We start from the raw sequence: 72,089 nt of genomic DNA on the forward strand, positions 1-72,089 counted from the left end.
GACCAAATACTCAAATATTTGCACATAGAGGTCTTTATCCTTTAAACTATTACATTCAACACCCTGAGACACATAGGCCTATATGCAAGTCAAATGAATAATGCATTCAGTGGAACCTCAAAAGTCCACATAGCCTTTCATATTAACACAATAAAAAACATTTTATAAATATATTTTATACACATTCCAAATGTTGCACCCCTTCCTGGTCCTCCCTCCATGAGTTCCTCACCAGCCCCCTCCCCTTTGCTTCTGAAAGGGCAATCCCCCCAATCTCCCACCGCCTGCCAGCGTCCACCTTCCCTGGGGCATCAAGTCTTTACAGGATGAAATGTATTCTCTCCCACTGAGACTAGACACTGCAGTCCTCTGCTACATATGTAGAAGGGGCCATGGGACAGCTCATGCATGCACTTTGGGTGGTGGCTTAGTTTCTAGAAGCGCTGAGGGGACCAGGTTATTTGATACTATTGTTCTTCCTTTATAGTTCCTATCCCCTGCAGCTCCTTAAGTTCATCCCTTAATTCTTCCAAAGGGGCCCGGACCTTAGTCCAATGGTTGGCTATAAGTATCAGCATCTGTCTCCACACCCTAGAGGCTAGTAAAGCCTCTCAGAGGACAGCCATGCAAGGCTCCTGTTTGCAAGCACAACATAACGTTAGTAATAATGTCAGGGTTTATTGTGTGCACATAGAATGGGTCCCAAGGTGGGTTGGTCACTTTATGACCTATCCTTCAGTCTCTGCTCCATGTTTTTGCCTGCATTTCCTTTAAACAAGAACAATTATGGGTCAAAAAATTTGAAGATGGGTGGGTATCATCTCTATCTTCAGGACGTCTTATCAACTTATGACAAGAATTATTGCCTTAAACTTACTATGAACTTATTAGAATGTAAACGTTTTTAGAAAGTCATAATCAATTATCCTGTTGTAATAGTTTTACTTGAATTGTATGAGGTAATTCTTTAGAGACAGTAGACATACTGAGAACAGAAATAAAAGGAGAGGTTGGAGCTTTTCTTTATCTCAGCAACAAAGGTTTTTGAGAGCCTCTTTTTCTGCTCCATATAGAGTGAATGTGTTTCTTGTATGTGTGACTTTCTTCCTTTTTTTTCTGGCTCACAAAGAGTTAAAGTCTGCGCCTCTCAAGTGAGTAGAGAGGGGTCCACAAGTCAAAGAACAAAGAACCCAAGTAACTGACTTCTTTACTAAATTCCTTGCTGCTAAAATAGGAGTTAATTGCCACAAGTCAATAGCTTTTGGCCACACAAGAGAGTGTAACTCAAAATCCCTCTCTGCCTTGTCACTGGGCATACTAACTATACTAAAAAAATAATCAATTCTGCAGAAAATGTAAATGAAAGAACGGAGACACACTCTACCAACTTACTGCAGTCAACATATAAGTCAGTGTGTAACTTCAATCATCAAACAGGCAAAAGTTCACATAAAATTAACTTTATCACACATATGCTTTTTTTATGATATGACTAATTGTAGTAGATTCTTGCAATGAGTCGTTACGCACTGATGACATGCACATAAATAGCAACACAACAAGAAAAATAAATGTACAACATGTCAACACTAAGGAACCCCTATCCAATTCTCATCATATGGGAACACCATCAGCAAGAATTTTCACTTTCCTAAAGTTTGCAATCAAATTGTTTCAAGAGGAATGGACAATTACTGCAAAGTGAACAAATCAATATTAAAAAGATATCAACATTCAAGAAAGCTGAAAGAATTAAAAAACTATTCAGAAGGTTGAACCAAGATCCAAAATCTCTTATAATTATTGCAAAGGATATCATAGAGTAATGGTGTGAAGAGAGAAAACAAGAGATGTCAAGAAGAAGACAATATAGACAAAGTATAATACTGTGTAAACATACTAAGCAATTTTAACCAAAGTCCTGCTGGTATTATATTAGGAAATGGAAAAACAAAAAACAAATAACAACAACAACAACAACAACAACAACAACAACAAAAACCCAAAACTGACCACAAAAGAAAGACATTAAAGGAACAACAGAAACAATTAACATTAGATTAGGGGGAAAAGTTAAGAGGCAGAAATATTTCTAGTTTTACAAGTATCCTAAAATGAAAGCAATGACATTCATATAATAGATATATGTGCACACCTGGGACACGTACACAGTCAAACAAATTATATTTTTCCCTATTATGCTTACATAAAATGTCAGTAACATACACAATAGGATAATCTTGACATTACAGTATATTCTAGATTAATTTCTAGAGAAACAGAATATAGAAAATCAATATTTCATTTCCCATTTACACGTTTGTCTTTAAAATGTTCATTAGATTATTTACTTTAGCTTCTATGTATCAATGTTTTACAACATGTATGCATGTAGCTTGCTTGTGGCTGGTAGGTGCTGAGGCCAGAAAGCACCTGATCTACTGTAATTAAAATTATGAATTTTGTCAGCCACTGTGCTGGTGGTGGGAAATGTACTCATGTCCTCTTCAAGAAAATCAAGTGTTACCTGCTGCTGAGCCAACTTCTTTCTTCATTCTATTTCCAATGTCATTTGAATCTTCCATTACTCCTACCTCAATTTCCTGCAGAATATCTGGTATCATTTATTCATTTTAAGTTCAGTATACATTCCAGGTCTCTGGTCTGTTTCATTCAGCCCAAGCTATGGGAAAGTGACTTTTTCAAAACATCTAGGATTTCTAACACAGTGCTATGCTCTGAAAATAAAGGGAAGACTACATAGAAGATATTCTACAAGACTCAACTATCATGTAATGTCACAGTAATAACTCCTTAGAGAAAGGTTTTAGGTAGCATAACTTGATCTCCACCACTCCTACTCAAAGATCGATTGAAACTCCATCACTAGCATGGAGCAGAATAATTGGGATGACTATTTTACACTCCTGAGTTTCTTAATTTATCACAAAACAGAAATAAAAGAAGCCTTACAACTGCCCAAAGGACCAATGTGAAGAATTGAAAATACCATGCAATGTTTATTTCTACTCTGAAGTTCTTCCTTTTTTTTCTGTGAGATGTATGAATCATTCCCAGAGAAATCACACATTTGATGTTTTCACTAGAACCCCAAGGCTCGATACAGAGTGCAGCATGCTATTTGCATTCACACAAACATGACTACTGCAATTCTTCAATATCAAATCTATGTACAAAGCACAGTAATTAGGGCCTGGACATTACAATTCCTCCTGAATGAAGTGCATAATGATAAGAACTATCATCAAATTCTGTACAGTGCTTTAATTCTAGCATCCAGGAGGCAGAGTCCAGGCTTGGTCTACATTGGGTGTTCTGACACAGACAGGGTAGCACACTGAAATATATACCCAGCAAAAAGAAACAAGACCAAGGTAATCTAACAATTCATCAATGTGAATAGTGCTTTTGATGAACGCAGGAGACATAAGAAAATTAGAGTAAATTTTTCTAACATAATTGATGAATCATAATTATTTAAAAGATGGTTTTGAATTTTGTCCTAATGTACACTGAATTTTCCATCTATAAATGTAGTATAGCCTGATATTCTCACAGCATACATAGTGCAGTTATTTTACACCATAAGGGTTAACATTAACAGTTTAGCATATAATTATACATTTCTGAAAACAGTATTTACATTCTACCATTTATACCTCTCAGATGGAAAAATTAATGTGTAATAATTCATTTAGTAATGCATCCTATTTTGTTGACACTTTGTAAAATCCTCTTTTAAGAGGTATATTCTTTTCTGGGTTTCATCATTTGACTTAAGCAGACAATGCTGTCACTTTCAGGGATTTCTTGAAGCTATTTTGAGGTATGTATTTGCTGTCTTAATCACAATCCCTTCAGAATGGGTCATTTCAGTCTGCAGAAAACTGTTACACAATATCACATTCTTCTGGCTTCTCCATTTTGTCCTCATTATGAATTATTTGAGGATGAACAAGTTTAATAAAGTTTGAGCAAAGCTGAAAGACTGACTAAAAGTCAAACAAAGTATTAAGTTTAACAAGTAAAAAGGTTGAAGAAAAAATTTCCTACATTGTCACATTTTCAGATTTTCCCTCAGCATAAACTCTTGGTATTTTCTAAGATTTGAACATTACTCAAGGTTTTCACAAGTTTCTTTTGATCATAATTATTCTCTAGTGTGGAAACTTATGTGTCATGAGGGATATTCTAAGAGGTGTGCCAATAGTTAAGGATTTGTATATTCACCAAATTTGTAAAGTTTCTCTCCTGTTATCTCTGTCAAGTTCTAAGATAGTTTGTCCTGGTAAAAGATTTGTCACATTTATAAAGCTTCTTTCTTGAATGAAGTCTCATGAATTCTAAGACAGCCTTTCTGGGTAAAAGATTTATCAGATTCTATACATTTGTATGTTTTATTTACTGTATGAAATTTCTGATAAGTTCTAAGACAGTTTTCCTGTGAAGGGATTTGCTATATTCCCTATATTTAAGTTTTTTTTCCTATATGAATTCTTTGAAAAGTTCCACAAGTTAGGGTTTCTGGGTAAAGGATTTTTCACACTAACTACCTTTGTGAGATTTTTCTCCTTTATGAATTCTCTGATGAATTCTAAGATAGCCTTTCTGGGTAAAGGATTTGTCACATTCACTACATTTATGAGGTTTCTCACCTCTATGAATTCTCTGATGAATTCTAAGATATGAGCCACTTGTAAAAGATCTGTCGCAATTACCACATTTGTAAGGTTTCTCTCCTGTATGACTTCTCTGGTGAATTCTAAGACTGCATTTCTGAGTAAAGCATTTATCACAGTCACTACATTTGTAAGGTTTGTCTCCTGTATGAATTCTTTGGTGCATTCTAAGATATGAGCCACTAGTGAAGCATTTGCCACACTCACTACATTTGTAAGGTTTCTCTCCTGAATGAATTCTCTGATGTATTCTGACATATGAGCTGCTAGTAAAGGATTTGTCACATTCCCTGCATTTGTAAAGTTTCTTTCTTGAATGAAGTCTCTGATGAATTCTAAGAGAGCCAGTCTGGATAAAGGAATTTTCAAATTCCCTACAATTGTAAGGCTTTTCTCCGGCATGAATTCTCTCATGAGTTCTAAGATGGTTTCTCCGGTTAAAGGATTTGTCACATCCACTACATTTGTAAGAGTTGTCTCCTGTATGAATTTTCTGATGAATTCTTAGATTAATTTTCTGGGTAAAGGATTCATCACATTCACTACATTTGTAAATTCTCTCTCCTGTGTGAAATCTCTGATGAGTTCTAAGATGGTCTTTCCGGTTAAAGGATGTGTCACATTCACTACATTTGTAAGGTTCTTCGCCTGTATGAATTATCTGATGAATTTTAAGACAGTCTTTCTTGGTAAAAGATTTATCACATTTACTACATTTGTAAGGTTTCTCTCCTGTATGAATTCTCTGATGAATTCTAACACTGCCTTTCTGGGTAAAGCATTTGTCACATTCACTACATTTATAAGGTTTCTCTCCTGTATGAATTCTCTGATGAATTCTAAGGTGGTCTTTCCGGTGGAAGGATTTGTCACAGTCACTGCATTTGTAAGGCTTCTTTTCTGAATGAATTCTCTGATGACTTCTAAGATATGAGCCACCAGCAAAGGCCTTGCCACATTCACTACATTTGTAAGGTTTTTCTCCTGAATGAATTCTCTGATGAGTTCTAAGAAGGCATCTCTGGGTAAAGCATTTGTCACATTCACTGCATTTGTAAGTATTCTCTCCTGTATGAATTTTCTGATGCATTCTAAGATTGCTCTTCTGGGTAAAAGATTTGTCACAGTCACCACATTTGTAAGGTCTCTCTCCAGTATGAATTCTCTGATGTATTTTAAGTCCTGAGGATGTAGAAAGGGATTTGCCACATTCTTTACATCTGTAACATTTCTTTCTTATATCAGCACGGTAATGGCATTCACGGTAGGAAAATGTACAGAATGATCTAGTATCTTGGTTACATTCAAAAAGCCTGTTTTCTTCATGAATTTTCTGATGTTTTCTAAGACCTGAGCAGCAGATAAAGGATTTGCTACAAAAACTACATTTGTAAGTATTCTTTGTAGCATGGATTCTGCAATGTCTTTCAAAGCCTGATGCATGATAAAAGCACTTACCGCATTCTGTACATTTGTAGGGATATCCTCCAAAATGGATTTTGTAATGCAGTTGGAGGTGTGACAAATGCAGAAAGGATTTACTACACTTTGTACATTGATAGGGCTTCTCTCTAGCATGATCTCTCGGATGCCCACTCAGGCTTGAGGTCATCGTGAAGAATTTTCCAGACTTCCTGCACTTGTGTGATTTCATTCCACTATTGTTTCCTTTTAGCATGAGTTTATATTTAGAGAGAAAAGCTTCATCATACAGTGTTTTGGTATGTTCTTTTATTTCTAGGTACACTGTTTGATTGTGACAAGTGATGGGATACAAATTTAAGCCATTCACACAGTCCTTATACTTGCATGGTTCCCTGGCATTCTCAGTTTTGTGTCTGTTTGATGATTCAATGGAGGCATCTCTGTTGTTGGTTTGATAAGGTGTACTTTTGGAGGATTCATGAATCATTTTGCCACATTCCTTCCATTTATTAGACTTCTCTTGAATATTCACATGCTCAGGGGCACTATACTTTGAGCCTTGGCCCAAGACTTCATCATGTTTGACACACACATGATGATTATTCTCTGAAAAAAAAATGTGCAATTAGGGATGACAGTGATTAATGCATGAATAAGAGATTCAATAGTGGATGCTTCTTGTACATTTTCTAAAAAAGCTAAATTAGCAAGTCTCCAGGATAAAGGTCTCAACAGAGTTCTTTTGTGTTTCAAAATCATTAACTGGATGCTCAGAAGAAACTCAAATCTGATCTATATCAAATGAATGGAGATGATAATTCTTATTTAAATAGTGTATCCTACAGAAGATATGACAAATAAGTGATCATGTAGTGAAGAACTTTGTGAAAGGAGCTTTTGGAAGTATCATATAAGCAATGTTTCTCTACTTTCTTGTTTATGCTTTAAGACAGAGTATAGCTTTGGTCACTTAGGAATTCACTATATAACTCACAGTGTCATGGTACTCAACCTCTATCCTTGCTTCTGTATCTGAAGTATTGGGATGAAGAACATACTGTACCGGTACTAAACATACAGTCCATATGGAAAAAGTAAATACATTAGCAAAAACGAAATTCTCCCAACCAACAGTTCTTTCTCTACTTAAAATCTGCATTTCCAAAAACCACAAATAAGAATCTTAGAGACTAGCAGCCATCAGGGACCAGCAACAGTGAGTCTTGTCCTGTCCCTTCCCTGTCCTCTATTCTCTGAGCCACAGTTCTGCCTCTCTCTGGGGGTCTCCTGGAACCTGGGACAGCCAGGTCAGATCCCCATGTCCCAAGTCTCTGCCCACTGCGATCCCCAGCAATCCCAAGCAGTGGTGAGAACCTCCCTACCTCCACTGTGTTCTATCCTCCAGTCCATACTTCTATCTGCAACTCCAGAGGCCTATAACATCATGGAGGAACAGCTCTGTCTGCATTCATGAAGGCCTACTACCATCTGGGACAAGCAGGAATACCTGCAACCCAAGAAGGCCAGCTGTTATCTGAGACTACCATCTCTGTCTTCATCCCCAAAGGTGTGTTGCCACCTGGGTCTAAGAGTCCTATCTGCAGTCCAGATTCTGCTGCAACCAGGACCTACTAGGGCTGTCAACACCAGGGACAATATGATGGTGAAAAGCTAGTGTAAGGACATGAAGGTCATCGTGAAGAATTTTCCAGACTTCCTGCACTTGTGTGGTTTCATTCCACTATTGTTTCCTTTTAGCATGAGTTTATATTTAGAGAGAAAAGCTTCATCATACAGTGTTTTGGTATGTTGGGGCTATATGGTACCACCAGAACCCAGCTATCTAGTAGAGCAAGCCCTGGATATCATATCACACCTAAAGTGCAAGAAATGACCTTAAATCTAATCGTATAAAGATAACAGAGGACTTTAAAGAGGAAATAAATAAATCCTTCCAAGAAATTCAGGAAAATACAATCAAACAGTAGAGGCTTTTAGAGAAGAAATGAATAAGTACAAAGAAATACAGGAAATACAATAAAAAGGTGAAAAATGAATAAAACTTGATCAAGAGTTGACAACAAAAATAAAAGCAATAAAGAAAACACCATATGAGGGAATCTAGGAGATGGAAAACCTAGGAAAGAGAACAGGAACTAAGGACACAAGCATATAAGAAACTGAAGAGAAAAACTCAGGTGTAGAAGATATAATAGACAAAATTGATATGTTGATCAAAGAGAACGATAAATATAAAAGTATGACACAAAACATTCAAGAAATCTGGGATACTATGAAAAGACCAAACCTAAAAATATAAGGAATACAAGGAAAAAGAAAATTTAAACAGTGTCTTTCTAATAATTCAGTTCTATTGAGGATACAGAATGAAAACTCTACCATACAGAGGGTAACTACACCCAAGAAAAGAAATAAGTAATTGCACACCAGCAAAACCAAAACAAGAGAAACACACGCATACACACACACTCACTCACACACACACACACACACACACACACACATACTACTACTACTACTACTACTACTACTACTACTACTACTACTACCATATACATCAAAATAACAGAAATTAACATTCACTGGTCATTTGTATCTCTCAATATCAATGGAATCACTTCCCCAATAAAAAGACACAGACTGACACCATGGATATGAAAACAGGATCCATTATTCTGCTGCATAAAAGAAACACACCTCAGCAACAAAGGTAGCAATTACCTCAGAGTAAAGTTCTAGAAAAAGGTTTTTCAAGCAAACAGCCCCAAGAAACAAGCAGAGGAAGCCATTCTAATATTTAATAAAATAGACTTTCAATCAAAAGTAACGAAAAAGATGGAGAAGTCCACTTCATACTGATTAAACAGAAAAGTCACTAAGATGACATTAATTTTAAACATCTATGACCCAAATCCCAGGGCACCCATATTCATAAAAGAGACATTAGTAAAGCTTAAATTGTACAGCGAACCTCACAGATTAATATTGGGAGATTTCAATGCCCCAATCTCATCAAAGGAAGGTCATTGAAACAGAAACAAAAGAGAAAAATAATGAAACAAACAAATGTTATGAATGAAATTTACCTAACATAGGTATAGAACACTTCACCCAAACAAAAAAGAATATACCTTCTCAGTACCTCACAGAACCTTCTCCAAAACTGATCATATACTCAGCCATAACACAAACCTCAACAGATAAAAGAAAATGGAAATAACCTTTGCCATCTTATTGGAATACCATGGATTAAGACCGGATTTCTACAACAACAGAAAGCCAACAAACTCAAGAAAACTGAACAACTCTTTACTCAATAATCATTAATTCAAAATGAAATAAAAGTGGCAGTCTACCAGACTTTTAAAGATGTCTCCAATACTCCTCAAACTATTCTACAAAAAAAAAAAAAAAAAAAAACAAAAACAAAAAACCGAGGCAATGTTTCCCAACTGATTCTATGATGCCAAAGTCACTTTGATACCTAAACTTCACAAAGACTCAAAGAAGAAAGAAAATTTCATACTTATTTTCCTTATGAACACTGATGCAAAACTACTTGATAAAATACTTGCAAAGTAAATCCAAGAACACATTAAAAACATTATCCACCATGATCAAGTAGGCTTCACCTCAGGGATAAAGGGGTGGTTCAATATGTAAATCCACCAACATAAGAAAAAAGCCACATAATCATAATTAGATGCTGAAAGAGCCTTTGACAAACTCCATCACCCCTCACGTTAAAAGGCTTGGAGAGATAAAGGATATAAGGTAGATACAAAAAAAACAAAAACAAAAACAAAAACCCACACACAATAAATGCAAACCAACAGCAAATATCAAATTAAATGGAGAGAAACTTAAAGCAATCCCATTAATTCCAGGGACAAGACAAGGCTGTCCATTCTTTCCCTATCTATTCAATATGTATTTGAAGTTCTAGTTAAAGTAGTAAGACAACTAAAGAAGATTGAAGAAATACATATTGGAAAAGAAGAAGTCTAAAACACTAACACACCCATAAAACCTTTGACCAAAAATCTGTCCTGTCTACAAGAAATGTAGGGACAAAGAGGAAGCAGAGTCTAGGAGAATGGTCAACCATTCTGACCCAAGGTGAGACCCATCCTACAGGGAAAAAGTAATCCTAACACTATTGATAACTCTGTTATACTTGCAGACACGAGCCTGTCATGACGGTCCTCTGAGAGGCTTCCACCTAGCAACTGATGGAAACTGAGGCAGAGAATCATAGCCAAACATTAGATGGAGCTGAAGGAGGATTGTGGAGAGTTGGGGGAAGGACTGAGGGACCCAGAGAGGATAGAGACTCCATATACATATCAACACAGTCAACTATTCTGGAACGTTGGGAGCTCCCAGAGATGAAAAACCACCATCCAATGAGCATATGTGGGCTGGACAATGCTCCCTCCATATGTAGCAGATATGAAGCCTGGTCTTCATGCCAGGGCACTCCAACAACTAGAAGGGGGGCTGACCCTGACTTTGTTATCTCCACGTGGATCCGGTTTCTCCTAACTGTGCTGCACTGTCTGGGAGAGGATATGCTGTCCTGTAGTTATTTGATATGTCAGGGTGGGTTGGTAACCAGGGGGGTACCTTCTTCTTCTCAGAGGACAGGGTACCGTGTGAAGGAGGCAATGGGTGGAGAAAAGTCTGTGATCGGGATGTAAAGCAAATAAAAAACTTAAAACATAAATTAGAAAAACTTTAAATAAATGAAAACGTTAACGTAATAGTAAGTTTAAAATAGTTCCATTATTATGTATATAGTAATATATTTCTATGCATTGAACATTCAATTTTCTTTGAATTTTGAAGTTTTGATTAAAAGCTAGATAACAGATTACAAAGAACATACTACTGGTTACTCTTCCAGAGAATGGAGAGAAATGTAAAGGAAACACCATGAAAAAGTTATGTTGGTAAGTAGAATTTCTCTTATTCTGGGAGTCTCTAGACATTTCAGAGAGTTTACATTATCACAAAGTAGGTAAATTCAAAGGATGAAATTGGAATTCTACAGGAAGAGTATTCTTACCCACAAAGAGTAGATTGTTGTAATTCTCTAGCATCACATCCATGTACAATGCCCTCTGAGCACAGTCAAGACATTCCCATTCCTCCTGTGAGAAGTCAACAGCCACTTCCTTGAATGTTAACAGTTCCTATAATAAAAAATTACCTATTTACCATGTGGTGCTAGACAAAAATGCTTTTCTAGGTAAAAAAGATATAAAGAACAAGATATTTTGTGATATCGATGAGTCATGGCAAGCATTTAAGAACAAACCTTTTCTAGAAATCCTGCAGATATGTCAGAACTTAAACATTGCTACTCTTCTATAGACAATATATGGAATGATTTATTATTGTTCACATTCCATGTGATCCAGTCCTCTTTTCTGAACTCTACAGGCTGGAGGCCATCATAACATACATGCACATATTTGGACATATATGCTGAAATACATTAAATTAAATTACAATTTATATGCAATAAAAGATAGTTTTTAAAATACTCATAGTCTTTATTGTATTTTTCTATCTCATTGAAAACAGGAAGGGCATGATAGCCTTAAAGTCAGCAAATGTTTAGGGAATATAAGAAACACATTTGAGGTCTAGATGCAAGAATGTACCTTTATGAAGTATATGCTGATATCAAACAGCATTATTATGTCAGTTATTAATGTCATAAATGGTAAAGTTATGGTGAGAAAAACTATGTTTCCAAATTCTACCAGTGTCAATTTTGGTCAAATATGGACACTAGAACAATACTGTTTGCAGCTGGATCTCACCTGACTCTATTCTAAAATGCTCTGTTGACATCTTGAGGCCTAGGCACAATGCTACAACCTTTCAAGAACAAAAAAAGACTGAATATGGAATGCAGAATGTTTGGTGAATTAAGTCAGAGTTTTCTTTTTAAGCAGTAGAGAATGTAACATCAGGATACATATCCAATATTCCAAACAACACATTCAGTCAACTACTTTACGAATTTATTTTCTGGGAATATATCACAACTACAACATAAATAGAAAAATCAGCACTAGACAACAGTGAAATCATTCACATTTTTCTAAACGATGACATAAAAAATACAGATATTAACAATTTCATAAGTTCCATGATCTTTCACTACAGAATTATTAGCTATTATCTGTAAATAAATGGTATATGTGACAATAGATGTAGATAAGCTATTTTTGATCAAATTAAGTTTTAAACTGAGAATCTTGTATGAATTTTTAATACATTTTTTTTTTGCTCATGAGATTGACTGAATTGAAATTTGAATCTTCCTGTACTGGCTGGTTTTGTGTCAACTTGACACAGCTGGAGTTATCACAGAGAAAGGAGCTTCAGTTGAGGAAATGCCTCCATGAGATCCAACTGTAAGGCATTTTCTCAATTAGTGATCAAGGGGGGAGGTCCCCTTGTGGGTGGGACCATCCCTGGGCTGGTAGTCTTGGTTCTATAAGAGAGCAGGCTGAGCAAGGCAGAGGACGCAAACCAGTAAGGAACATCCCTCCATGGCCTCTGCATCAGCTCCTGCTTCCTGATCTGCTTGAGTTCCAGTCCTGACTTCCTTTGGTGACGAACAGCAGTATGGAAGTGTAAGCCGAATAAACCCTTTCCTCTCCAACTGCTTCTTGGTCATGATGTTTGTGCAGGAATAGAAACCCTGACTAAGACACTTCCAATTCAACTTTATTTTCTTTCCTTCAGTATTTGAGCTCATTTGTCTAACATAATTGTCAGTTACATAGATAAATATTAACTATAATTCTTCCTTTGCTTTTCAAAAACTAGACCACACAAAGTTATATAGTACCTCTGTGACAAATGTGCATTGGAATGTAAAACTACAGCCTGGAGAAATGACTTAGAGGCAAAGGATCTTACTATTTCTCCATAGAATCCTGATTCAATTCTTTCTACACACATGGCAAGTCACTACAATGCTTGACTTCAGCTCCAGTGGTTTGGTGCTGAATACAGGGACCTAGGGGTATAATAGCTCATGCAGTATACATAAAAAATACAGATGAACAGTCTTATACTTAAATAAAATATTATTATAAAGGAAAATAGAAACCTCATTATATTGCTTTGAATTTTCCCCTATATAATATATAGATTCTAAAAGAGGAAAAATACAGGTGAAGTGAGTATTCTTCCTCTTAAAGAAATTAAGAGAATAAATTAAGAAGAACATCTATTTATGGTTGAAAATTGATGGCGTATGCACAGCAATACTCTCTAGACGATTTTTACTAATAGAGTCCACATGATGTAAAGTTGGAGACAATAGTGCTTATGCCAAATCTAAAAAATGAAATAAAGTTAAATAGAGAAAATAATCATCTGTCCTTAATCATCAGAGAAATGCAAATCAAAACAACCCTGAGATTCCATCTCACACCAGTCAGAATGGCTAAGATCAAAAATTGAGGTGACAGCAGATGCTGGCGAGGATGTAGAGAAAGAGGAACACTCCTACATTGTTGGTGGGATTGCAAGCTTGTACAACCACTCTGGATATCAGTTTGGCGGTTCCTCAGAAAATTGGACATAGTACTACCGGAGGATCCTGCAATACCTCTCCTGGGCATATATCCAGAAGATGTCCCAACCGGTAAGAAGGACACATGCTCCACTATGTTCATAGCAGCCTTGTTTATAATAGCCAGAAGCTGGAAAGAACCCAGATGCCCCTCAACAGAGGAATGGATACAAAAAATGTGGTACATTTACACAATGGAGTACTACTCAGCTATTAAAAAGAATGAATTTATGAAATTCCTAGGCAAATGGTTGGACCTGGAGGGCATCATCCTGAGTGAGGTAACACAATCACAAAAGAACTCAAATGATATGTACTCACTGATAAGTGGATATTAGCCCAGAAACTTAGTATACTTGAGATATAAGATACAATTTGCAAAACACATGAAACTGAAGAAGAACGAAGACCAAAGTGTGGACACTTTGCCCCTTCTTAGAATTGGAAACAATCACCCAAGGAAGGAGTTAGAGACAAAGTTTGGAGCTGAGACAAAAGGATGGATCATCTATAGACTGCCATATCCAGGGATCCATCCCATAATTAGCCTCCAAACGATGACACCATTGCATACACTAGCAAGCGTTTGCTGCAAGGACCGTGATATAGCTGTCTCTTGTGAGACTAGGCTGGGGCCTAGCAAACACAGAAGTGGATGCTCACAGTCAGCTATTGGATGGATCACAGGGCCCCCAATGGAGGAGCTAGAGAAAGTATCCAAGGAGCTAAAGAGATCTGCAACCCTGTAGGCGCAACATTATGAACTAACCAGTACCCCGGAGCTCTTGACTCTAGCTGCATATGTATCAAAAGATGGCCTAGTCGGCCATCACTGGAAAGAGAGGCCCATTCGACACGCAAACTGTATATGCCCCAGTACAGGGGAACGCCAGGGCCGAAAAATGGGAATGGGTGGGTAGGGAAGTGGGGGGAAGGATGTGGGGGACTTTTGGGATAGCATTGGAAATGTAATTGAGGAAAATACGTAATAAAAAATATTAAAGAAATAAAAAAATTAAAACTTACCATTGAGCATAGAGCAGGACCTTTCTTGAAATAAATAGATTTCTAGCATCAACCCACCCATGATCACTGTGTAACAAGCATAAGATGCCTAAGAAAGACACCATAATACTGCAACCTTCATCACCTCACAGATAAATCAATGTTATGGAAGAGTAATCAAAATATTCCTTCCATCATCTGTTCCTCTAGGGAGCTGCAATGTTTACTATTAGGATTAAAGACAGATCGTCATACTTATAATTCTACTCTTCCATATATTGTTCAATGATGTCTATATATTTGTGCATCATTCATAAACCTATTTCTAGAAACATGACCATTCCTGAAAAGAAATTTATGTGGCACAAGAGACTTTCCTTCCTCAACAATATACAAGGATACAAGTGTATCATATGTAGAAATCCCCATCAATATATTCTTTGAGCATCATTTAGAATAGACAATTTTCAGAATTCCAGGTCTAAAGTCCATGGAAATTTATGTCCTCACAGTATAAAATCCAGCTTAAATACAATGGGAAAAGGCTGTGCTATATAAGTGAAAGATCTAAAGACATAATTTTGACTATCAGGAAAAAGGGAGAATAAATCATTGAAAATACACTTTAGATAACATTACCAGATGTAAAGAATTAAAGTCTTGAATGAGTTCAATAATAAAAATGACTTTCAAAGAAAGGTGAATAGGACACTGACCTGGGGAGCATTTACCAAAGAAGCTGTCATTCTTCTTATTGCTCTTTTCCAAGTTTCTGTCTCAGGAACAAACATAGGAATTCTTAAAATTTCTTATCAAGGTGCCAAAACTACAAAGCTAAAATTAATGTAACTCTTCTACAAACAATGCCAAGCATAGATGCAAGAACCAAAATGATAACAGAAAACTTGACTACAACTTGAGGGTTTTTTTTTTTTTTCTAACCTCAGCTGCCACCAGGATAATATAGAACACGCATATGTGGCGCGAAACACTATTACTCTGAGTTATTACTGGAAGCTTCTCTTGCAGGGACTGGAGTCATAGCCAAATGGCTGGTGGGTACCTAGGTTAAAACGTAATTTCATTAGTCATCATACTAGAAAACAGTATCTGATTTTTCAGTCACATTTCATAAAATTTCATTTTACCTTGTAGATATAGTACATTTCTTTTCCATGTGTGCCCTGTTGTCTTGAATAAGAAACAGATCCTTTATTTGCCAAATACCATGGTATTTTTTTGTCAAAATAATTGTCATAATATCAAGTTACAGGAACATCATCACCTACAAAGGCTTTACATTCATACCGAGGTAAAAATGTATCTTTCAAATTTATTCATCCAATCCATGTGAACCTGTTTTCTAAGTTACACGCACATCTTTGTGTGAGAATATTGATCACCTAAAATCCTGTTCAACTGTCTGCAGTTAGGTCTCACTGCTTAACTATTCTAATATGCTCAGTTGAGCTCCTGAGGCCTAGATACAATGCTGTACCTTTTCTAGAAAAAAGGAGGTAGAGTCTGAAATGAAGAGTGCATGCAAGCCAGAGGTTTTTTTGGATCAAGCTGGCATGGAGCTCAGAGATCCAACTGCCTCAGCCTCCTCAGTGCGTGTGCACCTCCATTCCCAGCTACACAACAGATTTTAAGTCTAGTTCCATGGGATCCAGTCCTCTACTCTGAACTCTACAGGCATGAGGACTACATAGCACACATGCATATATTTAGGCAAATATACTAACACACATAAATAAAAGGAAAATATAATTTTAATAAAATTTATCTTTTTAAAAATAGTTATATATTGCATCTTCTTTTCTCTCTAAAGCAGGATGATATGATAGTCTCATAATCAGCAAAGGTTCAGGGAATATAAGGTAAACACTTGAGTTCTAGATGCAGGAATGTACATCTAAGAACTCTATGTTGATCTCAAATAGGATACCAGTGTCACATCTCAGATGGTAAATTACAGTGATTAAAACTGTGCTTCCAAATTCTACAGCTGTCAGCCTTGTTTTTTTTTTTTTCCTTGAAACAGTAAGGAGTATAACATCAGTGCATACATAGAACATGACAAACAACACATAGAATGAAATACATTATGCCATCATTTTATAACAATATCTAACAACCATGAAGTAAACAGAAAAGTTAGCATTAATATTATCTAAGTTTTCTAAAAGGTGACAGAGCCACTACAGATAGATAAAAATTTCAGTAATTCCATGAGATTTCACTACAAAATAGTTAGAAATATCTATCTAAATAAATGCATATATGACAATGCATTCAGATGAAGGAGAGTTTCTATGATTGAAACAAATGTACTAAGTTGTGTAGGAATTATACTAACTCTTCATTAATTATGAATATTATTGCTCAATTGGAAATCTGAATCTTTTGATTTCAAGCTCTAATTTTTTCTTCACCTTTTGAGCTCAATCATCTAACATGATTTTAGGTTGCATAGGTAAATATCATTGATGACTCTTCCTTCATTTTTCAATAAAATAGAACTCAGTGTTAAATTCTGGCTCCATTGTGAAAGAGCACCAGAAATTTAAATGTAGGGGCTGGAGTAATCTCTCTAGGGCAAAAGGGTACTCACTGTTTCTGAATAGAAATAATCTAATTCTCTCTACACACAAGGCAACTTATGATTGTGTGTGTCTCCTGTGCCATGGGTTTAATAACTATATCAGGGCTCAATGGGCTTCATAAATAAATACAGTGCACATAAAAAATGCAGATGTATACTCCCACACTTAAATAATATTTTAAAGAAATAACTGGAAGTCTGTCTAATAAAACCTCTCTTGAAATTCTCTACCTATATAAAACATAGCTACAGGGAAAGGAAAAACATGGAGTAGGGTAGCCTTCCACCTCCGAAAGATAAGAAGAGAACAAAGTAATTAGAAGAGACATTAATTAATGCTTTCAAATGGATGGCTTGTGCACTATATCAAGCAGTATCTCTAGAAAATTTGTACTAATATAATCCACATGACACAACATATGTGGGGATGTCAGTGTTACCTTATGCAGGGCTATGGAAAGTCATACATGAATGAATCAGAATTGAAGAAGAAATGATGAGTTCCTAGAAACAAGTGAATAAATCAACCTCCTACATCATATAACTAGAACCCGCATCAAGCAGGTGCTGATACTGAAGCAGGGAGTTTTCTCTAACAGCATCTGAGGACGGGACTATACGGAATTCTCCTTTCCTAAAGCAAACCTTAGGAGATCTGCCTAAAGGAGATTATTACCTAAAACACAAAGAAGAGGAACACTAGAAAGTCATCATACAAAGCTGGCTTTACTTCAATGCCCAAAGCGGAGGAGCTCAAACCACTGTATGCAAAAAAAAAAAAAAAAGACAGACCAGCTTTTAGGATCTACATAGACATGGTCTCTATATTACACAGAAATGGAAGCAAAGGTGAGTTCGCATCAAGAATGCAAGACTATTTTAACACCTACGAACTAATCAATGTCAGACTCTAAAGATGTAAAGTCAGTGAGAAAAGAAAAATGACTATGTCAAGAGACACATGAAAGCTCTGTAATAATGCGACATTTGCTGAATATAAAAGCCCTCAAGAATGTGAGAACAGATGAAACATACGTCAGGAACAGAGGCACAGCTAATGCAAAGAGTATAAAACAAAGGACAAGTGGAATTACTGTGCTCTAATCAGAACTAACTCAGAGCATACTCAGTACACAATTCAAGGTCGGAGACATGCTTAAAGAGGACAATATAAGATAGGCAGAAAAAAGTCGACCTTCTTGAGAGAAAAAAACAAAACAAACAAACACCTCAGATTAGACTATTCACACTGTCTACAAATGTCTTGGACAGCCTGGTGGTTGCATTCATGGTGTCAAAAACTGCTCTGCAGACTGGGGCTGGGGACAGAGGTATCAATGTCCATACCCAGCTATAGATCCTGTGTGCTCCAATCTCAATCTGCCATGCAAGGCCATGTCCACTGGTACCATAGTGCTAAGATAACTTGTGGGTACAGAAGGCTTTCTGGTTCAATCTGAGGCCAACTCCATATGGGGGATGGAGTGTATGTGTGTGAAATACATGGGTTATAGTGGAAACCTCAGGCCCTAGAAGAAAATTCACTTCTGACATTTGCTACATGTTCAAATAGCTTGGTCACATAGATAGCTTGGTGCTGCTTTCAGTCTATGTCAGAGAAACTTGTTAATGGGCAACAGTTAATTCAGAGATCCATAGCTAATTAAATACTGAAAAAAACTGTTCACTGTACAACCTATAAGGAAAAATCCATTTTAAAACATCTAATATTATTCTCAATGAAAATTTCCTGAATGCTTAATGAAATAGAATCTGGAAAAACCAATGTCACATTCTCTTTTTATTGTCACTTAAGGCCCACCTCACCCCTTGTTCAGTTCCTCTAACATACCTGGATTCTTTACTATAGTCTCCTCTCTCTTCACCATCCAGGGTTCTTAGTTGATTCACTGGTGAGCAGATCTGGCTGAGCAGTGGGGACCTGCATGTGGAGAAGAGAGTCTTCAGAAAGCACCTGGAACTTTTCATGCCACAAAAATGAAAGATGCTGACACCTCCCAAGAGGATAAACATGAAGGAAAGAGAAAATAACATGAAAAAATGTCTCTTTTCTCTGAGGATTTTACTCTGTTCTATGAGGTGTGAGACTCATTCACACACAGTTCACACATATGCCGAAGAGTCCTTTTCCCAGGAACCCCAAGGAAGACTCCAAGAAAACTACTGTGACTCACAGAATCCAAACTGATGCACTTTTCCAAAAGGAGGTCTCTGAAAAAAAGCCCTGACTGCAGGGTCTAGGTAAGAAGTCCATAGTCACAGAATTCAATATCAACAGACCATGAAATAATGAACAGTTTGGCCACATGTGCTTTTCTTGAACTAAGGAGACACGTTTCTGATGTAAGTGAGCAATCATAATTATTCAAAAAGGGCTTTCTAATTTTATTTAATTTAGAGTGAGTTTTCTATCTATAACAATAAGGTGGCTTGACATTGCCCTTCCACAGCATGCATGCTGGTCTGGCCTTGTTAGATATCAAAGGAGCTTAGGAAAAATGGCTAACTGAGGTGCCTATTAATATATCATAGTGGACATCTTTGGATAACTGTTTCCTTGGCACCTGTTTCCTCTCTTGGGAGCCTCCTATTCCCTAACTCCCCCTTTCAACCCCCCAAGTCACGGCCAGGTTAAGTTTGGACCCTTCCAGATACCTCTGTTCTCTCATACTGTGAAGCCCAAAATTAACATGTAAGCACTACCTACCCAAGAACCAAATAACTTCCTAAAATGCTGGGAGTTGTAGTTCTTGGAAAAGTAACAAACTCTCATGGGAATGTATGCAGGTTTGTCTTTATAAACTCCTGTAGCATGAGGCCAAAGTCCATAGCTTGGTCAGTATTTAATATTTAATAATACTTGCCCAAATGGTGGTACTGATTTGTCTCAGGCAAATCTCAGGATTAACATAACTTACAATAAATTTTCTCCTCAACCATACCTTAGAGCAGTCACGTCCTCAGTTTTCAGTTGTAACTCAACATATAAAGACACATTTCTGACTGCAGTATTTACATCACAGAGTGTGCACATCTAAGATGGAAACCAAAACCAAAACCAAAGCAAAACGGGGAGTAAAGCTTTGCCCAGTAATATTTAAAGTTCACAGCTCTAACTATGGTGCTTAGTCATGTATATTTTCTGACTCAATCAAATCTCAACTGGTTCTTCAGATGACTAATATCTGCAAAACTCTCCGAGGATGCCCATTCTCCGGGCCAATGGCCACTCTCTTGAATAGGAAATGGTGGAACAGGGGTGTTAAGAAAGCATGAGTGAATTTGAATTCGAGGAGCTTTGTAACTGCTGGAGCAAAGAGAGCTCTGCGTGCGAACTGCAGATTCTGCAAATGCTCTACGAGATTATTTTCGGAAAATATTCTGGCAACCATAAGATAAACGAAAACATCACGATAAACCCCCAGTTCATAGGATCTCAAACTTCCCGACAACGCTAAGATAACCATGGCAGAATTATGAAAGCGGCGTCCTTAAGAGCCGCGGAGGAAAACACACCCCTGCTTCTCCGCTCCCACCCTTTTCCCAGCCCCCCAGCCCCTCTGACCTGGGAGGTTCCCGCTGCCGGGCTGCTGACGCTTCCAAAATGCTCCCAGAGGCACCTGAGTCTTAAGGAAGTTTTCGGGTACCCTAATACACGGCCGGGTTCTTCCAACCCCACTTCCAGACCGTGCGGCTCCCTGAGTTCTTCAGGGAAAGGTGGAATTTCCTGTCACTCACGCTTGTTTTCTTAGAGAAGCTCCTCCTGTACCCGCCCAACATAGCCCACTTCCGGTTATGCGATTCCTTTAAACCCGCTTACTATAGGCCTGTTTTACTTTAATTTACTTTACTTCCCAGCTGGTTTTGTTTTGCCCCACCCCCACCCCCCTAAATCATCTGCTCAGACAGGGGTGTCCACCCATCAGGAACAGCTCCTCCCACTCAGTTTTGGGCAGCCTGCCACACAGCTCCAGCTGCCAGACCTGGACTTGCTCTTTGCTCTCATCATCCCCTATACTTGTTGCCAGGCTTGACCAGAATTGGATCAAATAGGATGATGCACCCAGTATCTGACCTCCAACATGGGTTCTGATCCCATCAGATATGTTATTCTAACTTCCCCTCCTTGGAATACCAGCACACACACACACACACACACACACACACACACAGAGGAGTAAATTCTGATGCTCACTCAGATCCTTTTCCCAAAACAAAATAAAACAAAAATTGAACGTTGTTGCCTCTAAACACTAATCATATCTGTATCCCCTAAGGAAAGGAGCTTAAATATCCAATATACAGAACTGAAAACCAGAGTCATGTTCAAGAAGGTCAAAGTTTGTAAAGTATGTTAATAAACTCAAAATAGGAACAAAATGGTTGTGGGCAACAAAACAATAGCAAATGCCTGAAGGAAGTAGTGACAATATAGAATATGCAAACTGAATTTAATAAGTAGTGCACACTGTAATTCCCCACTCCCTACAATTCTGGCCCATACTTCCAACTAATCTCCTTCTCTCTCTCTCTCTCTCTCACTCTCTCTCTCTCTCTCTTTCTCATATTCATTTCGATTCATTTTGTTTTGTGACCCATCATGATTAATCAGGATCATCTGTGAGACACTGGTTTTGGAACTATGTTTTGGAACCTGCTGGTCTCAGCAGATGAGACACAACTAAGCACAGTGATTTCCCCTTCTCCTAAAACTGACTTATTGCCACAGTCAGGGTGGGGTCCTGTGACCCTCTCCTCTTTGGAGACTGATTGTAGCTAGGGTTAGTCTTGAGTGAGGTCAGTGCAGGTAAATACAGGTGCTCTGAGTCACTGACTACAATAGTTGTATGGAATCTGGAGAATGACATGTTATGGCCATCTCATCTTTTCTCCTTACTTCTTTCTCCTTCCTCTTCCTTAATATTCCCAGAGCTATAGATGGCATGATGTAACTGACTTGTTTATGATTGTGCCCATATACATTGCTTATTTTCTGCATATTTGACAGCCTCATCTTTCTGCATTATCACTGAATTTTCATACGGAATTTTTGTCCTTTAAGGAAAGGAAGGAAGGAAGGAAAGAAGGAAGGAAGGAAGGAAGGAAGGAAGGAAGGAAGGAAGGAAGGAAGAGAGAAATAGCCCGTTTAGCATCCTCCCAGATATTTTTTTTAAACTACCAAAAGGACAATTTGTTTGTAGATGTTTTCCTGATTGTTCTCTATAATTCTCTGTGTACACCTATATGTGCCTGCATAGGCTGGGGAAAAGATACTCTAGAATTATCCTAGTCTCTTTACAGAGTCTAGCTAAGAAATAGACTTTTCATGATTATAATGAGGACCATATTTCTCTGGTGTGTTTTGAGGTTCAAACTCTGCTGTCATGATCATAACAGGTTAAAAGGCATCCTAGCTCTGCAAGTAGGTGGGAGCTCAGAAACACAAACCTAGAGCTAAAGGTCTGTCCTGAAGTCTCAGGGTTCTGAGCCCATGGGCACCTTTCAAATGACAGGGCTAACTGTTTCACACTGTGGTGAGTTTTATTGTTTCCCAGCTTATGTTTATGCAAAACAAACAAGCAAACAAAAATGTCACTAGCTAATAGATTCTGCATATGTGAATGGATTAAACACTTTAGTGATTAATAGAGCATCCAAGTCGAGTTAAGGAAGGAAATGAAAGCCTTTTCTCTAGGAGTTATTTGACTACCAGTAAGTCCACATTTGAGTTTTCTACTTCATGCTTCCTGTGCCTCCAACCTCTGTCTATTGCATGAGTTTGAACATATGCCAGCCTGAAGGCTGTCTTATGAATGTATCCCCATGTCTCCCTTCTGTCTCTGTGTATGCATCTTTTTGTTATCACTATGTCTGTCCCTAACAAAGAGTTTTGCTGTCTTTATTGAATAGCATTGAAAGCATCACATGGGGAAGGAATGGGACATTTTGCAGAAATCTTTAAGGGAGTTTTACAAGGGATTAGGTTACAGGCTCCAACTGACCTCAGATGATCAAGATAACAAACAGTATTACAAGCATCACTGTTTATCAGCCATTATCCATAAATGCATGTTCATTTTAGAAGTTTACTTTCAGCCTCTGTATTTGATGTTTTCAGCAAGTGATATACATGCTCATAGAATATAAGATATATTTTCATAATATTGCATTGCCACACTTATGGTTCTGCCAATGGGTAAGAAAGGAAAACTACAGAGCAACACTCCTCGAAGTTCTGTTGTCTGTACTTTCTTGTAAGATGTTTGTAAGAAAAAAAAATAAAATTTGAAAAGTGCTATTTTGTAAAGATATGAAGATGATCTTGATGAATTCTCCAAATACTGGGAGAGATGGAATCCCATTTGGACATCTCTTGTCCAGAAAAGAAATTTCATGTACAAGGACTGGGTTATATCCAATTGACTTGTTGGCCAAAGGAGTTCAGTGGAAATATCCAAATAATCCAGGCTGTTGCCACCAAATAGGGTGCTCTCTACAAACTGATTGCAAGGCCTCATTGATGAAGACAAGACTCCCACAACTCATTGAATATGGAGAGGTCAAGCTGATGCCTACATAGAATCTTCATTCATATGTTCTAATATCCGTGATTTGGAAGGCACTTTGCAGGCTACGTATCAAGAAATGTGAACACCAATGCAACCAAAAAGCCTTTGATCTATAATCTGTTCTTACTGCAAAATATGCTAGGGCAACGTGGCACAAAGCTTTTGGTAGTAAATAATCAATGTCTGATTTGGCCTGAATCAAACACTAAAGACACATTAGATAAATAATGTATATCTGTATGCACACGTGTGTATGGGCATGAGAAGTACTCATGTAGGCCAAAAGGGAATTGGAGCCCAGGAATTGGAATGTCAGCTTGATATAGACTAGTCTGGCCTCAAATACACAGGACTACACCTGCCCCAGTGTTCTGAATGCTGAAATTATGGGTATGCATTACGATACCAGCATCACTTGCCTACTTTATGTCTATACAATCATGCAATGTAATCACACTTCTCATCTCTAAGCAACATAATGTATATTCCAGAAAACACCTTTTGACTTCATTTCTATTTACACTAACATAACACTAGCATCCTAAGAACTAGAAATATCCAAAAACATTTCTTATCTGTAGGGGACAAGGGGTTCTTATAGTCACAGATAAACTCTAGGGAAACCAAGAATGTTAACCACCCAGGGTTTTCTCTTCATTGGAAGAGATGTTTTCCGACCAAAAAGAAAAAAAAAAAAAAAAAAAAAAAAAGGATGAAGTTAGCTGCCTGGTGACCTGTGTGCTATATTTAGGGTCAGGCCACACTTGAATCTCCCAGAATAGTATGCTTATCCCAGACTCTACCATATTAAGGCACTGTTTCTCAATCAATAGAACCCAACCTTAGGGGAGATGTCACATGTAGTTTATAGCATGATGACCTCTACACTGTGTTTATACTCCTTTAGACCCTTTAGCTATAGAACCCACATTTATGGAAGAGTCACACATACTTTGCAAGAGTTTCAATGTAGTCACACCTTAAGCTTTATTGTGCAGAGAGGACTGAGATAATTGTTACCAGGAAATTTTTTCCTAAAATTATACTATACTTAAATATGCCTAAAATAAACTACCCTGGGGTATGAATCTAGAAGTTTGAACCAACACTGGCTACTGAGTCTGCAGAGTTTACTTCTGGGTTTGGCAAAATGCCAGCTCATGAACTCACCCAAGCTCCAGTTTGAGAAATTTCTACCCTGGAAAATTCCACCCTCATCAAGAAACCCCATACAAAGTCTGCCTTCCATTCAATTCTCTTCTCACCTAAGCAGATGCAGCCACCTTCCTGTCCTTTTACCAATAAACTCTTATGTGTGGTTTGTTGTGCCTTGTGACATTGTGGTATATCTTGACACCTGACTGCCAGGATACCTTTTGCTTCAGAGCTGTAACATCTACATTGGATATATCTTTTCTACCAGAGCTAAAATATTTGCATTGAAGATACCTATTTCGTTAGAGCTGCATCATTTTCATTAGGTATCACCCACAACCTAAACCCTGTCAGCACTGTGTAATACTTACATAGAGCTGTTGAACTTTCTTGTCTCACTTGGTTGTTACTCTACCAGACATAATGTTTGCAGAGACCCTCCCACACATACCATCTAAACCTTAAACATGATCCTACCTTCTAAACAACACATTCAGACTTAAACATAATCTTTCTTTTACTTTGATATTGTAGCTTCATGTTTTCTTTATCCATAATGGAACCATCTAGAATATTCTTTATTACCATCCAGAAAAAAGTTTCACAAGAAATTGCAGTAAAACATACCAGGAACTTAAGACTACAACTTTGTGATATCCAAACACTAAATCCTGCACATCCAACATTAAGAAGCATCAAAAACTTGAGCTGTCAGAATGACCTAGTGGCCAACATTCTCTGTTTGAGAACAACTGTCAGCAGTTCTCAGAATCTAATGTGTATAGTTAACACATTGGTAACATATGCAGCTATGTTTAGTAAAATGACTGAAAGAGAAGAATAGAGGGAAATGGATTATACATGTCACACACTAAAATATTTAGACATAAAGGCAGCAGACCCATACCTCTTCAATAGCAACAAAAATCCAGGGATGACAGAATGGATGTGCCACACAAGAGCCATGAAATTAATGGGTACATTTTGATTATCAGAAAAAGGGCATCATGGCCAAGAAATACTTTAGATGACAGTTTATTTATATATATTTAATTAGTTAGGTTTTCAGAGACAGGGTTTTTCCGTGTATCCTGCCTGTTCTAGAACTCACTCTGTCGATGAGGCCAGCCTTAAATTCAGAGATCTAACTGCCCCTGCCTCAGAATTCTTAGGACTAAAGGTGAGCACCACAACTGCCTGGCTTAAGATTTATTTTTATGTGTATGACTGGTTTTTTGCCTGCACATATCCATGTTTACAGAGTGTACACATAGTATTATGCAAAGTCAAAAGAGGTCATTAAGCCCTCTAGAACTAGAATCATGGATTGTTGTAAGCCACCATGTAGATGCTATAAACTGAATCCCAGTCCTCTGCAAGAATATCAAGTGCTCTTTATTGCTCTGCCATCTTCCAAGCCTTCATGTAAAAATTTGAAAAAATGAGAATTAACAGATTGCATGTTCTAAATATATGACATTCCCAGAAGAAATATATATTACATTGATTTTGAATGTATTTACTAGAAAAGCAACCACTTCTTTTGAATATTTTGCCTTCTTTATTCAGATTGTAAGGATGCAAAAGACTGGGTGTAAAGGAAGGTTTAAAAAGTTACATCATTGAGTATAAACAGCAATAAAGAAGACGGGTGGCCAAGGCAATGGACGATAACAGACAATCAAACGCAAGACTATCAAAACACAAAATGAAGAATACTGACCAATAATAAAACATACCATTTGCTAGAAAGCTATGTTACCCATATGAATGTATTTTATACAACTTTCCAAACATGTGACACAGTCATAGAAAATAGACAGTAATGCTGAGGAGTTTCAACATCTAACATTTAGTGATAGGTAATGAAAAGAAACACAATATCTTTTTTACTTCTTGACATATTCTGGACATTAGCTCACTGCCATATAAAGAATGGCCAATGAAGGTGTTCTTCTCTAGGCTCCCTTTTCACTCTAAAGATTTCAAGGTTTGAAGGCTTATTTTATTTTTACCACTTCATACTTCAACAATTCTGTATAGGTCTTTGAGACAATGCAAACTGTTGACCTTTTCTTTTTTTTTTAAGATTTATTTTATTTCTATGAGTACACTGTCTTCAGACACACCAGAAGAGGACATTAGATCCCATTACAAATGGTTGTAAGCCACCATGTGGTTGCTGGGAATTGAACTCAGGACCTCTGGAAGCGCAGTCAGTGCTCTTAACTACTGAGCCATCTCTCCAGCCCCCCCTCTCCCCGTTGACTTTTTCTAGTGAATTGTCTACATTAAAACATGTTTTCAGGGCCTGGGTGAACAGGCCCTGGTCAGGCAGACAGCTATCAGGTGCTTACGCTTGCCCACAAGTACAGGTCAGAGACAAAGCAAGAGAAGAAGCAAAGGCTACTGGCCTGTGCTGAGAAGAAAGCTGCTGGCAAAGGCGATGTCCCAACTAAGAGACCACCTGTCCTCCGAGCAGGAGTTAATACAGTCACCACCTTGGTGGAGAACAAGAAGGCTCAGCTGGTGGTGATTGCCCATGATGTAGACCCCATTGAGCTGGTGGTTTTCCTGCCTGCCCTGTGTCAAAAGATGGGGGTGCCCTACTGCATCATCAAGGGAACAGCCAGGCTGGGGCGCCTGGTCCAGAGGAAGACATGCACCAATGTTGCCTTCACACAGGTTAACTCGGAACACAAGGGTGCTCTGGCTAAGCTGGTGGAAGCTATTAGGACCAATTATAATGACAGATATGATGATATCCATCGCCACTAGGGAGGCAACATCTTGGGTCCTAAGTCTGTGGCTCTCATTGCCAAGCTGGATAAAGCAAAGGCTAAAGAACTCGCCACTAAAGTGTGTTAAATGTACACTAAGTTTTCTGTACGTGAATATGATTACAAAATTAAAAACAAACAAAAAAAGATTTTTCTATTTTATGTATATCGTGGTTCTACCTGTATGTAGATATGTGTATGAGACATGTGAGTGAGTGTTAACCACAGAGGTCAAAAAAACGTTATTTGAAGCCCTGGACCTGGAGTTACTGAGGGTTTTCAGCCATAATGGGTGCTGCGAAGCAAACCTGTGTCTTCTGGAAGAGGAACAATTTCTCTCTACTGTGTTATCTTTTCAGCCCATGACTCCATATTTTGGGTTTCCTTCTCCCAAATGTGATTCCTCTTGATGACTTTGCACCTGCCCTGATCCAGCTCCCTTTTTACATCCATTTCACATAAGCTTTGTGGCTTTTCAGCACCTGGACTTCCTGTTCCAGCCTCTCCATAGTTGTACTATTCCAGTTACTGATTCATAAATTGCCATTCTTTATTCTTCACAAGTGATCTTGGTATCATGTTCTACTATGTAAAGGCAGGATTTTCTAATTGTTTTAGAGATTTCAGAGAAGAAAGTTGCTAAAAATTTAGATTTCTGTGTCTGTACATTCTTCCAGAATAAGTGTGTGAAGTTTTCTGTCCCTTCCTCAGACTGTACTAATGTTGCATATTATAAATCTAATGTCAATTGATGATGTAGGAAAATTATTTAATTTCCTTTATTGCAGATATGTCTTTCTATTACAACTTTCAACGTTTTCCATGGGCGAACACACAAACATTTTTCCATAAAAATCATCACAGTAATGGATTAAAGAAGTAACATTGAGAATTTCCATTTAAAGAAAGATGGGGAACACAGAGGTGTGTGTGTAGAAGTCACACAATGTAGAGCTAGAAATCAGCAATATAACAAACTGCCATGACACAGAACGCGTAACATCTAGAAAAAATATTGTCTATTACTTTTAATGAACATAATGTGTCGGTAAGAAAAAATTCCTTGGGGTGGGAAAGATGGATCAGTGTTTAAAAGTATTTGCTGTTCTTATAGAAAATATCAGTTCAGTTTCCAATAGCCCCTTAATGGATCCCAAGGTTTTGTAAGTACAAATATAGTTCAAATATACACGTCAGCAAAGCATTCATACATATAAATTAAAATAAATCTAAAAATCTTCATTAAGTTTTTTAAAAAGGCTTTAATCTTAAAAGAAATTTGAATATTCTGAGCAAGAATATTCATTGTAGGACACTTAATGAAATACCATGATTTTAGAGTTGTACTAAACTTTTCTTCACATTTTCTGAAAAAAAAAATTAAAGCACAGAAACATTCTAAATACCAACAGTCAGAATGTTCTTTTCCCAAATTCTTTATTGCCTCATTATCTATTTGTCCCACATTCTGCACGGTATGCAGTTCAGTTAAGAATGAAAAAGCTTTTATCAGTTCTTGTGAGGCTATGGAGATCCGAATGAGGCTTCTTCTGAACAAAGAGTGACCTCCTCTGTGGTGTCCCACTCAGCAAGAAAGACGCAACCACAGGTTCTTCTTAATGCAGTTTACTCAGGCAGCTACTTACTTCAAATCCCCCAGCCTCTCTGGTTACAAGTGTTTTTCTCTCCAGCCACAACCACGCCCCCACCAATCACCACAGGTCACATCACCTCACCAGGCAGGCTTGCTCAGCCAATCAGGGATTAAGGGCGGTCCATCCACCAAACATGGGCTTGTTTACTACCTGGAGCAGACTTCCATCCTACTGACCAGGAAGTCCGGAATGGCTCCCTACACTCCTCTGCGTATGTATGATGTTAAACACAAAAGGCCTCCAATACTAGTGTTATCCAAAAGATTTCTTAGTTTACTTGTCTTAGAAGATGCCATTTACTGTATCTGTTTCAGCATGCATCAGTATTGGTTTTACTTGTGCTTATTTCAGAGAACAATTCTGTATGTATGGTAAATATGAGAAGTTTGTATTAAGAACCAGTAGGGTTGCATACATCTTTAATCTGAGTACCCAAGAAGCATAGGAGATGCATCTCTGTGAGTTCAAGGCTCTTCTGGTCTTCCAGGGAAGACTTCAGGGACTTCCAGAACAGCAATGTCTACATGGAAAGACCCTGTCTCCAAAACAAAACAAAACTCTGAAAATAACAAGACTTAATTTTTTTTTAATTGTAAATGTATGGAAACTTTTTAGTAAAAATATTTGCATATAAATGTATCAACAGCTCTTTTCTTTGTGAAGGGCAAGGCATCCTGGAATGGGTTCGCTGTGAGATAGGGGCCCATGCCTTGGAAAGCCTCAAGGTTCTGGTGGCATTTGTCCGGTGAGCTCTAGGTGGCCCTTGAAAATCCGGGGATTGGGTGTAAATCTGGCGCCAGGCCATACCCATATCCCACGCAGGTCTCCAAAGTGAACAGCCTCCTCTGGCATATTGGAACAATGTAGCTAAGCGAAGTCAGCAAACTGGATCTGTATCTTCTGGATAAGGATTGGCTCTAAGGGCTGGGTCTGACAGGCTGGGGTGCAAAGCGGGGCTGCCCCCTCCCATTCTGGGGAGACCCCCTCCTTTCCGCTCGGGTACGCCCTCTCCTCTCCCCTTCGTCCCCCACGCCATCATCTCTCTGCCCTTGCAGGGGGGTTGGGGGTCCGCATGGTGGCGGGAGGTGGGCGCGGGCTCCCGGGCAACGGGTTCAACCTCGCGTGGGCCGGAGTAGGAGCCTCGCAGCCGCACCCAGGGAGGCTGGCGGGTGCCGGCAAGGGCTCTGGCCTCGCTGCCCCCAACACCATGCCCGCCCCGCACTCCGCGGCACTGGGGGTGTGCTCCCCCTCCCGCTGTCCCACTGGCGAAGGGGAGGCTTCCCCGGTCGGGGTTCTCCCTCTGGGTCCCCCACTCTGAAAGGAAATAAAACTGTAATTCATGTAATGTATGTTAAATAGCCCAAAGAGTTGTTTGTGAGCTTTGAAACCTGGGGCTGAGAACATAGCAGAACAGGCCAGGACATGCCCGGGCAGGCCCATCGCCTCCCTAGCTCCCACCCCTCTGACCTAAGTTAAATGTTACAGGCTGCTGATGTTTAAATGGACCAATCTTGTGAAACCGCGCCAATTCCTCCCCCAGCCCCACTCCTTTTCTATAAAAACCCCTACCTTCCAAGCCTCGTGGTCGAATCCACTGTCTCCTGTTGTGTGAGATACGTTTCGACCCGGAGCTCCGCCATTAAAAAACCTCTTGTTGTTACATCAAGGTGTTGTGTTCTATTCGTGATTCTTGGGTGCACGCCGGATCGGGAGCTGAGTGGGGGTTTCCCCACTGAGTTCTTTCAACTCCACCGCCCACGGCCAAGGTTTTTCCATAAGGGCGGGCGCCTTTTAGAACTACTGCGGACCTGGGGAATCTGTCTGTTTAATTAAAACAAAGCACCGTGAAGGCCTCCGCGGTGTTAACACAATATGATTTCTGCCTAGTGCTCTTAATGTCAAAGTGAAGAAATTCAATGAAGTGGGGGTAAACAGCGGGAATAAATATGACCCTCTTAAGGTAGCCAAATTAATTAGTGAGGCGCATGAATGGATGAACAAGATTACCACTGTCCATACCTATTATCCAGCAAAACCACAGCCAAGAGAAGGGGCTTGGAGGAATCAGTGGGGAAAGAAGACCCTGTTGAGTTTGACTCTAGTCTGACACAGTGAAGAGACTTGAGAGGTGTATTATAAGTGGGAGCCCCCCCCCCCCCCCCCCCCCCCCCCGTACTGGTGAAATACCACTACTCTCATCATGTTGCTGTTGTTGTTGTTTGTTTGTTTGTTTTTTTCACTGACCCGGTGAGGCAGGGTTGGGAGGCAGGGGACAAGCCCCAAGGGGCTATCGCTTCTGGCCCCAGAGCGGGCATGATTCTCTCCAGGACAGTGCCAGGTGGGGAGTTTGACTGGTGCAGTACACCTGCCAAATGGTAGCAGGTGTCCTAAGGCTCAGGGAGGACAGAAACCTCCTGGAGAGCAGAAAGGCAAAAGCTCCCTTGATCTTTATTTTTGAATCAATACAATACAAATATAAACCATAAAAGCGGGGCTTCAGGATCCTTCTGACCTTTTGGGTTTTAAGCTGGAGGTGTCAGAAAAGTTACCATAGGGATAACTGGCTTGTGGCAGCTAAGCGTTCATAGCCACATCGCTTTTTGATCCTTCAATGTCAGAAAAAAGTAAAATAATAGTATCAATTATGAAAGAAAAAATTGCATTTGAAAGAAAGCAAGCAGGTGAAGATACATATGAGGGTTCATAGGGAGGAAGGTAGGAAAGAAACAAAGTGAGGAAATGATATAATTATATTCTAATTTCAAAAAATATTTAAAAGATAACAATAAATATTTTTTCTAATTCAACACCCAAAAACAATGATGGAGACAAAAATGTAGAAAATCTGAAGAATGTGACCAGGCTCTTAGGTCTCTTCAGTATTTACTACATCAGAAAATTCTTATTGCAAAGAAACTATATAATTGTACACCACTATGTTATATTTTTGTCTTTTTATAAACTGGAAATTCTACTCTACAGAATCCTAAGAAATGTCTTGAATTTGTCAAATGTTTTTACGTAGCACTCAAATTGTAGACACAGCAGAATTTTCATCCTGAAGAAAAAAACAAGAACATTCTTTAATCAAGGCTCACCTTTTATTCACCTTCAAAACAGTCATCCTCAAGTCAAACTTTACAACCAGCAAAAATGTGAAAATCTTTATAGAAATAACTTGTGGGTGTCAAAGCACACGCTTGTTCATGCGCAGCTAAGTCATTCCCAACTCTATACAGGAAAATCATTTTTCTATATTCAATAAGTTGGAGTAGTAGCTGAACTCCAAAGCATTAGGATAGACTGATACTAAAGATTAAGATACAAGATTTGAAGACATTAAACAAGCTGGTGCAGGATAGTGAACAAATTAAAACCAATACATGTATTTGACATGTATTTCGGTAGAAGAGAATAAGTATATTGGAGTAAATATGAAATATTATTTGCAAACATTTTTGTATTCCCAGTATTCAAGTTTGTTGATATGTAAAACAGTTGGTTAGTTTGATCTGGAGTATATTGTTGCTGTGTTTTTTTCCAATAATTTTATGCTAACTTTTATCTATTATTGCCATGTCTTCATTGGTGAACGCAAGACAGGAGGCAAGTAGTTATGGACTGCTCCCTGACTATCTAGGGATACCAACCATCTTGAGAAAGCTATTTACTTCATGAATGAAAGCCTCTTTGCTTGACAGTTTTTGTTATTATTATTGTTATTGTTTTTGTTGTTGGTGGTGTTGTTGTGTATATATGAATGCTTTGCCTGCATGTACATTTGTATATCACATGCTTACAGAGTCTAAAGGAGATTGTCATATTCTCTCGAGACAATAGTTACAGATGGTTGTGATCTTATATGTTATTGCTAGGCATCAAACCTGGGTCCTCTGGAAGGGTAGCCAGTGATGAACCAACACTCCATCTTATGATCGATGATTTCTCTTTTTTTGAGATAAGTTCTTTCTCTGTAGCCCTGGCAGTCCTGGAATTCACTCTGTAAACCTGTTTGGACTTAAACACACAGAGATATACCTGCCTTTGCATTCTGAGTACTGGGATAAAAGTCACATGTCAGTTAATCACACCACCATGATTAAATCATGAGCATCCCACCCTTCATATTTTACATAGTTATAATTCATCAAATAATTTGAGTGTCAACAAGAAATCTGTCATTTTGACCACAAGGAGAAGAAAAGTTGGTCTTCTTGCCCATAATTTTTGTCTTCATTTTGTAACCATTCACATACTCATTTACCTTGGGAGTTACAGTTACAGAGTATCCTGAGAACCCTTCTGCATCAGGAAGTTCTTTTCCTTTTTAATTCTACCAAGTTTCCTTGGGAAAACAACTCAACTCCTCAGTCATCAGGAGTCATTTTTTGCTTTCTGCCTGACTGGATTCCCTGGTCACAGTAGTTTACAGAACAACTAGAGGCCAGTCTTCTCCTATTGACCTTCAGATGAAGATGTAGAACTCTCAGCTCCTTCTGCACCATGCCTGCCTGGATGCTGCTATGTTCCAGCCTTGATGGTAATGGACTGAACCTCTGAACCTGTAAGCCAAGCCTTAATTAAATGTTGTGCTTATAAGACTTGCTTTGGTCATGGTGTTCTGTTCTCAGGAGTAAAACCCTAACTAAACAGAAGTTGGTACCAGGGACTGGGGTATTGCTGTGACAGGCCTGACCATGCTTTTATTTGGAAGAGTGTAAATTTTGGGACTTTGGATTTGGAAAGCACTGGAATGTTTTAAATAAGACTTAATGGGCTATCATAGTAGGAATATGGAATACTTTGTTACTTAGAAATGATTTAAATTGTGTGGAACTAGCCCAAGAGGTTTCAGTAGAGAATTTCAGTATTTGTCCTAGAGACTGTTTTTGTGGTATTTTGGTGAAGAATGTGGCTAGTTTTTGCCCTAGTCTGAAGAGTCTGCCTAATGCTAAAGTGAAGAATCTCAGATTAATTGCACTGACCGAGTCTCAGAAATACCCACCATAGAGTTTATTCTCTGGTTAAGTCTCACAAAGAGCATTTTGAACAAGTTTGGCAAGCTTAGAAATGAAAAAAATATAACATATAGGGTTTGAGTATTAGAGGGTTATCAGGAAGTGAAATGGGGCTGATTCATGTGTTCTAGGAGACAGTAGATTAAGGGAGTGGGATTTTGGGGCAAGATCCCACCCAGTTAAATTTAGATCGATTTAGGCATGGTAATACACACCTTTAATCCCAGGAGATAAAACCAAGCAGATCTTTGAGTTTAAGGCCAGCTTGAGACAATGCAAATTCTGTGACCTTTGCTCACATGTCACACAGAACAAGTACAAGACCCAAATTCCAGGATTGAAATAGGATTTCTATGATCAGCTGAGGAACATTCAGTAATGAATTGATGTACTTCAGCCATGTTTAGGAATGATAAGTCTATTGAGAACTTTCTAAGGTAAATATTGCTTAGAAGAAACAAAAATGTATTTCCTCTCAAGTTAAGAAAAACTCATCAGTTATTTTTTTCTTTGAGATTTTTAGAGGGTCTTCATTAAATTTATTAATTTTCTAAGACAACAGTTTGTGATTTTGTTTTTTCTGAGAATTGTAGTATAAGAGACTTCATGAAACTTTTGGTGGACCTTACAGCCAAAGTTAATAATAAACCTTGAGGTCACTTAAGACTGCTATCCTACTGTATGATTAGTTTGCTTATTTAACTTCCTTTTTAAGAGATCAATGCAACAATACATATTACTTGCCTTCACAGAGGTACCTTTTACAACCTAGGGTAATGCATAGGTGAAATCTTAAAATATGTACTTTTCTGTGCCCTCCACCCAAATTATGCACATGTATCATTTGCTGAAACCATCAAATACAGAATCTAAAACCACCCCCCTACAATGAATATGCCTTTGTAGGTATTGGTTAATAAACAGTGATGTTTGTAACAGTGTTTGTTATCTTGACCAGTTGAGGTCAGTTTGAGCCAGTGCCTTAATCCTTTGTAAAACTCCCTTAAAGATTTTTGTAAAGTATCCCATTCCTTACCTCCACCCCATGTGATGTTGTCCTTGCTGTTCAATAAAGACAGAAACGTTTTTGCTAGGAAGAGACAGATAGACAGACACACACACACACACACACACACACACACACACACACACACACAAAACAGACAGAAATATACAAACTACATAGACACACATATACAAAGACAGAAGATAGAAGCACAAGGATAGATTCACAAGACAGTCTGTCAGGCAGGAACAGATTCAAACTCATGCAAGAGGCAGAAGGTAGAAGGCACAGCAAACATGAAATAGAGAATACAAATTTGGACTCAATCTTAGATAATTAAATGATTACAAAGGAAAAGTCTTTCTTTTCATTCCTTAACTGAACTCAGATGCATTATTAATCACGTGTATTTAATTCATTTACATATGCAGAATCTATTAGCTGGTGTCATTATTTTTTTTGCATAAGCATAAGCTGGGAAACAATAAAACTCCCCACCACATGAAATTAGCAACCCTGTCATCTGAAAGGTGTCCATGGGCTCAAAACCCTGTGCTTTAAGGACAGACCCTTAGCGCTGGTTTTGTATTTCTGAGCTCTCACTTCCCTTTAGAGCTGGATGCCCTTTAATGTATTGTGATCATGCCGGCACAGTTTGGACCCAGAACACAGCAGCGAAACCTGATCCTAATTATATTCATGAAAAATCTATTTCTTCGCTAGAATCTCTAAAGAGACGTGGGTAATACTGGTGCCTCTTTTTCCAGCCTATGCAGAAGTGCATGGAGAATTGTAGTGAACAATTGGGAAACCATCTATGAAGAAATAGCTAAACAGTGTAGTATATATGCTAGCTATATTTCTAGGGTTTTTATTTATTTTTATTTTTATTTTTTGAGAAATAACTAGACTGTTTTCCAAAGTGGCTGCTCTAATTTACACTCCACCAAGCACTATATAATAGTGTCCTTTTCCTAACATCCATATCAGAATTACTTATTTTGGTAATGGACATTCTGACTGCGGTGAGAGGGAATCTTAAAAGAGATTTAACCTTCATTTCTCTAATACCTATTTATACTGGATTTTTGGCAACATAACTTGAGACGTACCCAAGATAATGACATAGCTGAATCAGTAGACATGACCTCTAGGCAACTACATTGTAAACTCTAAATGAAACGCACAAATACCTTGATTACTACCACATACCAAAATTACACCAACATGAAATAAATGGATAAACAGCAACAACAGTGCATTAAGAATAAAAGCACCCCCCATTTAAAAAAAAAAAAGCCCAAGAAGCAGATAGTTCATCACCGAATTTTGTCAAACTCACAAAATAACTGATACTGAAGTCACTTAAAATATTCCTTGATAGAAAAATGAAGCTTGTTCTTTTCAGACTCTTTAAGAAGCTAGTATTACCTGATGCCATGTCAGATAAAAACATAAAAATGAAATTCCAGATGTTTGTGGCAATATTATTATTATTATTATTATCACCATTGTTATTTGACATTTCACATGAAATACCTTTTGTAGTGTATACTCTCATTTCCTACTCCCTACAGTCCTAGTTCATACTTCAACTAATCTCTCTCTCCCTTCCTCCCTCCCTTTCTTCCTCTCTCCTTTCTCCATCCCTCCTTTCTCCCCCACTCCTTTCCTCCTTTCTCCCTCCCCCCCCTCCCTTCCCCCTTCCTTGACTCCCTCTCATGTTCATTTTTATTCATTTTGTTTTGTGGCCCATCAAATTTAACCAGGTCCATCTGGTGAGCCGGGTGAGCTCAAGAGAGACTCAACTAAAGACAATGGTTTCCCTTTTCCTAAAATCTACCTATAGCCACAGTATAAAGGGTGGGACCCTGTGAGTCTGCCCCCTTCTGAGACTGATTATGGCTAGGGCTGGTTTTGAGTGCAGCCAGTGCAGGTATGTGCAGTTGCTATGGGTTACTGATTACAATAGTTGTATAAAGTCTGGAAAATTGCATACCATGCCCATTTCACCTTTTCTTATTTCCTTTCCCCCTACTCTTCATCAATATTTCCAAAGCTATAGATGGGATGGTGTAACTGACTTGTTTATAACTGTATCGATATGCATTGCTTATTTTCTGCATCTTGGACAGTTTCACATTTCTGCATTCATCACCGAGATTTCTTTCTTTTTCCTCATTTTTTAAACCGTTTATTGATTCTTTGTAAATTTCATTCACATCATGCTATCCCACTTATCTCCTCCTCCCTTCATATCTGTCCCCAACCCCACCCTTGCAACTCAGTCCACAAAAACAAAACAAAGCAAAACACCTTCTTACCGTGGAAGCTGAATTTTCAAGTGCAAGTTTCTGTGCTTTATACACAAGTATCTTTCACATGCCTCCAAGAAAGACCTGAGCATCAGAAGACTGGTATCCCAAGGCAGGATAACTTGTATCTGAAGGGTTCAAAAAAAGGGTTGGGGTCAGATACTTGGGTGCAGTGTCCTACCAGATCCAGTTCTGGTCTAGGCTGACAAGCATGGGAGGAGTCCCCTATGCAGAGCCGGTCCAGGGTTGCCCAGCAGCTGCAGCTCTGTGGAAGGCAGCTTGAGATGGATTCTGAGGGGCGGTTCCTGAAAGGGAGAGTGGGCACAGCTGCCTAATCAGATGATTTTGGGAGGCTGGGTGGAGCTGTGCTGTGCTCCTGTGTGTGTGGAGGGGAGGGGAGTGTTGATAACCGCTGGGAAGAATTGGGTAGTTAAGTAAAAGAGCCTGCTGTCCTCAGGTTTAAAAAAAAAAAAAAAAAAAAAAAAAAAAAAAAAGGAACGCACAGCAGGAAACCTACATCTATTGGGCGGGTCCAGAAGGATTCCCTCTGACCAACCAGGCCATAGTAATAGGAAATTCCGCCAATCGCAGAGGGACTCAAGGGTTCCGGAAGTGGGAGGTGAAAGATGAGGGACTGAAAACTCCTCTAAGCCGTGGGATATTTCTACTGTAGGTATTAGAAGACTTTATGTAAGAATTAATACTCAGAGGCAAGTACGGTCTTAACTGACTTTGCATGCAAGTGATGCTGCCCCTCTCCCATTCACATTACTGAACATGTCTTCATACCAATATTAAATGTTTTCACTATTTTAACTTTAATGTAGTGTTTAGTTAGAACAATTGAAGCCTCTTGAGTTTTCTGCTTTTAGAATTTTGGAGCATTTTGAAGTTCCTTCATGTTTCTCTATCTTTTAGGGTTAATTTCTCCATTTCATAAAATACTGCCAGCAAGATTCTGATAAGATGTGCTTAATTTCTTTGCAGTGTGTTAAATTCCACGTAAATTGTCTTCGCATTGTCTTCGCATCCCCTGTTGTCTCTCTTCATCCCAACTCTGTGTTTTACACTGCTCTAATTTTAGTATATTTTGAGATCACTCCTCTGTTTTTAATTCTTTGTGGTTTCTCATAATCCTATAAATTTAGGAGAGTTTTCTCCATTTTATATTAAAAATGCTTGTAGGATCTGGGTATTTAAAATCTTACATACATCCTTTTATATTCCTTCATATGTTTGAATAAGAACATGCTAGCAGTGAGTCAGTAGTCACGTGTCTTTTATGTATTTTGCTGTTTTCTGTCTACTGTTGATGTTTGTGTTTTCAATTTTTGTAGGACACACTTTTTCAACATGGATATTTACTATTATTGAGGACTTGGGGGTTTTGTTTGTTTGATTTTTTTGTTTTGTTTTTAAAAGAAGCTTTCTTGTGTAGTCATATCTGTTCCGGAACTCTCTGTGTAGACCAGTCTTGTCTTGATTTCAAAGATTTTCTTGCCACAGCCTCTCAAGTCCTGGGACTAAAGGCTTGCAGTACCGGGCCAGGTTGATTTGACTGTGATGGGCAATGCTACTTGAGGTTCGAGAAGACTGGGCATCTGCTGTTGTATGGGATGACTTTCTGGAGATCCGTTAGGTGTTACTGCTTTTTTGTGCTGTTCATAGTCATCTTTCTCACTAATGTTCTCTCTGATTTCCAACAGAAATCACTGAATGGTCAGTGCTTAATCTTCCCTGTATCAAAGTCGTATTTACTTTTTACAGTTCTGTCATTGCTTGCTTCTTGTATTTGAGGTGTCGTTTGCCACTAAGTATAATCCTCAGTGCTACTTGAATGGATGACCTGTGTTATTATTCCATAACTTCCTTCAAGTGAACTTTATTCTCCATGAATTTTAAGAGACCATTTTTTCCCCTGGGTACAATGGTAATATTCAGTTATTTTCTCTTATCAGTCAAAATATATCTTTCACTGCTTTTCTGCCTTCCGGAATCTTGACAAGATCTTTAGTATCATTTTGGGTTTGGGGTCTTTTTATATGGTTTGAGAATGTCTGTAACAGATTAGTATTAATTTTAGATTTGTATTTTCAATATATTGATGTGCAAGATCAAGAAGAGTTTTGGTCTTTGTTACTGAAACAGAAACTCAGAGAACAGCAACAAGAAGAATGAATGTTTCTCCTGTAAATGCACCACAGGTCAGTGTTGTGTCCACATTCCTTTGAAAATTGTTTCTGTTATTGAAACAGTGTAAACCTTTATTTCTCTTCCTCTGGTAATGTCACCTTTCTAAGTCACAGTTTCTGTTGCTGTGAAGAGACATCCCAACCATGGCAACTCTTATAAAGAAAAATGTTTCATTGGAGCTGCCTTATCGTTTCAGAGGTTTAGTTCATTATCATCATGGCAGGAAGCATGCTATTATACCAGCAGAAATGGTGTTAGAGAAGGACTTAAGAGTTCCACATCTGGATTTTCAGAGAGACACTGGACCTGGCTTGAGCTTCTGAAAAACTCATAGCACACCCCCATTGACACACTTTCTCCAGCAAGGCCCTACCTTCTTGCCACTCACTGGTGACCAAGTAGGGCCTCTGAGGGCCATTCTTATTCAAATCACCATATCATCTAAATTGTTCATTTCTTATAACTTTCTTTTTCTTTTCTGATTGTCAATATTAAGTCTTTGAATTTTTCATCTATGTAGATGCCTTGTCCCATTGTAGACTTCCTAGATTATTTTCTATGAGGACATATATTTTTCATGGAGTTAAGATCTACAATTTTAAAAGAAATTCCATTGTAAGTAATGATCAAAAAAATATACTGATGACAAGTCCCTACACAGGATGGACTTGCATCCTCATATTAGTGAGGAACATAAGTCTCATGTACCACATAGGTTGCATTTTAGTGATGGTCAGTTTTCCAGAACCAGGCTTATGACAGGTGGCATGAAAATATATGATACTTTGGCTGACCTGATTGAGCAACTTATGGAAATGTAGAATTAGAAGAGACTTGTTGGCCTTTCTTGAATACTTGTACTAAATATTTTAGCACCTTAAGAGTGCAGATGATGGGAGGAATATGTGACATTTTCATGCTATAAAACTGATGATTCTATGAGGAGATTCAAATTTCTATATATTGGATTCTCCTTTGCATTTGCTATCACACAGTGATGATGGGTGTATTGGGACCTGAAATCTACTTGTCTCAAGAGAAGTTCTATTCATAATAATTCTCTTGACAACAGTGCTTCATTTAATGTTCTCAAATGATAGAGCAGCATTTTCTTTTTGGCTTTTATTTTATTTTTCAGACAGGATATAAGCATTTCTGGCTCCACCTCTATATTGCATCATGTGCAGTGTATAAGTAAACTTCTAGAAAACATGGATTTGGTGTTGTGCATAAGACAAACATTTTCAACCATAAACAAATGTTATTTTTCCTAACTTTTCTCTCTTTTCCTTTGGAGGAGGAAAACTCTCCCCACCATAGCCCCCCACCCCCAACTATAAATTATATACATAGAGACTTTGAAAAATTATTGCAATCAATGGATGTCCATTTCTTCCTTTACAAAATATTTTTGTTTACATTTGTGAGTGTGCATCTGTATATTTTTCTGAGCACTGCATGCCTATATGATGGCTGTGGAGTCCTAATGTCTGTATCAAATATTCCGGGCTGGAATCAGGAATTGTATTGAGCTGCAATGTGTGTAGAAAGAATGAAGCTGGGTTTCTCTGCATGCACAGCAAATGCCCTTTACTTCTGAGCCATCTTTTTAGCCCTCAGATTTACATTTGTGGTACACATTCATTATGGAGCTAGTACATAACCTTATGTTTTCTATTTTTGAAAAACTTAATGATAAATGATTCTTCTCTATGCAACCAAAAATCCTGTTAGAAAATTGAGTTCATATTGGAGAAAAGAACAGAGATGAAGCTTGATTAAAATTTTATTTTAATTAATTCACTTTACATTCTGTTCAAAGCTCCCCTCCTCCCAGTCACACCCTTATATCCTATATCCATGAGAAAGTAAGCCTTTCGCAGTTTCCCACCCTAATAAGCCAAATGGCCTTGTGTTAGGAGCCGGTCACCTTCTCCCCCCTATCCCTTCCTGGCACCTAAGACCCAAAAAATTTGAATTATAGTCCCTACTTTCTTATCTCTTCCTGAATCCCAAGACTTCTAAGGACCTGAGTTATGTGCAGAGCCCAGCTTGACACCGCAGGCTGTTAAGGAGGAATCTACATTCCTGAGATAAGACTCAGGGTGCCTCTCACCTGCAGTCAGAATTCAGCCTTCATGTCCCCAGATGTCTACTTCTTTATTCTTTGTTAATCCCCCCTCGACCCCTCCCTATATTCTCTCACTGTGTGCTTATAATCAGGCTCTTAGCCTTCATTAAACAACCTTGACAGGAATCCTCCTTGGTCTCCCCCCCACCCCACCCCCGTTTCTCTTTCAGGTTTGCGGTTCCCCTCATACCCACAAATAACTGGGTCTTGCTGGTCAGGACAACATCCCTTTCCCCCACCCCCCATCCTTTTTTCCTTAGAAAAGGGGAAGTCCCCTATGACCATGAGTAGCAACCCTCCCTGACATATCAGATCATAGCAGGAATAAGAGTATCCTCTCCCACTGAGGCCAGACAAGGCAGCCCAGCTAAGGGAAAGGGATCCAAAAGCAATCAACAGAATCAGAACCGGCCCTGCTCCAATTGTTAGGTGACCCATATGAAAACCAAGCTTCACACCTACTACATATTGTAGGTGGCTTAGGTCCAGCTCAAGTATGCACTTTGGTTAGTGGTTCAGTCTCTGAGCCCTCAGCAGCCCAGGTTAGTTTAGTCTGTAGGTCTTGTGGTGTCCTTGACCACTACCTCCTCACCCCATTATTCCACAAGGCCCCCAGAGTTCCATCTAATTTTGGCTATGGATTTCTGTATCTGTTTTCATCAGCTTCTAGAATAAGCCTCTTAGAAGGCAGTTATGCTAGGCTCTTGTCTACAAGCATAGCAGACAGAATATCATTACTAGTATAAGGGATTGTCTCTCTCCCATGGAATAGGTCTTATGTTCAACTAGACATAGGTTTGCCATTCCCTTAGGCAGGAAAGATTTGGGGTTGAAGGGTTCCATGAGTAAGTTGGTGTCTGCCACAGGAGGTGGCCATTTCAGCTTCTGTATTCTCCACTGTTAGGAACTTCAGCTACATCACCCCCATAGACTCTTAGAAGCCTCCTCCATCCCCAGTCTCTAGTTCATCTCCAAGATGTTGTTATGTCTCCCTTTTCATTTCTTATTATATTTGAGTACTGTCTTTCTGCCTTTTAGTTCATTTGGCTAAGAGTTTGTCTATCTTGTTAATTTTCTCAAAGACCCAGTTCTTGGTTTTGTTGATACTTTCTATTGTTTTCTTTGTTTCTAATTGCTTGATTTCAGCCCTGAGGTGTTTGTTTGTTTGTTTGTTTGTTTTGTTTGTTTTGTTTTTTGAGACAGGGTTTCTCTGTATAGCCCTGGCTGTCCTGGAACTCACTTTGTAGACCAGGATGGCCTCGAACTCAGAAATCCGCCTGCCTCTGCCTCCCAAGTGCTGGGATTAAAGGCATGTGGCACTACCACCCAGCTAGCCATGAGTTTAATAATTTCCTGGAGTCTACTACTCATGGGTATGTTTGCTTCTTTATTTTTCCTAGAGATTTCAGATGTACTTTTAAATTGCTGGTATGAGACCTTTCTAATTTCTTTATGAAGACATTTAATGCTACGATCTTTCCCTTTCCTCAACTTTCATTGTTCCATAAATTTGGGTATGTTTTGTCTTTGCTTTCATTGAATTATAGTCTTTCATTTCTTTTCTGACCCAATGGTCATTAAGTAGAGAGTTGTTCAGATTCCATGAGTTCATAGGTTTTTCTGTTGTTGAATTCTAGCTTTAATCCATGGTTGTCTGATAAGATACAAGGATTTATTTCCATTATCTTGTATTTGGTGAGGCTTTCTTTGTGACCAACAATGTGATCAATTTTGTAGAATGTTCTTTGAGTGGCCAAGAAGAAGATATATTCTTCTGTGTTTGGATGAGGTGTCATGTAGATATCTGAAATGTCCCTTTGATTCATAATTGCCCCAGGCTGGACTCAGTTGGTCCCTCAACCTACAGGAGAAATCAGGGTCCCAGTACTCAGGGGGGTAAGGAGTTGGTGAATGACTAACAGACATGAAACACCAGAAAAAGTGTTGGATCTGAATGTAGTTTCTCAAAGCAAGCATCAGACTTATGTTATAGATGAAAGCAATGAAATTAGGTGTTACATCAGCCAAGGTACATTGAAGTTATCTGATGCAAAATGACACAAAACAGAGAAATGCATACATAAAGGGCTAGCAGGAACCAGGCAGTGATTACAACTGAGATTAAAAAGAGGTCCTACCTAAAGTCAGTATTCTAGGAGCTAGGGGAGGATTTCGCACCCTAGTCACAATTCTTGTCTATTGTATAACCCACTACCTAGGGGGTTCTGCTCTTGCTAACCTTTTCATGAATAATGTGATACTCTAGTTCCTCTTTAAACCATAACCCTCTCTCCTAGACCATTGTAAATTCCTGCATATGGAAGTGACTTGGCTGTTATTCTAAGTTTACAATTGTAGAACTTGCCATGAGATTTCTACTCTTATCTAGCAAAATACTGAAAGAAAGCACACAAGACCCTCCACAGACTATCACAGGGATAAATCTGAAGCACATCTGTTATGGGATGTCAAGGCTTCCAGGAGATCAGTTTCCATGAAACTTTTTGCCTCAGGATTGTGGCCAAGCTTTTGGACTTGTCATGCAGACTCCACTGGAGTGGGTATGACACATAATATGTTAATTTCAGTATTGCTCACTTTAGTTCTCTCTCAATGACCTGTCCATTGGTGAGAGTTGGTTAGTAATGTGCCCCACTATTAATATAGTGGGGTTCACTGTGTGATTTAAGTTATAGAAGTGTTTCTTTTTCAAATGTGAGTGTCCTGGTATTGGGAGCATAGATGTTCTCTAATGGCATATCACCTTAGTGGATTTTTTTTATTTGGTGAGTATGAAGAGTCTTTCCTCATCTCTTTTGAAAGAATTTAGGTTAAAGTCTATGTTATTAGATATTAGAATGATTATTCCAGCTTGTTTCTTGGGTCCATTTTCTGGGAAAAATTTTATATACCCCTTACTTTGAGATAATGTCTATCTCTGTTGCTGACATGTGTTCCTTGTATGTAGCAGAATGATGTTTCCTGGTTTCACATCCATTCTGTTAGCCTGTGTCTTTTCTTGAGGAATTGATTCCATTGATGTTCAGTGATATTAATGAGCAATGATTGTTACTTTCTGATATTTTGATGTTGGTGATGGTAGTGCATGTATCTCTGTGTTGGGGTGAGTTTATCTTTTTTTCTATTGTAATGCTAATTGTGGCTATCCCAGAGTGGAGAGAGTCCACAAGTAGACCTTGACCCCAAGTTATTTCTGATTGGTAAATAAACATGCCAACAGCCAAAAGCTGGACAGAAGAGTCATAAGTGTGGTTGAGGTTTCCTTGGCTTGGTATCAGAGGAGAACCACAGAAGAAGGTGCAGGAGAATGAAGGAGAAGCTGCCATGGGTTAGGAGTCAAGAGAAGAGTGCCCTAAGGGCTGTCCAGTTGGAGTTACAAGCAGCCCAGATGAAACATAGTAAGTAATAACTCAGGGTTATCAATGGGAAAGTAAATTCTAACAGCATAGAAGGTATGCAGCTCTCTAGCTCTTGTACTGTTTAAGGCTTATTGTAAAATATAATGGCAGTGTGGGTTTTTTATCTGGAACTAAATGATCCAAGGTAGGGTAGAAACCCTTGGTCAGGAGTAAAGTATTTCTATGACATCCTTGGGTTGGAGTTTTTCTTCTAGTATTTTATGTTGGTCTGGATTTGTGGATAGCTATTCTTGGTTTTATCATGAAATATTTTTTCTCCATCTATGGTACTTACATTTTTGCTTTGCATAGTAGTCTTCTCCGGATTCTACGAATCTTCAAGACATCTTCCCAGGCCCCTCTTGCCTTTAGAGTCTCTGTTAAGAAATCTGGTGTAATTCTGATAGTCTGCATTTATATGTTATTTCGACTTTTGTCCTCATCGTTTAATATTGTTTCTTTGTTCTGTACATTTAGTGTTTTAATTATTATGTAGTGGGTGTATTTTCTGGTCGAATTTATCTGGTGTTCTATAAGCTTGTATGTTTATAGGTATTACTTTAGGTTAGGGAAATTTTCTTCTGTGATTCTGGTGAAAGTATTTTCTAGTCCTTGAAGCTGGGAGTATTCTGCTTTTATCTATCCTATTATTGTTATGTTTGGTATTTAAATAGTGTCTCAGACTTCTTGGGTGTTTTGTAATTATTCTTAATATAAATATAAACAATGAAATAATCTGGCAGCTGTATTTATTTACCTTATGCTAATCCCCAATAACATCATGAAACCAAGATTTATTTAAAACAGCACTTCAGTAGCTGAGCATTTAAATGATATACCTCAAACTTCTATGCTAGTCTGGCCCAGCCCAATCCCATGATACTCGCATATTATTAGTTATCTGGCTCTTCAGATTCCTTCTTCATTGTCTCCAATTCCTCTATTCTCCTGGGCTTCTGACTCCCCTTCTTGTTTTCTCTCAATAGTAGACATGCCACCCTATTCTCTATTCTGCCCATCCATTGGTTAATCAGCATTTATTAACAAGGCAGAGAATAAATGGCAAGAACTGTTTACACAAATAGACAGAATACTCTTGGCATAAGCATTAAAATGCTGTGTCTAGATTGAAACAAGATATTAGGGAAGTGAAACCCACATTTGCATAACCATAAGATAAACTTTACACAGCATAAAAATATTATGCTTACAATATTTTGTGTCAGTAACTTTATGGATTTAACATTTTCTTCACCTGGTGTGCAAATATCTTCAATTGTATCTAATACTCCTGAGATTCTCTCTTTCATCTCTTGCATTCTGTTGGTGATTATTGTGTTTGTAGTTGCTGTTCTCCTCTTTTTGGTTTTCCATCTCCAGTTTGTGTTTTCTTTATTGCCTCTATTTACATTTTTGGGTCATGAGAAGTTTTATTTATTTCCTTTACCTGTTTGATTTTATTTTCCTGTATTTCTTTTAAGAGACTTACTCATTTCCCCTTTAACGGGCTCTATCATCTTTATGAGATTGGATTTAAGGTAATCTTCTTGTGTTTTGGCTGTGTAAGCATATCCAGAACTTCCTGTAGTAGTATATATAGGCTCTGGTGGTCCCATATTGCCCTGGCTCTTGTTGATAGTTTTCTTATCCTGGCTTTTAGCCATCTGTTTGTTCCTGGCATTGGCTGGATGTTCCTGATGCTGACCAGACACCTTGGGGAAGCAGACCCAGCTGTAGGATGAACAACCAATGGATCTCAAGGAACAGCACACTGTTCACCTCTGCTGGCTTTGACACTGATGAACCTGAATATTCCTTGGGGCCCAGCAGGCCTTCCCACAAGGCAGGCAGAGCCATGAGCATGATGACAGTATACCTCACCACTTCTGGTTATGACTCAGGGGGAACTAGTGGGCAGAGGATTGGTAAGGAGAGGTCTATCCAACTTTATAATATAATAAAAATTAATAGAGTTAGTATAATTCTTACATACTTAATAATAATTTTGAAAACAAAAATATTTTTACTTCCATTTGGATGCATTGTCATCTAGGATATATATTTTTCTCATCATGCTATACTGAAGCCCATATGTAATCTGTAAAATTACTTTTAGAAATATTTAGATAATATTAGTGCTCTCTAGTGCTGACTTTTCTATTTGTTTCATAGTTGTCAAAATATTCTCAAAAAACAACTTCATAAAATACTTGATTCTGTTTCTTGTTTGGAATGTTGGTTGTATGCACTGAAGTTTCCCTGCTTACTATTAAAAAACAAAACAAAGCATCATTTTTGATTTTTAATTCACCTATGAGTTCTGTATGTTCTAGCAAGGTTACCAAATTTTACCTAAGACTCAGCATTCCAATTGAGAATGTTAGAACAGAGTCAGATGAGGCCCATCTGCAGACAGGATTGATTCAATGACCATGTTTTACTGAAGTTGTCAGACTTTGGAATTTGGAAGCATACTTTTGCTCTTTATAACTTTTCTGTTTGATTTGAAGACAGCCTTCATAAAGATACATCCCTGCATCTAGACCTCAGATGTATATCTTGTATTTCTACAAGTTTGGTAATTTTGAGACTATTACTGTCATCCTGTTTTCACGAAAATAGGGAATACAATATAGAATATGACTATTCTAGAAAGTATCTTTTATAGAAATTAACACTCACTTGTATTTTATCTGTGTGGGTATATGTGGCTGAATACACATTTGAGTGCTATCTGGGCTTACTGCCTCTAGAGTTTAGAAGAGAGCATTGGATTCCATGGAACTGGAGTGGGGCTAGCTGGATGCTAGAAACTAAACTATGGTCCTGTGGAAGGGAAGCAGTGCGCTTAAATGCTGAACAATCTCTGTAACACCTATAGAAAACTTGTCTTTCTGTTGTGCCTACAGGGAACTTGGCAGGCAGAGACAGGTGGATATTTGAAATGATACTGTCGCTAGTAGAGCAAGTTGCAGGACAACTAGGACTACACAGAGCAATCCTGATTTTGGTCTCCAAAAACATACACAACACACACACAGAAAAGAAAAAAAAAAGAAAAGAAAACTTGTCTTTGAATAATGTTCATACCTTACTTACATTACAATAGTATCTTTAATAGCTTAGCGCTCCTTGACCAAAGAAAGCACTTTGTTCCGCAGCTTGTAATAAATGGGTATGTTTCTATTACAGGGTCTGTTGACATTCCAGCATGTGGCTTTAAGCTTCACCCCTTGAAGAGTAAGGATTTTTAGACTCTGCTCAAAAAACTTTGTACATGGATGTGATATTGGAGAATTATAATAATCTAGTCTTGTGGGTAAGGATGCTTTTCTTAAAGAATGCCTGAAATATCCGTTGTATTTACCTACTTTGTATATATGTAAACTGCCATAAATGTCCAGAGACTCCCAGACATAAGGGGAATTCTGGAAATAAAATAACTTTTTCTTGGTACTTTCTTTACATTTCTTATGTTTTCAGCAAGAGTAACCAATACCTAATCTTCCCAGCCCGATTATCTAGTTTTTAATGAAAATGTCAAAGTTCAAAGAAAATTGAATATTCAGAGCAAGGAATTGGTTTACAAAGTATTTGGAATATTTTGATTTTACTGCATTTTTTAGAGGAGGTTTTAAGTTAGAGAAAGCTGTTATTTGTGAACATGTTTTTGGTTTTATTTATTTAGCTTTTTATTTATTTAGTTTTATTTGTTTTTGAGATGTGGTCTCTATTTTAATTTTGGCACAGTATAGTTTTAATTATAACACTATGGAGTCTGACATAAGAGGATCTGGTGAGTTCCATGCCAGCCTTGGTTACATAATGAGATCATAGCTAATTAAGACTATGCAATGTCACTGTGTCTCAGAAACATAAACTACAAGAAAATAGAGAAACTTCCTTCATATGATCCTTCAGATATTCTTATTCAGAGTTCCTTATTGCACACTCACTTTATTTGTCTGACCTTCTGCATAATGTGGAGTTTAGGTGGCAAAGAAAAGTTTATTATTGTTCTTGCAGCTGGAGTGGAAGATCTTCTGAGCTTCCATTTAATGATAGTGAAACACAGAAGGGCTATTCTTAAGAATTACTAGCTCACTTTTCTTCCTTCTTCTTTTTTCCTTTTTTGAGCTTTTGTAAGGAAACATCAGTTACTGAATATGAATACTCATGTATTATTCCCTATTTTAATTGCGCTAATTTTTCAGAGAACTATCACATGTGTGTTAAAAAAGAAGGCCCTGCACCAAAACTCAAAGCATATTGTCTATCTGCATGTGAATATCCATGTAATAAGCTTGGCAGAATGGTTCATGAATCTTCCCACTGTATAAAGATTTTAACATAAGTGATACTTCAGGAACCTGCAACAAGTACAGAATTGGAAACCACAGGGATGCCTTTATTGAATCATCAAACATAACCAGCTATAAATATGGGAGCACCTGAGAAGAACTTTTCAAATATAAACACTATGTAAACAGTTTGAATTTCTGTCAGTCATTAGTCAAAATTACAAATCTGTACTGAAAAGGAAGAAAGCAAAAACACACAGAATGATAAATCTTTTGAATCTCAACTCAAATCTAAAAGAAATCCATAATGGAAAGAAATCACAGCAATGCTAGAAATGTGACAAATGCTTTATGACATACTCAAATCTCAGTAAACATAAAGGATCTCGCAAAGAGGTGAAACCCTATGAATATCCAAAATGTAGTAAATTCTTTCTGTATTTGTCACAATTCAACGTATATAGCAATAGCCATTATGGAGAAAAATCCTGCAAATCTACAGAATGTTGTAAGTGCTTTTATGATCCATCAGACTTTAATAGACATTATAGAACCCATATTGGAGGGAAAACTTACAAACTTACCAATTATGGCAAGTCCTTCATTTGCTGCTCAGATACTAGAAAACACCAGAAAATTTGTAGAGGAGAGAGACCTTATTAATGTAAGAAATGTAGTAAGTTTTTCTATACACTGTAATGATTGTGGCAAATCCCTTTCCACTGCCTTAGGTGTTAAAACACTGAGGTTTCACAGTAGAGAAACATCACAAATGTATTAAATGTGATGACCTTTTACCCAGAAAGTTAAACTTAAAACACATCACAGAATGCATACAGGAAAGAAATTTTGTAAATGTGAAAAATGTTTTGCCTGGTGGACTTGTCTAAGAATCTATCAGAAACTTCATCTAGGAGAGAAAAACTACAAATATAGTAAATGTGTCAAATCTGTTTTTTAGAAACACTATTATAGAAGACATCAGGTAGTTTATACACGAGAGAAGCCTTAAAAATGTGAGAAATTCTTTTCAAATGAAAAAGGCTCAAGTCTTAGAAACTGTCAGAAAATGCTACAGAATGGGAACCTTACAATTGCTGTGAAGGTGACAAGTCCTTTACCAGTGGCTCGTATCTTAAGAGTACATCAGAAAATTCATATCGGTAAGAAACTTTACAAATGTAGTAAGTGTGAAAAATCCTTTACCAATGGCTCATACCTTAGATAACATCAGAAATTTTTTTTTTCTTTTTTTTTCTTCGAGACAGGGTTTCTCTGTATAGCCTGGCTGTCCTGGAACTCACTTTGTAGACCAGGCTGGCCTCGAACTCAGAAATCCACCTGCCTCTGCCTCCCAAGTGCTAGGATTAAAGGCGTGCGCCACCACGCCCGGCTCAGAAATTTTATACAGGAGAGAGCCTTACAAATGTGCTGCATGTGAAAAAATCCTTTCTCCAGAAACATCATCTTAGACAGTCATTAGACATCATCAGACAGTTCATTCGGAAAAAAAAGCTTTACAAATATAGTGAGTGTAAGAGACCCTTTTTAGTTGCTTTCTATCTTAGAAGCTATCAGAAAACTCATACAAGTGAGAAAAATTATAAATGCAGTGAATGTGAGAAAGCCTTTACAAGTGGCTCATATCTTAGAGTACGTGTAATTGTTGACTTTCCATGTAAACCCATTAAAACACATTTTCTTTACCCACTTAAACAATTTTAGAAACTCCTAAAAATACATAACAGCTGATTTTATATAAAAAATTACTGACTAAAATTGGAGAGACATTACTAAGATCTGGAAACTAGGAATCATGTATTCATTATTTTCAAAAATAATGCAAAAGTGTGAGTCTTGTGGGTATTGATTTTAATACAATTTTAAGATTTTTTGGATTAGGTTTGCTTTTTCTCGGATATTTTTATTTTTTCTCCCCATATCAGTTTTTTATTGAAGACATCCTCCTATTTTACTTTATTAAGATAATAATCAGTCACTCCATGAACTTGCCAAAATTCCTTAGCAATTAGTGAAATGCTTTCTTGTTTTGAGACAAGGCCTCTCTATATACTCCTGGTTGACTCAAACTCATGCAGAGCTCAGATTAAAGGAGTGCACAACCAGGAGTGGCTCCAAATATTTACAGCAGTCCCTTGGTTTCTACAGAAGGAAATAACTCCAGTGCACCTATCCCACATGTGTGTTCCTCCCATTATTACAAAAGGAAGCTCATCTCCATTTGTATTCTAGTAATGAAATTTGCTTGGGTCATTAATTGTTCATGGCAAACTGATATTTAATGAAACCCTGCTAGCAAAGATTGGATCTGAAGCATCAGCAGGCTGATTTTGTAAGCTGTTGTGACCCTGGAATCCTGCCACCAGACTAGGAAATCTGAACCCTCTGACAGCAGAGTTGAACATTTCAGACATTTTCTACTACACATATAAAGAGGAACTCCCAAAACTGAAGGGGTTACAAGACAGAATTATGCTCATGTGGCAACCTTGTGTTTTAAATGGTGACACAAAGAAGCAAACAATCGGGGGCAAGTGGTAAATAAAGAGCTGTCTATTAAGTTGCATAGAATGACACAATTTTCCCTAGCTTGAACTAACATAGTTATTGAATAATCACTGATCAGAGAGGCCTTGCTCTGTATAGCTTGTGCATGAAGAATAGATTTGATCCAAGAGCATATGAACTTGGCATCGGGAGTTAGTCCAGATGGTTGGAGTCCCCGGTTGGTTAGTGGTCAGTCCCTACCTTCCCTGGCACCTGTTTCAGGTTCATCAGTGCTGATACATTAACAGTTGATGCATATTCTGAGAATGGAGAGGTGGATAAACTTTTTATAACATTCATTATACTCATCAAGCTTCTCTTCAGGATGGATTACATAATGTTTTTTTTTCCATTTTTATTAGGTATTTAGCTCATTTACATTTCCAATACTATACCAAAAGTCCCCCATACCCACTCACCCCCACTCCCCTACCCACCCACTCCCCCTATTTGGCCCTGACGTTCCCCTGTACTGGGGCATATAAAGTTTTCGTGTCCCATGGGCCTCTCTTTCCAGTGATGGCCGACTAGGCCATCTTTTGATACATATGCAGCTAGAGTCAAGAGCTCCGGGGAACTGGTTAGTTCATACTGTTGTTCCATCTATAGGGTTGCAGATCCCTTTAGCTCCTTGGGTACTTTCTGTAGCTCCTCCATTGGGAGCCCTGTGATCCATCCATTAGCTGACTGTGAGCATCCACTTCTATGTTTGCTAGGCCCCGGCATAGTCTCACAAGAGACAGCTACATCTGGGTCCTTTCGATAAAATCTTGCTAGTATATGCAATGGTGTCAGCGTTTGGATGCTGATTATGGGGTGGATCCCTGGATATGGCAGTCTCTACACGGTCCATCCTTTCATCTCAGCTCCAAACTTTGTCTTTGTAACTCCTTCCATGGGTGTTTTGTTCCCAATTCTAAGGAGGGGCATAGTGTCCACACTTCAGTCTTCATTCTTCTTGAGTTTCATGTGTTTAGCAAATTGTATCTTATATCTTGGGTATCCTAGGTTTGGGGCTAATATCCACTTACCAGTGAGTACATATTGTGTGAGTTCCTTTGTGAATGTGTTACCTCACTCAGGATGATGCCCTCCAGGTCCATCCATTTGCCTAGGAATTTCATAAATTCATTCTTTTTAATAGCTGAGTAGTACTCCATTGTGTAGATGTACCACGTTTTCTGTATCCATTCCTCTGTTGAGGGGCATCTGGGTTCTTTCCAGCTTCTGGCTATTATAAATAAGGCTGCTATGAACATAGTGGAGCATGTGTCCTCCTTACCAGTTGGGGCATCTTCTGGATATATGCCCAGGAGAGGTATTGCTGGATCCTCCGGTAGTACTATGTCCAATTTCCTGAGGAACCGCCATACTGATTTCCAGAGTGGTTGTACAAGCCTGCAATCCCACCAACAATGGAGGAGTGTTCCTCTTTCTCCACATCCACGCCAGCATCTGCTGTCACCTGAATTTTTGATCTTAGCCATTCTGACTGGTGTGAGGTGGAATCTCAGGGTTGTTTTGATTTGCATTTCCCTGATGATTAAGGATGTTGAACATTTTTTCAGGTGCTTCTCTGCCATTCGGTATTCCTCAGGTGAGAATTCTTTGTTCAGTTCTGAGTCCCATTTTTTAATGGGGTTATTTGATTTTCTGAAGTCCACCTTCTTGAGTTCTTTATATATGTTGGATATTAGTCCCCTATCTGATTTAGGATAGGTAAAGATCCTTTCCCAATCTGTTGGTGGTCTTTTTGTCTTACTGACGGTGTCTTTTGCCTTGCAGAAACTTTGGAGTTTCATTAGGTCCCATTTGTCAATTCTCGATCTTACAGTACAAGCCATTACTGTTCTGTTCAGGAATTTTCCCCCTGTGCCCATATCTTCGAGACTTTTCCCCACTTTCTCCTCTATAAGTTTCAGTGTCTCTGGTTTTATGTGAAGTTCCTTGATCCACTTAGATTTGACCTTAGTTCAAGGAGATAGGAATGGATCGATTCACATTCTTCTGCATGTTAACAACCAGTTGTGCCAGCACCAATTGTTGAAAATGCTGTCTTTCTTCCACTGGATGGTTTTAGCTCCCTTGTCGAAGATCAAGTGACCATAGGTGTGTGGGTTCATTTCTGGGTCTTCAATTCTATTCCATTGGTCTACTTGTCTGTCTCTATACCAGTACCATGCAGTTTTTATCACAATTGCTCTGTAGTAAAGCTTTAGGTCTGGCATGGTGATTCCACCAGAAGTTCTTTTATCCTTGTGAAGACTTTTTGCTATCCTAGGTTTTTTGTTATTCCAGACGAATTTGCAAATTGCTCCTTCCAATTCGTTGAAGAATTGAGTTGGAATTTTGACGGGGATTGCATTGAATCTGTAGATTGCTTTTGGCAAGATAGCCATTTTTACAATGTTGATCCTGCCAATCCATTAGCATGGGAGATCTTACATAATGGTTTTTAAGGTATTCCAAGACATGAAATAACTTAACACATTCTTTGTATTTGCAGGCTTTCTCTCCAGTATGAATTTTTAAATGTCTTCTAAGATCTGAGTAATGGATAATTGATTTGTCTCTTGCCTTATGTTAGTAAGGTTTCTCTCCTGAATGGATTATATAATGACTTTTCAGGTGTAACAACACATAAAAAGACTTACCCCATTCATTTCATCGCTAAGGTTTCTCACTAGCATGGATTTTTTTTAAATTTGTTTTTAAGGTGTGACAACTGATTGAAGGACTTATCACATTCCTTACATTTCCATGGATTCACTGCATCATGTGTATTCTGATATCTGATGTCCCATGAGGCTTGCTTGTCTCTTGATGCATTTCTCAAATTCCTGATATTTCTGTGATTTCTCTCCACTATAAATTCCATGCTGTACACATTTGTTCCGAGAACCAAAGGCTTTATCACCCTATTTGTAGCCTTGCTGTAGCATCATTTTTGTGAAAATACTCTAATTTTGATACTGAAATTTAAATATCTGTCACAGTTTATAGGTTTGTCAGGTTATTTTTCAGGGTTCCTGCTACTTTGTCTATTAAAGTGGTTACATGTCTAGTTGCGGTTTTTATAGTATCATTTGTATTATAAGGAGTACATTGGGAGGATTCAGGAAAAGCTTTGCCAAGCTTATTGCAATTGTAAGACTTCTCTGAGATAGTCAAAGGATGATGAACATTGTGTTTTGAGTCTTGATCTATGATCTTCTCATGTTTACTAGACATGCGATAGTTCTCTGGAAAATGAGAATGATTAGGGATATTAGGGATTGATGCATGGGATTGATGGCATAGCTAATGCCTCCTTGTGTTCTAAGAGAAGTAATGTAGGAATTTTTAGAAATACAGTTCTCACCAGAGACTTTTGTGATTCACTATCACTATGTTGAGGCCACGCATGAATGTTCAGAGGAACCTTCACTCTGGCCTCCACCACAGTATAAGGACTGATATTAGCTTTATTATTCTTTTGTTTAAAATATTTTTTATTATTACGTATTTTCCTCAATTAAATTTAGAATGCTATCCCAAAAGTCCCCCATACCCTCCCCCCCAATTCCCATTTTTTGGCCCTGGCATTCCCCTGTACTGGGGCATATAAAGTTTGCCTGACCAATGGGCCTCTCTTTCCAGTGATGGCCGACTAGGCCATCTTTTGATACGTATGCACCTAGAGTCAAGAGCTCCAGGATACTGGTTAGTTCATAATGTTGCACATACAGGGTTGCAGATCTCTTTAGCTCCTTTGATATTTTCTCTAGCTCCTCCATTGGGGGTCCTGTGCTCCATCCAATAGCTGACTGTGAGCATCTACATATGAGTTTGCTAGGCCGTGGCCTAGACTCACAAGAGACAGCTATATCAGGGTCTTTTCTGCAAAATCTTGCTAGTGTATGCAATAGTGTCATCGTTTGAAGGCTAATTATGGGATGGATCTCTGGATATGGCAGTCTCTAGATGGTCCATCCTTTTGTCTCAGCTCCAAACTTTGTCTCTGTAACTCCTTCCATGGGTGATTGTTTCCAATTCTAAGAAGGGGCAAAGTGTCCACACTTTGGTCTTCGTTCTTCTTCAGTTTCATGTGTTTTGCAAATTGTATCTTAAATCTCGGGTATACTAAGTTTCTGGGCTAATATCCACTTATCAGTGAGTACATATCATTTGAGTTCTTTTGTGATTGTGTTACCTCACTCAGGATGATGGCCTCCAGGTCCAAACATTTGCCTAGGAATTACATAAATTCATTCTTTTTAATAGCTGAGTAGTACTCCATTGTGTAAATGTACCATATTTTTTGTATCCATTCCTCGGTTGAGGGGCATCTGGGTTCTTTCCAGCTTCTGGCTATTATAAATAAGGCTGCTATGAACATAGTGGAGCATGTGTCCTTCTTACCGGTTGGGACATCTTCTGAATATATGCCCAGGAGAGGTATTGCGGGATCCTCCAGTAGTACTATGTCCAATTTTCTGAGGAACCACCAGACTGATTTCCAGAGTGGTTGTAAAAGCTTGCAATCCCACCAACAATGGAGGAGTGTTCCTCTTTCTCCACATCCTCGCCAGCATCTGCTGTCACCTGAATTTTTGATCTCAGCCATTCTGACTGGTGTGAGGTGGAATCTCAGGGTTGTTTTGATTTGCATTTCTCTGATGATTAAGGATGCTGAGCATTTTTCAGGTGCTTCTCTGCCATTCGATATTCCTCAGGTGAGAATTCTTTATTTAGCTCTGAGCCCCATTTTTTAATTTGATTTTCTGGAGTCCACCTTCTTGAGTTCTTTATATATATTGGATATTAGTCCCCTATCTGATTTAGGATAGGTAAAGATCCTTTCCCAGTCTGTTGGTGGCCTTTTTGTCTTATTGACGGTGTCTTTTGCCTTGCAGAAGCTTTGCAGTTTCATGAGGTCCCATTTGTCAATTCTTGATATTACAGCACAAGCCATTGTTGTTCTATTCAGGAATTTTCCCCCTGTGCCCATATCTTCGAGACTTTTCCCCACTTTCTCCTCTATAAGTTTCAGTGTCTCTGGTTTTATGTGAAGTTCCTTGATCCACTTAGATTTGACCTTAGTTCAAGGAGATAGGAATGGATCGATTCACATTCTTCTGCATGTTAACAACCAGTTGTGCCAGCACCATTTGTTGAAAATGCTGTCTTTCTTCCACTGGATGGTTTTAGCTACGTTGTGGAAGATCAAGTGACCATAACTGTGAGGGTTCATTTCTGAGTCTTCAATTCTATTCCATTGGTCTACTTGTCTGTCTCTATACCAGTACCATGCAGTTTTTATCACAATTGCTCTGTAGTAAAGCTTTAGGTCAGGCATGGTGATTCCACCAGAGGTTCTTTTATACTTGAGAAGAGTTTTTGCTATCCTGGGTTTTTTGTTATTCCAGATGAATCTGCCGATTGCCCTTTCTAATTCGTTGAAGAATTGAGTTGGAATTTTGATGGGGATTGCATTGAATCTGTAGATTGCTTTTGGCAAGATAGCCATTTTTACAATGTGGATCCTGCCAATCCATGAGCATGGGAGATCTTTCCATCTTCTGAGATCTTCTTTAATTTCTTTCTTCAGAGACTTGAAGTTCTTATCATACAGATCTTTCACTTCCTTAGTTAGAGTCATGCCAAGATATTTTATATTATTTGTGACTATTGGGAAGGATGTTGTTTCCCTAATTTCTTTCTCAGCCTGTTTATTCTTTGTGTAGAGAAAGGCTATTGACTTGCTTGAGTTTATTTTATATCCAGCTACTTCACCGAAGCTGTTTATCAGGCTTAGGAGTTCTCTGGTAGAATTTTTGGGTCATTTATATATACTATCATATCATCTGCAAAGAGTGATATTTTGACTTCATCTTTTCCAATTTGTATCCCCTTGATCTCCTTTTGTTGTCGAATTGCTCTGGCTAGGACTTCAAGTACTATGTTGAAGAGGTAGGGGGAAAGTGGGCAGCCTTGTCTAGTCCCTGATTTTAGTGGGATTGCTTCCAGCTTCTCACCATTTACTTTGATGTTGGCTACTGGGTTGCTGTAGATTGCTTTTATCATGTTTAGGTATGGGCCTTGAATTCCTGATTTTTCCAAGACTTTTATCATGAATGGGTGTTGGATCTTGTCAAATGCTTTCCAAGCATCTAACGAGATGACCATGTGGTTTTTGTCTTCAAGTTTGTTTATATAATGGATTACGTTGATGGATTTCCGTATATTAAACCATCCCTGCATCCCTGGAATAAAACCTACTGGGTCAGGATGGGTGATTGCTTTAATGTGTTCTTGGATTCAGTTAGCAAGAATTTTATTTAGTGTTTTTGCATCGATATTCATAAGGGAAATTGGTCTGAAGTTCTCTATCTTTTTTTGGATCTTGCTGTGGTTTAGGTATCAGAGTAACTGTGGCTTCATAGAATGAGTTGGGTAGAGTACCTTCTACTTCTATTTTGTGGAATAGCTTTTTTTTTTCCATTTTTTATTAGGTATTTAGCTCATTTACATTTCCAATATTATACCAAAAGTCCCCCATACCCACCCACCCCCAATTCCCTACCCACCCACTCCCCCTTTTTGGCCCTGGCGTTCCCCTGTACTGGGGCATATAAAGTTTGCCTGTCCAATGGGCCTCTCTTTCCAGTGATGGCCGACTAGGCCATCTTTTGATACATATACAGCTAGAGTCAAGAGCTCCGGGGTACTGGTTAGTTCATACTGTTGTTCCACCTATAGGGTTGCAGATCCCTTTAGCTCCTTGGGTACTTTCTGTAGCTCCTCCATTGGGAGCCCTGTGATCCATCCATTAGCTGACTGTGAGCATCCACTTCTGTGTTTGCTAGGCCCCGGCATAGTCTCACAAGAGACAGCTACATCTGGGTCCTTTCAATAAAATCTTGCTAGTGTATGCAATGGTGTCAGCGTTTGGATGCTGATTATGGGGTGGATCCCTGGATATGGAAGTCTCTACATGGACCACCCTTTCATCTTAGCTCCAAACTTTGTCTCTGTAACTCCTTCCAAGGGTGTTTTGTTCCCACTTCTAAGGAGGGGCATAGTGTCCACACTTCAGTCTTCATTTTTCTTGAGTTTCATGTGTTTAGGAAATTGTATCTTATATCTTGGGTATCCTAGGTTTTGGGCTAATATCCACTTATCAGTGAGTACATATTGTGTGAGTTCCTTTGTGAATGTGTTACCTCACTCAGGATGATGCCCTCCAGGTCCATCCACTTGCCTAGGAATTTCATAAAATCATTCTTTTTAATAGCTGAGTAGTTCTCCATTGTGTAGATGTACCACATTTTCTGTATCCATTCCTCTGTTGAGGGGCATCTGGGTTCTTTCCAGCTTTTGGCTATTATAAATAAGGCTGCTATGAACATAGTGGAGCATGTGTCCTCCTTACCAGTTGGGGCATCTTCTGGATATATGCCCAGGAGAGGTATTGCTGGATCCTCTGGTAGTACTATGTCCAATTTCCTGAGGAACCGCCATACTGATTTCCAGAGTGGTTGTACAAGCCTGCAATCCCACCAACAATGGAGGAGTGTTCCTCTTTCTCCACATCCACGCCAGCATCTGCTGTCACCTGAATTTTTGATCTTAGCCATTCTGACTGGTGTGAGGTGGAATCTCAGGGTTGTTTTGATTTGCATTTCCCTGATGATTAAGGATGTTGAACATTTTTTCAGGTGCTTCTCTGCCATTCGGTATTCCTCAGGTGAGAATTCTTTGTTCAGTTCTGAGCCCCATTTTTTAATGGGGTTATTTGATTTTCTGAAGTCCACCTTCTTGAGTTCCTTATATATATATTGGATATTAGTCCCCTAACTGATTTAGGATAGGTAAAGATCCTTTCCCAATGTGTTGGTGGTCTTTTTGTCTTATTGACGGTGTCTTTTGCCTTGCAGAAACTTTGGAGTTTCATTAGGTCCCATTTGTCAATTCTCGATCTTACAGTATAAGCCATTGCTGTTCTATTCACAAATTTTTCCCCTGTACCCATATCTTTGTGGGTTTTCCCTACTTTCTCCTCTATAAGTTTCAGTGTCTCCGGCTTTTGTGGAGTTCCTTAATCCATTTAGATTTGACCTTAGTACAAGGAGATAGGAATGGATCAATTCGCATTCTTCTACATGATAACCGCCAATTCTGCCAGCACCAATTGTTGAAAATGCTGTCTTTCTTCCACTGGATGGTTTTAGCTCCCTTGTCGAAGATCAAGTGACCATAGGTGTGAGGGTTCATTTCTGGGTCTTCAATTCTATTCCATTGGTCTACTTGTCTGTCTCTATACCAGTACCATGCAGTTTTTATCACAATTGCTCTGTAGTAAAGCTTTAGGTCAGGCATGGTGATTCCACCAGAGGTTCTTTTATCCTTGAGAAGAGTTTTTTGCTATCCTAGGTTTTTTGTTATTCCAGATGAATTTGCAAATTGCTCCTTCTAATTCATTGAAGAATTGAGTTGGAATTTTGATGGGGATTGCATTGAATCTGTAGATTGCTTTTGGCAAGATAGCCATTTTTACAATGTTGATCCTGGCAATCCATGAGCATGGGAGATCTTTCCATCTTCTGAGATCTTCTTTAATTTCTTTCTTCAGGAGATTTGAAGTTTTTATCATATAGATCTTTCACTTCCTTAGTTAGAGTCACGCCAAGATATTTTATATTATTTGTGACTATTGAGAAGGGTGTTGTTTCCCTAATTTCTTTCTCAGCCTGTTTATTCTTTGTATAGAGAAAGGCCATTGACTTGTTTGAGTTTATTTTATATCCAGCTACTTCACCGAAGCTGTTTATCAGGTTTAGAAGTTCTCTGGTGGAATTTTTAGGGTCACTTATATATACTATCATATCATCTGCAAAAAGTGATATTTTGACTTCCTCTTTTCCAATTTTTATCCCCTTGATCTCCTTTTGTTGTCGAATTGCTCTGGCTAATACTTCAAGTACTATGTTGAAAAGGTAGGGAGAAAGTGGGCAGCCTTGTCTAGTCCCTGATTTTAGTGGGATTGCTTCCAGCTTCTCTCCATTTACTTTGATGTTGGCTACTGGTTTGCTGTAGATTGCTTTTATCATGTTTAGGTATGGGCCTTGAATTCCTGATCTTTCCAACACTTTTATCATGAATGGGTGTTGGATCTTGTCAAATGCTTTTTCTGCATCTAACGAGATGATCATGTGGTTTTTGTCTTTGAGTTTGTTTATATAATGGATTACATTGATGGATTTTCGTATATTAAACCATCCCTGCATCCCTGGAATAAAACCTACTTGGTCAGGATGGATGATTGCTTTAATGTGTTCTTGGATTCGGTTAGCGAGAATTTTATTGAGGATTTTTGCATCGATATTCATAAGAGAAATTGGTCTGAAGTTCTCTATCTTTGTTGGGTCTTTCTGTGGTTTAGGTATCAGAGTAATAGTGGCTTCATAAAATGAGTTGGGTAGAGTACCTTCTACTTCTATTTTGTGAAATAGTATGTGCAGAACTGGAATTAGATCTTCTTTGAAGGTCTGATAGAACTCTGCACTAAACCCGTCTGGTCCTGGGCTCTTTTTTGGCTGGGAGACTATTGGTAACTGCTTCTATTTCTTTAGGGGATATGGGACTGTTTAGAAGGTCAACTTGATCCTGATTCAGCTTTGGTACCTGGTATCTGTCCAGAAATTTGTCCATTTCGTCCAGGTTTTCCAGTTTGTTGAGTATAGCCTTTTGTAGAAGGATCTGATGGTGTTTTGGATTTCTTCAGGATCTGTTGTTATGTCTCCCTTTTCAGTTCTGATTTTGTTAATTAGGATGCTGTCCCTGTGCCCTCTAGTGAGTCTAGCTAAGGGTTTATCTATCTTGTTGATTTTCTCATAGAACCAGCTTATTTGGTTGATTCTTTGAATAGTTTTTCTTGTTTCCACTTGGTTGATTTTGCCCCTGAGTTTGATTATTTCCTGCCTTCTACTCCTCTTGGGTGAATTTGCTCCCTTTGGTTTTAGAGCTTTTAGGTGTCTTGCCAAGCGCTAGTGTGCTCTCTCAGGTTTCTTTTTGGAGGCACTCAGAGCTATGAGTTTCCCTCTTAGAAATGCTTTCATTGTGTCCCATAGGTTTGGGTATGTTGTGGCTTCATTTTCATTAAACTCTAAAAAGTCTTTAATTTCTTTCTTTTTTCCTTCCTTGACAAAGGCATCATTGAGAAGAGTGTTGTTCAGTTTCCATGTGAATGTTGGCTTTCCATTATTTATGTTGTTATTGAAGATCAGCCTTAGTCTATGGTGGTCTCATAGGATGCATGGGACAATTTCAATATTTTTGTATATGTTGAGGCCTGTTTTGTGACCAATTATATGGTCAATTTTGGAGAAGGTACCATGAGATGCTGAGAAGAAGGTATATCCTTTTGTTTTAGGATAAAATGTTCTGTAGATATCTGTTAGATCCATTTGTTTCATAACTTCTGTTAGTTTCACTGTGTTCCTGTTTAGGTTCTGTTTACATAATCTGTCCATTGATGAAAGTGGTGTGTTCAAGTTTCCCACTATTATTGTGTGAGGTGCAATGTGTGCTTTGAGCTTTACTAAAGTGTCTTTAATTAACGTGGCTGCCCTTGTATTTGGAGCATAGATATTCAGAATTGAGAGTTCCTCTTGGAGGATTTTACCTGTGATGAGTATGAAGTGTCCCTCCTTGACTTTTTTGATAACTTTGGGTTGGAAGTTGATTTTATTTGATATTAGAATGGCTACTCCAGCTTGTTTCTTCAGACCATTTGCTTGGAAAATTGTTTTCCAGCCTTTCATACTTTTATTTTTTTTTATTTTTTTTAAATTTTTTTTATTACATATTTTCCTCAATTACATTTCCAATGCTATCCCAAAAGTCCCCCACATCCTCCCCCCCCCCCACTCCTCTACCCACTCATTCCCATTTTTTGGCCCTGGCATTCCCCTGTACTGGGGCATATAAAGTTTGCCTGACCAATGGGCCTCTCTTTCCAGTGATGGCCAACTAGGCCATCTTTTGATACATATGCAGGTAGAGTCAAGAGCTCTGGGGTACTGGTTAGTTCATAATGTTGTTCCACCGATAGGGTTGTAGATCTCTTTAGCTCCTTGGATACTTTCTCTAGCTCCTCCATTGGGGGCCCTGTGATCCATCCAATAGTTGACTGTGAGCATCCACTTCTGTGTTTGCTAGGCCCCGGCCTAGTCTCACAAGAGACAGCTATATCACGTCCTTGCAACAAAGGCTTGTTAGTGTATGCAATGGTGTCATCGTTTGGAGGCTAATTATGGGATGGATCCCTGGATATGGCAGTCTCTAGATGGTCCATCCTTTTGTCTCAGCTCCAAACTTTGTCTCTGTAACTCCTTCCATGGGTGATTGTTTCCAATTCTAAGAAGGAGCAAAGTGTCCACACTTTGGTCTTCGTTCTTCTTCAGTTTCATGTGTTTTGCATATTGTACCTTATATCTCGCTATACTAAGTTTCTGGGCTAATATCCACTTATCAGTGAGTACTTTTCATTTGAGTTCTTTTGTGATTGTGTTACCTCACTCAGGATGATGCCCTCCAGGTCCAACCATTTGCCTAGGAATTTCATAAATTCATTCTTTTTAATAGCTGAGTAGTACTCCATTGTGTAAATGTACCACATTTTTTGTATCCATTCCTCTGTTGAGGGGCATCTGGGTTCTTTCCAGCTTCTGGCTATTATAAATAAGGCTGCTATGAACATAGTGGAGCATGTGTCCTTCTTACCCTTTGGGACATCTTCTGGATATATGCCCAGGAGAGGTATTGCGGGATCCTCCAGTAGTACTATGTCCAATTTTCTGAGGAACCACCAGACTGATTTCCAGAGTGGTTGTACAAGCTTGCAATCCCACCAACAATGGAGGAATGTTCCTCTTTCTCCACATCCTCGCCAGCATCTGCTGTCACCTGAATTTTTCATCTTAGCCATTCTGACTGGTGTGAGATGGAATCTCAGGGTTGTTTTGATTTGCATTTCTCTGATGATTAAGAATGTTGAACATTTTTTCAGGTGTTTCTCAGCCAAAAAAGCCAAGGACCAGATAGGTTTAGTGCAGAGATCTATCAGACCTTCAATGAAGATCTAATCCCAGTTCTTTACAAACTATTCCACAAAATAGAAACAGAAGGTACTCTACCCAACTCATTCGATGAAACCACAATTACTCTGATACCTGAACCACAAAAAGACCCAACAAAGATAGAGAACTTCAGACCAAAATCCCTAATTAATATCAATGCAAAAATCCTCAATTAAGTTCTCACTAACCGAATCCAAGAATACATCAAAACAACCATCCATTCTGACCGAGTAGGTTTCATCCCAGGGATGCAGAGATGGTTCAATATAAAGAAATCCATCAACGTAATCCATTATATAAACAAACTCAAAGACAAAAACCACATGATCATCTCATTAGATGAGGAGAAAGCAGTTGACTAAATCCAACACCCATTCATGATAAAAGTCTTGGAAAGATCAGGAAATCAATTTCCCTACCTAAACATGATAAAAACAATCTACAGCAAACCAGTAGCCAACATCAAAGTAAATGGTGTGAAGCTGGATGCAATCCCACTAAAATCAGGGACTAGACAAGGCTGCCCACTTTCTCCCTACCTCTTCAACATAGTACTTGAAGTCCTAGCCAGAGCAATTCTACAACAAAAGGAGATCAAGGGGATACAAATTGGAAAGGAAGAAGTCAAAATATCACTCTTTGCAGATGATATGATAGTATATATAAGTGACCCTAAAAATTCCACCAGAGAACTCCTAAGCCTGATAAACAGCTTCAGTGAAGTAGATGGTTATAAAATTAACTCAAACAAGTCTATGGCCTTTCTTTACACAAAGCATAAACAGGCTGAGAAAGAAATTAGAGAAACAACACACTTCTCAATAGTCACAAATATTTTAAAATACCTTGGTGTGACTCTAACTAAGAAAGTGAAATATCTGTATGATAAGTACCTTAAGTCTCTGATGAAAGAAATTATTTTTATTTTTATATTTTATTTTTTTAATATTTGGGCTTGGGTGTGTTGTAGCTCCATTTTCATTAAATTCTAAAAAGTCTTTAATTAATTTCTTCATTTCTTCCTTGACCAAGTTTTCATTGAGGAGAGTGTTGTTCAGTTTCCATGTGAATGTTGGCTTTCTATTATTTATGTTGTTATTGAAGATCACTCTTTGTCCATTGTGATCTGATAGGATACATGGGACAATTTCAATATTTTTGTATTTGTTGAGGCCTATTTTGTGACCAAGTATATGTAAATTTCGGAGAAGGTATCATGAGGTGCTGAGAATAAGGTATATCCTTTTGTTTTAGGATAAAATGTTCTGTAGATATCTGTTAAATCCATTTGCTTCATAACTTCTGTTAGTTTCATTGTGTCCCTGTTTAGTTTCTGTTTCCACGATCTGTCCATTGATGAAAGTGGGATGTTGAAGTCTCCAACTATTATTGTGTGGGGTGCAATGTGTGCTTTGAACTTTACTGAAGTGTCTTTAATGAATGTGGCTGCTCTTGTATTTGGAGCATAGATATTCAGAATTGAGAGTTCCTCTTGGAAGATTTTACCTTGATGAGTATGAAGTGCCCCTCCCTGCCTTTTTTGATAACTTTGGGTTGGAAGTTGATTTTATTTGATATTAGAATGGCTACTCCAGCTTGTTTCTTCACACTGTTTTCTTGGAAAATTGTTTTCCAGCCTTTCACTCTGAGGTAGGGTCTGTCTTTTTCCCTGTTATGGGTTTCCTGTAAGCAGCAAAATGTTGGGTCCTGTTTGTGTAGACAGTCTGTTAGTCTATGTCTTTTTATTGGGGAATTGAATCCATTGATATTAAGAGATATTAAGGAAAAGTAATTTTTGCTTCCTACTATTTTTTTTGTTAGAGTTGGCTTTCTGTTTCTGTGGCTGTCTTCTTTTGGATTTGTTGAAGGATTACTTTCTTGCTTATTCTAGGGCATAGTTTCTGTCCTTGTATTTTTTTTTTCTGTTATTGTCCTTTAAAGGGCTAGATTCATGGAAAGGTATTGTGTGAATTTGGTTTTGTTGTGGAATACTTTGGTTTCTCCATCTATGGTAATTGAGAGTTTGACCGGGTATAGTAGCCTGGGCTGGCATTTGTGTTCTCTTAGTGTCTGTATAACATCTGTCCAGGCTCTTCTGGCTTTCATAGTCTCTGGTGAAAAGTCTGGTGTAATTCTGATAGGCCTGCCTTTATATGTTACTTGACCTTTTTCCCTTACTGCTTTAATATTCTACCTTTATTTAGTGCATTTGTTTTGTTTTTTTTTTGATTATTATGTGTCGGGTGGAATTTCTTTTTTGATCCAGTCTATTTGGAGTTCTGTAGGCTTCTTGTATGTTCATGTGCATCTCTTTCATTAGGTTTGTGAAGTTTTTTTTTCTATAATTTTGTTGAAGATATTTGCTGGCCCTTATTGTCAAATTTTTAAAGCCTTATTTTATACTTCTCTTTGGTTCTTTTTCTTTTTTGCTTTTGTAGTTAGATTGTGCCTACATAATGTTACTGCTCCCTTTCAGTTCCTTGAATAGCTTTCAAATACACCCACCATTCTCTCCCAGTCTCTCTCTCAAGCACACACACACACACAAATTCATGATTAGTTGATTGTTGTTAACTCTTGATCTATATATATTATCTGAAAACACATGTGCAATAAAATTATAATTTTGCAGGATAAAAATACAACTAGGTATCTGGTTCCTGACTCACCAGAGCTCTCATATTACTTATTAATTACTTGATAAAGCTAGTGTAGTTATCATATTTTCCTTGACCATGTATTTATTTGAATAAATTTATTTGAATAAACCTGGGGATTCATCCTAGATACAGTCACCAAACTCCAACACTATTGTGGATGCTAAGAAATGCTTACTGAAAGGAGTCTGATGGCTGTCTTCTGAGAGACCCTGCCAGAGTCTTACAAATATAGAGTCGGATGCTCACAGCTAACCATTGCACTGAATGTGGGGTCCCCAATGGAAGAGTTAGAGAAAGGACTCAAAGAGCCGAAGGGGTTCACAACCTCATAGGAAGAACAACAATATCAAACAACCAGTGAGTTTTGGATATATGCATTTATAAATACATATATTTGAGATTATTTTTAGCTGCCATGTGGGTGCTGGGAAGTGAACTTTGGTCCTCTCAAAGTACAGTCAATCTTCATACATTCCCCTGGTTAGAAGTCATTTGTGCCTCAGGTTTTATATTCTAGATGCTTGCTTGTTTGTATGAATGTGTGGAAAATGTGGTACCACTAAAGTGAACTCTGGGAAGAAAACATAAAGTGTTGATGCTTCAAACCGTCTTAGAAATGGGAACAAAATACTCACAGAATCAAATATGGAAACAAAGTGCAGAGCAGAGACTGAAGGAAAGGCCATCCAGAGACTGTCCCACCTGGGCATTCATCCTAGATACAGTCAACAAACTCCACACTATTGTGGATGTTAAGAAATGCTTACTGAAAGGAGTCTGATGGCTGTCTCCTGAGAGACCCTGGCAGAGTCTTACAAATATAGAGTCAGATGCTCACAACTAACCATTGCACTGAGTGTGAGGTCCCCAATGGAAGAGTTAGAGAAAGGACAGAAAGAGCCGAAGGGGTTCACAACCTCATAGGAAGAACAACAATATCAAACAACCAGACCTTCCAGAGTTCCCAGGGACTAAGTCATCAACCAAGGAGTACACATGGCTCCAGCTGCATATGTAGCAGAGGATGGCCTTGTCAGGCATCAATGGGAGGAGAAGTCCTTGGTCCTATGAAGGCTCAATAGATTCCCCAGTGTAGGGGAATTGAGGGCGGGAGGCAGGAATAGGTGGGTCGGTGGAGGAACACCCTAATAGAAGGAAAGGGATGACAGATGGGATATGGGGTATGTGGAAGGGGGAAAACCAGGTAAGGGGATAACACTTGAAATGTAAATAAACCTAAAATAAAAGAAAGAAAAGAGCCAGGTGTCATGGCGCATAATTTTATTCCCAGCACTTGGGAGTCAGAGGCAGGTGAATTTCTGAGTTCGAGGCCAGCCTGGTCTAGAAAGTGAGTTCCAGGACAGCCAGAGCTACACAGAGAAACCCTGTCTCAAAAAACAAAAAACAAAAAACAAAAAAAAAATGAAAGAAAGAAAGAAAGAAAGAAAGAAAGAAAGAAAGAAAGAAAGAAAGAAAGAAAGAAAAGAAAAGAAAAATTGCTGACTTGTGCATTTACAATCAGAGGATTTAAAGTAAATATGACTAATTTTTAAATAAAAGTTTAGATGTGTGATTTTTTTAAGATACTCATAAGGTTACTTTTAAAGATATATAATAAAATAATCACTCCTTTCTTTATAGTTGCAGATTGCTGCCTGCTAGTATGAGAAACTGGCTGAGAAAAATACCTAGATTGCTTACATTTTGTTAATCTATAGCAAGTCATCTGTTTTCTTTACCTGTACTATGTAATATTATTTCTGTAAAGGTATTAGGAAAATAGCTTTTTCATAGTCATTCAGTAGATGGGAACTAAATAATAATCTTATACTGCCTGAAATACTTTTCTGGGCTATATAAGCCATAGGAGAAAGATTAAGTGGTTATCATATTGTTCTTTCCACCTATCAACTATGTGTATTTATGTACATGTATAAAGTTTATGTGACAATATGTTGGAACTTCATTCTTTCCATCTTCCAAGTATATATATATCAGGCATCAATGGGAGGAGAAGACCTTGGTCCTATGAAGGCTCAATAGATTCCCCAGTGTAGGGGGATTGAGGGCGGGAGGCAGGAATAGGTGGGTCGGTGGAGGAACACCCTCATAGAAGAAAGGGGATGGCAGATGGGATATATATATATATATGTGTGTGTGTGTGTGTGTGTGTGTGTGTGTGTGTGTGTGTGTGTGTATAAATGTGTGTGTGTGTGTGTGTAAAGTTTGTGTGAGAGTGCTTAGGAATTTTGTTATATCCATTGCATCTATATGCATGTATATATGTAAAACTTCCTTGGGTATGTGTTGGAGCTTTCATCTTCCACCAATTTTGTGTATATATTTATGTATATTATGTGTGAAATGCTTGAAGCCTGCTTGTTGGAACTTCAATCCATCTACCCACCAGTATGTGTGTATATGTATGTATGTATGTGCATATGTGCATATATATGTATATAGTGTATACAATAAATTTTTGAAGCCTGTTTCTTGGAGTATTGCTCCAGTCTTCTAGCATGTGAATATGTGTGTGTCTGTCTGTCTGTTTGTGTGTATGTCTGTTGTTGGACCTTGTCTTAATTTAACCATAATTTGTGTGGTTTGTGTGTGTGTGCATGTTTGCAGTGGTGTGTGTCTGTGTGTGTGCGCGCACATGTGTGTGTGTGTACATGTGCAGGTGTGTGTGTGTGTGTGTGAATGGTTGCTTTCTGCCCATTCTCTTTGCTAACTGCTGACTGCCAGAAACATCAAGCCCAGTTGATTTCTAAGCCAATCTCCATCATCTGCTCTCAGCCTGACTCCCACCAGCTGCCAACCTCAGATTACTCTGTGGTATCAAAGCTGATTGTTGCACAGAGTGATCTAAATTGCACACATAGAATAAATCATTTCAACAAGATCTGCTTTCCCTGTCTATTTAACAACTGTGTCTTTTATGATACACTTAAGTGTTCTTATGTAAAATGCCTAAAGATAAACCCATATCCCATCCTTTCTCTGTTGGTTCCTGTCATTCTGACACCACAGTAAAGTGTTTGTAATATTGTTCTATACTTTGAAAAATGTGTGTAATTTTAGTTTGTGTGTGTGTGTGTGTATGATTATGTGCATAAATAAATTCAGGGAAATTTGGAGCCCAGAAGAGACCATCTGATTCTTTGTATCTGTTTTTACAGGTGGTTTTTTAATAGGAGTTGGTATGATTGAGTATTGAATCATTTCCTCTACAAGAGCAGGGCATGATTTTAATTGCTGAGACATAATACCATCTTCTGAGATAATCTATCAGCCTCTTGATAAAAATATTCCTTTCTCCTCTATGTTCATAGTAGAACTCCTCTAACTCCTAAAATGAATCAGGATTGTATTTCTCTTTCTGGCAAAGAGGACAATTGATGGAAAACATTGTGGATAATTATAGGAGACAATTTAGACCTCAGAAGACATGATATTACTAGGCAAAATCATAAGGGGAAACAGTGAGAGTCATTCCAAAAACAGATACATATGACAATACAATCCAATATTAGGTGATTATGAACCAACTTCACATGTGTCAATTAGAATTTATGAAAGGTGAGCATGGGAAGATGATTTCTTTCTGATCATTTGAAGAGAATTTCTGTCTGGCATAAACAATATTGTTTAACATTTGGGAACAAAGATGCATATCAGCATCCCTGCACCGGAAGCCAAAGTGGAGAATATCTCAACAGCCACCATGACCTTGCCTTTAGTGCTATGGTAAACAGGAAGGAAAGTAACCCAGACACTGCAGAACACCAGCATGCTGAATGTTATGGATTTGGCTTCATTGAAGGTACTGGGCAGGTTTCTGGAAAGGAAAGCCAGAGTGAAGCTCCCAAAGGCCAGGCAGGACAGGTATCCCAGGACACAGTAAAAGGCACTGACTGAACCTTTGTTGCAAACAATGACAATGTGACCGTGCTCTGATCGTGCATCAATGTCAACAGAAGGAGGAGCAGCTCCTAGCCAGACTGCACAGACAATAACTTGGATGAGAGTACAGATGGGAATGATATAGATAGATGCCCCTGAAACAAGAAAGTACTTCATCATTCTTTGAGGGGCTGTGACTCTGAATGCCAGTACAATAGTAATTGTTTTGGCCAACACAGTGGAAACAGCCACAGTGAATGCAACTCCAAATGTGACTTGCTGTAGGACACAGGTGGCTGAGTTTGGATGGCCAATGAAGAGCAAGGGGCAGAGGAAACAAAAAATGAGGGAGATGAGCAAGATGTAGGTGAGAGTGCGGTTATTGGCCTTAACTATGGGAGTACTGTGGTGCTTAAAAAGACCAAAAGAACAACAGCTGTAAATGCAGAGAAGCACAATGCCATTAAGGAAAGTGCCATCCCCAAGGGGTCTTTATAAGTGAGAAATATAAGAGCTTTATGAATGCAGTGATTCTGCTCTGTATTAGAATATTGGTCTTCTGGACACGGGACACACAACTCCACATCTAATGGAAAAATGAAAGTATTATTAGTGTAGCTTCAGCAATTTTATTGTCAGGATATTTCATTTAAGTTTATAAAAGAAGTGTTTCAATATGTGAATCTGGTTGCTGAAAATACATTCAAGGTCATTGCTACATAAAATGATTGATTCCGTTTTTTAATGCCTCTCATTGTCATGGTAAACAAAAACAACAAAAAATTTGTCTATTTTACTATATTGCTGTGATCATTTACCATGGGTGTGTAAATTCATAAGTGCATTTATGAGTAAAAATAATAAACTTTCTCATGAATATGAGAGTAACTGGGTTTATATGGGTGAGGTATGAG

General features: G+C 38.4%; 1 protein-coding gene and 3 pseudogenes across 8 annotated transcripts; 2 read left to right on the forward strand and 2 right to left on the reverse strand.

Annotated features, from left to right (window-relative positions):
- Positions 1 to 661: 661 nt before the first annotated feature.
- Zfp945 (zinc finger protein 945) lies at positions 662 to 21,274 on the reverse strand. Of its 8 annotated transcripts, XM_030249781.1 has the most exons (7): positions 20,946 to 21,245; positions 19,212 to 19,301; positions 15,903 to 15,945; positions 15,697 to 15,817; positions 15,471 to 15,526; positions 11,215 to 11,341; positions 1,191 to 6,731 (listed from the first exon to the last, which is right to left on the reverse strand). In XM_030249781.1, exons 5-7 carry the CDS (start codon positions 15,498 to 15,500, stop codon positions 4,567 to 4,569), a joined length of 2,322 nt encoding a protein of 773 aa, XP_030105641.1. In that variant the 5' UTR covers positions 15,501 to 15,526; positions 15,697 to 15,817; positions 15,903 to 15,945; positions 19,212 to 19,301; positions 20,946 to 21,245; the 3' UTR covers positions 1,191 to 4,566. The 8 variants fall into 8 exon arrangements, with proteins under 8 accessions (NP_796332.2, NP_001103724.1, XP_030105641.1 ...); NM_177358.4 differs by lacking the exon at positions 15,903 to 15,945 and having other exon boundaries at positions 662 to 6,731; positions 20,946 to 21,099; NM_001110254.1 differs by lacking the exons at positions 15,697 to 15,817; positions 15,903 to 15,945 and having other exon boundaries at positions 662 to 6,731; positions 20,946 to 21,099.
- A 2,286-nt stretch (positions 21,275 to 23,560) lies between these two features.
- On the forward strand, positions 23,561 to 27,972 carry Gm32892 (annotated as a pseudogene).
- On the forward strand, positions 49,679 to 51,560 carry Gm18214 (predicted gene, 18214; annotated as a pseudogene).
- Vmn2r-ps128 (vomeronasal 2, receptor, pseudogene 128) overlaps positions 70,852 to 72,089 on the reverse strand; it is a 16,055-nt pseudogene continuing 14,817 nt past the window's right edge.

Source organism: Mus musculus, chromosome 17, assembly GCF_000001635.26.
Source record: "Mus musculus strain C57BL/6J chromosome 17, GRCm38.p6 C57BL/6J".
Taxonomy (NCBI): domain Eukaryota; kingdom Metazoa; phylum Chordata; class Mammalia; order Rodentia; family Muridae; genus Mus; species Mus musculus.

What these genes read in the sequence shown, in the direction of transcription:
- Zfp945 (NM_001110254.1), bottom strand. Translation starts at nt 19,248, where the DNA reads ATGGTGAAGAGAGAGGAGACTATAGTAAAGAATCCAG. An exon ending in GACTATAGTAAAGAATCCAG is followed by an intron (nt 15,527 to 19,211) that starts GTATGTTAGAGG and finishes TTCCTGAGACAG; the next exon opens with AAACTTGGAAAAGAGCAATA. An exon ending in CAACAATCTACTCTTTGTGG is followed by an intron (nt 6,732 to 11,214) that starts GTAAGAATACTC and finishes TTTTTTTTTCAG; the next exon opens with AGAATAATCATCATGTGTGT.